Here is a 72089-nt window from a genome sequence, read left to right as displayed (position 1 = left end):
GATGGCTTGCTGATTGATTGATGCCATTAGCCCCTTGCCAACAGGGAAATTACTCTTTACTGGTTTGGCCGCCAGGGGGGGGGGAATGCTGTAGAACCAGGAAGGTGGTTTCTTTGCCTCATCTAGCACTGATAATTCTACATATGTAAATACATATATAGCATTTTATCATAATTACTATTCTGTCCATCATCAGCATTGTAAACGTCATGTAAGTAACCTGTTAAGATGCGTGAGAAGTTGAGTGCCCTCTGTCACCTCTGTGATTATTTCTAGCTTTCCGATTAACAGCAGATAAAATGTAAACTATTTACACATTAAGTAACAGCCATTAGACTGTTTGCACAGTGAGAGAAGCACTCAAAGTGAGCCAATACTGACAGGCCAACGTGTGCTAATCGCAGTTCTCTATACTCTCCCACACTCCGTCCCACACTGGATCCCACGCACACCAACATGAAATAGCAAAAATATTATCTGTAACCTTTTTTTTTGCACTGATTCCCATAAGAGTCAACCTGAATACCTGAAAATATGTTCTCTCTAGTTTCTGCTATTTTCACCTTGATCATATTCAATATATGCAACCTGTAAAGGTCAGTTGCATTTTCACTATGACTGAACGTTTGCAGGTATGTGTAGATTGTAAATCTCTCCAGTTGGACTTTTAAGGGCCCCAACGCCGGAAGACTCTATATTACACTGGACAGTGGTATAGGGCTAATTGGACTCGAAAGAAGTTAGAAACGCCTTACTTAACGTTAGAGTATACTTATACTCTAATAGTACCTTGTATTTGTGAACTGTCTTCTCTAGACCTACCTAGATACAGTGAAACTCATTACTTGTTGTGCTTAGTGGTTATCTATAACTGAGGGCATTGCTGTTTGTCATTGTAAATTTTATTGTGTTTTCTGGTCTGCCGGGCAGTGTTTGGACATAAAATATGATTGCAAGGGTGTGCCAATTAGTGCAGAAGCTTTCAATCCAAATCACCCTCTTGAAGACCGAGGAACCCAACGCAACCAGTGATTCTTCCAGGGGTCTCTTACTGCTCTTACTCAAAGGCTTGCCTATTTGTATGTCCTTATATCCCCTAGTTGGCCGAAAGGACCTGACCACCTGCTAAGGATAATACTGTACAGTGAGGAATTGTGTAGGCAGGTGCAGTTAGCCTCTTTGCCACTGGGTGGCTCTGTTCCAGAATAGTGTCTGGTACAACAGGTAGTGACACTACCCTGTTTCTCCTAAAATAAGACCTAGCGTGATTGTCGGTGATGGCTGCAATATAAGCCCTACCCCCCAAATAAGCCCTAGTTAAAGCCCTTGTAGGTCTTATTTTCAGGGTAGGGCTTATTTTCGTGGAAACAGGGTAGGGCTTATTTGGGGGGTAGGGCTTATATTGCAGCCATCAATGACAATCACGCTAGGTATTATTTTCGGGGAAACAGGGTAAGCATTAGGCCCCTTCTAGTTAGAGCCATCCCCCAAGTGATGTCAGGCATGAGAAAGCAGTGCAACCACATATAAGCTAGATGAGGAGGGGACACAGAGCTACACACCCCACACCTGTGAGCATGTAGGCCCCTTGATAGTGCAAGAGGCCGGGTGGAGTGGACCTGTATGCAGGAGGAGCTTGCTGTAGTCATTCTGTCCCTGAAGTGGAGGCCAAGGTGGATTCCAAAATGTCTTTCAAGCCAAATTGGAGATCCTTGTGTAAGGCTGCTTTCCTGGAGTGTCCCCAGGAGCATACCTCTCCTTCCGGGAATTTCAACCAAGTCCCAGAGTCCGACAGGTCTGGGCTGTATCCTGGAGCCTAATTCCGGAATGAGTTCCAGTACTCGGCTCCACTAAGTTAACTGGCAAGCAGCCGGAAGGAAGAGATGTGATATGACTGTAATGCTGTTTTCTGGACAACACCAGTAAAGTGCAGCAAGGCTATTTGTTGGGTGAACATTCCTTCTTTGGGATATAAAGGTCTATGGCCTAGAATGTCTTGAGAAGGCCTACGGCAAGGAGCAGGGCACAAGATGCAGGAGGGTTTGCCCTCAGCAGGTGGGACCGTGTTCTAGCAGGCCTGGAGCTGGGGTAGAGCATTGTACTTGGGTTCCAAAATTAGTCAAACACTAGGCCCCTTCTTACAGGTGTATTTTTTCTAAATATGGGGGGTGTTGGTTACAGGAGGTGGTATACACTTTGGAAGAGTTGTTATGCTACTGGCATGTAGAGGCTACAATTAAGGGGTTATCACTTTTTAATGGAACATCTAAAAACATTTACATTTTGCCTCCTGCGGTTGACCATGGACAACATAGACTTCACTTTTTAATTTTGCTTTCTGGCCCCCTGTTCTGTTGAGAGCTGCCATGCACCCCACTTGCACACTGTTACCTGGGTAGGAGGCTAGATTGTCCCCTTTTGGAGCTGCTGGTGTTATATAACCACTTGACAACCAGCGGTGTACCGGTGGTATATGGTCAGCCGGCGGTCGGCTTTCTCGTAAAAAAGCAATCCTAGTGGCTAATTAGCCTTCTGCGGCTCTCTTGGGCTCTCCCATCCCACCGGGAGACCCGAGCGTCCAGCCAGAGGTTCCAGCGGCTGACCATAGAGCTAATCAGAGACTGGAAGGCATAGGAAACTGAGGGCTTTTAATGACTTCCGGCTTTGCAGTTCTACAGTAAACAAATCCTTATGTGTTTGAAAAAATTATCTGATCATACTAATCTTGGTATGATCCAAAGCTTTTAAGGGCAGAGGAGAGATCTGGGGTCTAATAGACCCTAGATCTCCCAGTAAAGAGTACCTGTCACTGCCTGTTGCTATTACAGCTCTTAAAGTTATTGTAAACCTTTGTGTTTTATTTTTTTTAAATAACAAACATGTCATACTGTCATAGCTGGGCTCAGCCCTTCCTTCTCTGAGCTGGCTGCTCAGCTGTCGGCTAATTGCCAGCTCCTATCTCTCTCCACAGTGACTCAGCTGTTGATGATCTGCTCATCAGTCCTGGCTACTTAAAACCGTCCAGCTCACTTCATCTCTGCCTTCGCCTTTGGTCACATCTCAGAGACTATCTCCTGCGTTCCTGTTGAAGACTTGCTTGGCTGACGTCCCTTCTGGCTCCTGATCCTGCTTGCTGTACTACTACGTTGATCTCCGGCTCTCTGACATTGGCATTGGCTGACTACCCAATCTGTTTACTGAACTCTGGTTATGTATTGACTACGCTTACTCTGTTTACCGTTTTCATTATTATTAAACAAGTGCGATTAACTGTACTTCTGTCTCGGTCTGATTCATGGTTTCTGACACATACTTACCTCCACTGTGCGGCTCGTTTTGAACAGAGTGGCCCCGATCATTCTCTTCTGGGGTCCCTCGGCGGCTCTCGCTTCTCCTCCTCGCATCAGATAACCCCCTAGGAGAAGCACTCTTCCGGGGGGGTTACCATGCAGATGCGCTCCAGAATCTAGCATTTGCATCCATAGACACGAATGCCGGACTCGGCTCCGCCCCCCCGGCGCCCGTGTCATTGGATTTGATTGACAGCAGCGAGAGCCAATGGCTGTGCTGCTATCAATCTATCCAATCAAGAGCCAGGACCCAGTGCAGAGATGGAGAGCGGGTTTCCGCCAAGGGAATTACGGGGCTCAGGTAAGTAAAATGGGGGGCTGAGGGGCCTGTCACTGCCAGAAGGTTTACAACCCCTTTAAGGGCTGGAGATTGCGCTGTACTGACTCAATCAGTTGTAGGTCAATGACTAAGTAATGGAGGGGGTGGGTTGGAAGAGTTCTCTTCTGATGATTTTTGCCCAACTTGACAGGAAGGTGGCGGGAAGCCCCTTTTGGGGGCTTGGGCTGCTACCCCTGGGTGCGGCCTCGAGGTTGTTTCTGCATGAAAAAATCAAATGAAAGGCAAATTTGCAATAATTTATTGAAAGTAACAACAAATGATCCAGCCTATTTATATTCCCTGTGATAACAATAAAAGTGATTGTAAAAATAGAAAAAAATAAATTAAAAAAAGTCCCCCCCCCCGTGCTCACGTGCAAAGATGAACGCACGCATCAGTGCCGCACAGTGATCGCCCCACACGGGTGAGGTATCACTGCGAACGTCCAATTGAGGGCAGTAATTCTAGCACCAGACCTCCTCTGTAAATCTAAAGTGGTAACCCGTAAAGGTTTTTAAATCGTCGCCTATGGATAATAAACTGTATGTAGTTTGTCGTGCCCTACATAGCTTAGTGCAACATGTCTGGTATCGTATTTACTCGGCGTAATATTATCATTTATATTTTACAAACAATTGGGTATTCTATTGTGTTTTTTGTGCATTAAAATTCAAAAAGTGTATTTTTTTCCAAAACTGCTGCGCAAATACAGTGTGACATAAAATTTTTATCCTCTAGGGTCTCTGCTTAAAAAAGTAAATATATTGTTTTGCAGACTTGAGACTGCAGACAGGTTTTCTTCTAGAATTGTCTTGTATTTGACTCCATCCATCTTCCCATCAGCTCTGACCAGCTTCCCTGTCCCTGCTGAAGAAAGCATGCCCACAACATGATGCTGCCACCACCATGTTTCACAGTCCGGATGGTGTGCTCAGGGTGATGTGCAGTGTTAGTTTTCCCCCACACATAGCATTTTGTATTTAGGCCAAAAAGTTCAACTTTGGTCTCATCTGACCAGAGCACCTTCCTCCACATGTTTGCTGTGTCCCCCACATGGCTTCAAGCAAACTGCAAACAGGACTTCTTATGGCTTTCTTTCAGCAATGGCTTTCTTCTTGCCACTCTTCCATAAAGGGCAGATTTGTGGAGAGCACGACTAATAGTTGTCCTGTGGACAGATTCTCCCCCCTGAGCTGTGGATCTCTGCAGCTCCTCCAGAGTTACCATGGGCCTCTTGGCTGCTTGTCTGATGAATGCTCTCCTTGCCCGGCCGGTCAGTTTAGGTGGACAGCCATGTCTTGGTATGTTTGCAGTTGTGCCATACTGTTTCCATTTTCCGATGATGGATTGAACAGAGGTCCGTGAGATGTTCAAAGCTTGGGATATTTTTTTATAACCTAACCCTGCTTTAAACTTCTCCGCAACTTTATCCCTGACCTGTCTGGTGTGTTCCTTGGCCTTTAGGATGCTGTTTGTTCACTAAGGTTCTCTAACAAACCTCTGAGGGCTCCACAGAACAGCTGTATTTATACAGAGATTAAATTACACACAGGTGGACTCTATTTACTAATTAGGTGACTTCTAGTTTTTTGTTTTTTTTAGGTGACCAAGTCAATTGGTTCTCCAAATTTTAGTTAGGGGTATCAGAGTAAAGGGGGCTGAATACAAATGCACGCCACACTTTTCACATATTTTTATTTTTTTAAATTGAAAACCATTTATCATTTTCCTTCCACTTCACAATTATGTGCCACTTTGTGTTGGTCTATCACATAAAATCCCAATAAAATACATTTGAGGTTCTAGTTGCAACATGACAAAATGTGGAAAATTTCAAGGGGTATGAATACTGTTTCAAGGCACTGTAAAAGACGCTTTAATCCTTAATCCCGATAATCGTAATCATGTTCATATCTGTAGCTACTCATCATGTTGCTGTTATGAGAGGAGAGAAGGCTATGTAAGGGCTCCTTCACACATCTGTTGATTATGAAGAACGTATCAACACTCGTTAACGCACCTATAGCATTTATGATGTGTTTTTGTTGTGGTTTTGAAGTGTTGGAAAAGAATCAAGAATGCTTGTCAAATGTAATGGTTGAATACTTGTTAACTTTGTAACAACATTGTGTAAGCAGTGCAGAGGGCAGGACTATAACGTGCAACATAATGTATATTGTGCAGGGGTATACAGTTCAGGGATCAGGACCATAATGTTCTACAGGGGTGCTCAACCTTTCACATAGCGAGGGCCACTTAAGTGATTTGGCAACTGTTCGCAAGCCACAATGAACTATGGGGTTTTATTGCCCCCCCAAACCACAAATGTAGGTTGAAGGGCTTGATATGTTGCAAAACAATTAAAATTTACAGAAAGTAATATTGTAGAACAGTGGTCATTAACCCAGTCCTCAGGGCCCACTAACAGGCCAGGTTTTATGTATTACCTTGGGGAGATGCAGACTAGAATACCGCAATCACTGAGCAGCAAATGATATCACCTGTGATGTATTTCAGTTATCTTGCAAACCTGGCCTGTTAGTGGGTCCTGAGGACAGGGTTGATGACCAGTGTTTTAGATCATTGATCTAAAGCAGTGGTCTCCAAATTGTGGCCCCTGGGCCAGATGTGACCCTTTGCGTGCCTTCATCCAGCCCTTGGGGCACTGTTCCTCCCACTAATATGAGGCACTATTCCTTCCACTGACACCATCCATGGGTCACTATTCCATCCACTGATACCAACAATGGGTCACTACTCCCTACACTGACACCAGCGATGGGAAACTATTCCTTCCACTGAGACCAACGATGAAGCAGCATTTCTCCCACTGACACCAATGATGGGGCACTACACCTCCCATTGATCGCAATGATTAGGCACTATTCCTCCCACTGACACCAACGATGGGGCACCATTTCTCCCACTGACATCAATGATGGGGCATTCCTCCCCCTACTGACCACAGGCGCTTTGTAATTTTTGTTACTCCGACTAATTACCAAGTCTGGCACATCGTCTACCCCCACTGATGCTGGGGAATTTTCTAAATCCCGCTGGCCACAGTCCGGCCCCCCTAAAATCTGAAGGATGGTAAACTGGCCCTTGGTTTAGAAAGTTTGGAGACCCCTGGTCTAGAGGGAATTCCATTTCCTTAGGGCAGCCTTTCTCAACCAGGGTTCCATGGAACCCTAAGGCTCTCCCACAGGTTTCTAGGGGTTCCTTGAGCTGTGGTTGGTTGACCATCTCTTTGATGATGCCTGCAAAGTTCCAGGACCAATGTCAGTTGGCAAAGCCAGCAGCATGACCCAATTATTTTTGTTAGGATGGTATTCTGACCACTATTGCAAAGGGTTGCATTCTGACCACTAAAGTAAGAGGCCTTTTTGCCCTGATGAATTGGTATTTGTAAAGATTCCTCGAAAACTAAAGATTATTTTAGGGGTTCTTCTTTGGTAAAAAGGTTGAGAAAGCCCGCTTTAGGGGATGAGGAAAGACTTGTTTCCCCAACCTGAGCAGAGGGTGCCAGAGGACCTTGTCTTGCACTTGCCTACGGTATTTAGCACAGCAATTCATCATGTTGAGAACCAAGTAAAGCAAAGCTTATGGAAAACGTCAGCTTGGGTGATGTTTAACTAGTTTTATAGGGTTGAAGGAGAAGAGACGTGAAAGAAGAGGCCAGCGCCACTGCTATTATATATTTTATTGGCAGAAAGGCTTTTAAGTAATGTTTAACCCAAGCGGTAAGACATTGTCATCTGTATGAAAGGATGGCATTGAAGAGATATTCATATTACAGTAACCTTGTGCGTAGGTCAACCTATCCATAAAGTATGTTCTTTTCCTCCAGGTTGTAAAAATTCAGCGTTTATTGATTGTTAAAATACAAATAAAGCTAGGCTTTACTTTTACCCTTCTTCCTACTATAACTGTTTCTAAACCAAAGAACAAAGTGGCTTAGTGTTTAGAACTTCTGCTTGGTAGCAGGGGGGTCCTCAGTTCAAATCCTATCTGCTATCTGCACGGAGTTTGCATGTCCTCTCTCTTTTGCTGGCGTGAGTTTCCTCCCACGTACCAAAGACATGCTGGCAAGTTATTTGGCTCAACTGAGTGCATTCAAGATGGCTGCCTGACCTCTAAGCAGCATTGTCAACTTAGGACAGAAAATGTGTTAGTACCATGGAACAGAACATCTCTTTTTTTGGTCCTCTCTGCAGAGCTCTGACGAGCCCTCTGCTGAATCAGACCTATAATGGTGATGACTGTTGAGCCCTAGCTCTAACTCAGCAGGTGGCGTGTTGGACTTCTGCAGACAGACCACTGCTTCCCCCCAGAAGGCAATGGCCCTTTTCTGCACTATGCTGACAGGGAACTGTCTACTCAGGGGAACTGTCTACTCAGGCTGTAGCTGCTTTCTAAAGAAAACCAAGCGTAGGTCTTTGCCCCACTTTTGTTTTCGATGGATCCAGAATAGCCCTTCTCAGCCTTGGAGGAACCCTTGAAACAGTTCTCAGGTCTTAGGGAACACCCACAAAGATTTTTAGATCTAAAGCTCATGGTACATTAACGTTATCAGCAGGTTGTAGAGATCTTTAAATAAAAGAATAAAGAATGGGGTTTATTTAATAGTCATGACATAAAACAAATACTAAGAATGGCCAGAAAAGAAATGCAGGCAGTGAAAACTGTAGTGATCCTTTCATGGATGGTCCGTGTTTTGGTGACTCCCACATTAATGATCATTGTAGAAGTAACCCCTTACATTGGTGGTCAGTGTAGAAGTGACGCCTTATATTGGTGATCATTGTAGAAGTGACCTCTTACATTGGTGGTCAGCAAAAAAGTGTCCCCTTACATTGGTGGCCAGCATAGAAATGACCTCTTATATTGGTGATCAGCATAGAAATGACACCTTACATTGGTGATCATTGTAGAAGTAACCCCTTACATTGATAATCAGCCTAGAAGTGACCCCTCACATTGGTGATCAGCTTAGAAGTGACCCCTTACATTGGTGGCCAGCATAGAAGTGACTCCTTACATTAGTGGTCAGCATAGAAGTGACTCTTTACATTGGTGATCAGTGTAGAAATGACCCTTACGTTGGTGGCTGCATAGAAGTGACCCCTTACATTCGTGATCATTATAGAAGTGACCCCTTACAATGGTGATCATTGTAGAAGTGACCTCTTACATTGATGATCATTGTAGAAGTGACCCCTTACATTGGTGATCATTGTGGAAGTGACCTCTTACATTGGTGATCATTGTAGAAGTGACCCCTTACATTGGTGATCATTGTGGAAGTGACCTCTTACATTGGTGATCATTGTAGAAGTGACCTCATACATTGGTGCCCAACATAGATATGACCCCTTACATTGGTGATCATTGTAGAAGTGACCACTTACATTGGTGATCACTGTAGATTTGACTCCTTACATTGGTGCCCAGCATATCATTGACCCCTTACAATGGTGGCCAGCATAGAAGTGAACCCTTACATTAGTGATCATTGTAGAAGTGACCCCTTACATTGGTGGCCAGCATAGACGTGACTCTTTACATTGGTGGCCAACATAGAAGTGACTTTTTAGCTTGGTGATCATTGTAGAAGTGACCCTTACATTGGTGGCCTGCATAAAAGTGACCCTTTACATAGGTGATCATTGTAGAAGTGACCTCTTACATTGGTGGTCAGCGTAGAAGTGACTTCTTACATTGGTGATCATTGTAGAAGTGACCTCTTACATTGGTGGTCAGCATAGAAGTGACTTCTCACATTGGTGATCATTGTAGAAGTGACCTCTTACATTGGTGGTCAGCATAGAAGTGACTTCTTACATTGGTGATCATTGTAGAAGTGACCCCTTATATTGGTGGTCGGCGTAGAAGTGACCCTTCACATAGGTGATCATTGTAGAAGTGATCTCTTACATTGGTGGTCATGGTAGAAGTGACCTCTTACATTGGTGATCATGGTAGAAGTGACCTCTTACATTGGTGGTCAGCGTACAAGTGACCTCTTACATTGGTGGTCAGCGTACAAGTGACCTCTCACATTGGTGGTCAGCTTAGAAGTGACCTCTCACATTGGTGGTCAGCTTGGAAGTGACCTCTTACATTGGTGATCATCAAAGAAGTGACCCCCAGAAACCTCTGAAGGAACCCCAAGGTGTCCATGAACCCTGGTTGAGAAAAGTTTAGTTGATTTAAACAAAAAGTTTAATTGGGTTTTAGAAAGTGAATAAAATGAACCTTGCATTTTTCTTGTGTTCATAAACTCAGCAATCCTGGTTGGCTAGGTGTCACACAACAAATCTCGACATGACTGTAGGGCGTATGCTTCTTAAGTCCTTGTTGTCACTATTTACATTCCAACACTGTGAGTCACATCACTTGGCGGACAGAGTGGCCAGGCTATGAGTTGCGGCTTTCTTATATACAAAACCTAATATGGTAGACATATCCCGTGAAAGAATACTACTTTATACCTTTTACCTATTTGATTTTAGTAAGAAACAGGCTCTTAACAATAGGTTGTTTTTTTTTTTGTTTGCTGCTTACCTATAGGCTGCTGCCAGTAAACTAGAAAAAAATGGTCGCCATAAGGCTAAATATTTTTACAAGGTCTAAGAAAAGACAACTCAAATTTAGTGCAGAATTTGGTTGATATTTGCATTGTATGATCAAATGTTGGTAGACACCTGACCATCACATCTAGCTATATGGCCGAGAAAATGGTAAGCTTTCAAAAGACTAAGTTCAGGTGTTTCCATTTAGAGTTACTGCTAATGCTACAACATAAAATGTAATTTTTTAGGACAATTGTACAATTCCAACCTTGTGGTAACAGTTTGGTGGAGCTCTTTTTGTGTTCCAGCATAACTGTACCCCTGTGTACAAAACCAGCTCACATGGAACTTGAGTGTCCTGACCTCAACCCTGCTGAACACCTTTGGGATGAATTGGAACTCTAACCAGGTCTTCTCATCAAACATCAGTACCTGCCTTGACCACAAAGACATGCTTTGACCAGTATGGTGTGGAGGAACTTGAGTATCCCGACCTTAACCTTACTCAACACCTTTGGGATACATTGGAACACTAACCATGTCTTCACTTCAAACAGCAGTAGCTGGCTTGAGCATATAGACATGGTTTGACCAGTTTGGTGTGGAGGAATTTGAGTGCCCTTACCTCAACCATACTGAACACTTTTGGGATAATTTGAAATGCTATCCAGGTCTTCTCCTCAAACATCAGTACCTGGCTTGACCACAAAGACACTGTTTGACCAGTTTGGTGTGGAGGAACTTGAGTGTACTGACCTTTAACCCTGCTGAACATCTTATGGATTAATTTGAACACTAACCAGGTCTCTTCCTCAAACATCATTACTTGGCCTGACTTTAAAGACTTGGTTTGACCAGTTTGGCATCGAGGAACATGAGTGTCCTGATCTCAACCCTACTGAACCTCTTTGGCATGAACTGGAATGCTAACCAGGTCTTCTCTTCTAAACATGATTATTTGACCTGACCTTAAAGTGGTTGCAAAGTCAGAAGGTTTTTTAACCTAATGAATTCTAGGAATTAAGATAAAACAACCTTCTGTGTGCAGCAGCCCCCCTCAGCCCCCCTAATTGTTACCGGAGCCCCATCTCTGTCCAGCGATGTCCACGATTGCCTCAGGCTTCCGGGACTCTCCTCCTGATTGACTAAGACACAGCAGCGGCACCATTGGCTCCAGCTTCTGTCAATCAAAATCCAAACGGGGCTCCGTGTCTAAATGGACACAGGGAGCTGTGACTCGGCTCGGGTTCCCCCATAGCAAGCTTGCTGTGGGGGCACTCAACAGGAGGGAGGGGCCAGGAGCACCAAAGAGGGACCCGAGAAGACAATTGCCTACAGATACCCCGATTACGCGGGTATTCACTGGGGTTGATTTTTTAAAGGCAAAAAGACTGTACATAATAATAAAATGCGACTGTTGTGTAATTATTTATTTAATATTTAAAATAAAAAATAAAATTTACAAGTTTTTCATTTCAATTTGTAAAAAGGAAAAAAATATTTAAACAATACTCAGACATTGGCTGTGGTGCTGCCTGTGGCGTGAGAAGAGTCGGTAAAATGTCCACCATTACCAAGGGGCAGCAAAAAAGTTTATAGGATTCTTTCTTTTTGTTTCAGTTTCAAAAGAACGTTAAAATGTTAAAGTTGCCTTATTTGTAAAACAACTGCCCCTTGCAAAAGGAGACTCATAATAGTTATCACTCCTCACTTTGTTCTCTCCAAGAGTATGGCCTATGGCCGAATCTTCAGCATCCAAAACTTCCATGTGGGTCATATGACTGTATTCACCAGTCTCCACCAAGCACTGTGGTTCCATCAGCTGGCGCCCTACACCATTACTTGTGAATAGAGGCTGGAGGAAGAAAACACAGCACACGTTGTAGGACCACGCACCTGACACACCCGGAAATGTTGGATACTTATGATTCTTCTATAGAGAAAATTTGTGGGTCTGGCCAGGATTCAGGATGGGTAAGTATTAACTGTCTTCTTTTACAGGCAGACTTTTTTTTTTTAAAGCATTTTTAAAAAGAGGTGGAGTCACTTTAAAAAGAAACTGTCATTTTGTCCATTTAGGGTGGAGCAACAGTGACTTCTTGACAGCCCACCCCAGCAAGATATACTCCCTAATTCACAATCCATTTCTACCTCTGCAATCCAACAGAACTCTCATGCTACGGTTTTAATGGGGCAGCGTTTCTGGGTATAGGATCTCTTTCATGTTACTGTGCTCGGTTCTGAGTGGCCAATAGCCAAGTCCAAACACTTCCACAGGGGAGGCAGTGACCATCATCTAGGCCCAGTAAACCCCAACACCGGAGCTTGCGCGGGGTGGACTCCTGCAGCCAAGAGGCTTCGAGGGAGTAAGGATTGGTGAGTATACCTTGCTGAGGTGGTAGGCAACTGGAAGGCACCATCACTTGGTCCATGGTCTAGTGACCGAGTCTTTTTAAAAATGGCACTTAGAGATGATAAATGATACAATTTTACATATGATCTTGTGCAATGGTCTGGATAGAAACATTGATCCATGAGTCTGTGAGGGAGTACGGATTGGTGAGTGTACCTTGCTGGGGTGGTAGACAATTTGGAGGCACCATCACTTGGTCCATGGTCTAGTGACAGTGTCTTTTTGAAAATAGCACTTTGAGATGATAAATGATACAATGTTACATATGATAATGTACAATGGTCTAAATAGAAACATTGATCTATGAGTCTGTGAGGGAGTACGGATTGGTGAGTATACCTTGCTGGGGTGGTAGACAATTTGGAGGCACCATCACTTGGTCCATGGTCTAGTGACAGTGTCTTTTTAAAATGGCCCTTGGAGATGATACATGATACAATGTTACATATGATCTTGTACAATGGTCTGAATAGAAACATTGATTTATGGGTCTGTGAGGGAGTGCGGATTGGTGGGTATACTTTGCTGGGGTGGTAGGCAACTGGGAGGCACCATTACTTGGTCCATGGTCTAGTGACAGGGTCTTTTTAAAATGGCACTTGGAGATGATAAATGAGACAATGTTACATACGATCTTGTAAAATGGTCTGAATAGAAACATTAATCCATGATCCTTGTTCACCATTACGTTTTCAATCCTCGTTCGTGACATTTTGAAGTCAGCAGTGAATGCGACATATACAGCAGTATCTATAAAATTTGACTATCACAGCACACCACTTTCTTTTATATAAGTGGTCAGGAAGAGAACATAAATGCATATGTATTTTTACAGTCCTTGTTTTGCTATAATAACTTCTACAGGTCGGTTTTTCATGTAAATGACACTTGTAAAGTATGTTTGTTGACAGTATAGTACGTGTATTTTATCCATACTAAAGTTCATTTGACAATCTATAAGTACAGATTACATGTCATGATTGCAGTACACTAAATGGCTTTGGAAAACTGACCAGCACATCTGTTCTATGGCCAAATGTATTAGAACACCCTTCTAAAGGATTAATCTCAGGTGCAGCATACAAAGACATTTTAGACTATTATGCATTTCCAACCTTGTGATAGCAGTTTGATGAAGGCCCCTTGGAGTATAACTGCACCCCTGTTGTCAGGACTGGGATCTGAACCCACAACCTCTGCTACACCTAGCAGTAGATCTTCTTCTTGAGCCCCCTGAGATGCTGGACAGCTCCTTGCCTGATTACTTGGAGAAACCTAATTTCTGTCTTGTTTCTGGTGAACCTTGAATTCCTTGCTCCTCCCATGAACATCCTGTTTAAGCCATGTCACTACCCTTCCTGTTCGCCAGGTTATTGTGCTCTTCTCCAGCCAATATCTTGCAACTTTCACTTTTGCTGCCATCTTTATCGTCACTACTACTCGTTACTGACCTTGGCTTGTTCCTTGACTATGCTTCCGCTTGATCCCAACCTGCAATCATTTGTTACTGACCTTAGCTTGTTAATGACTACACGTCTGCTTGATACCTACCTGCTCTATCTGCTATTGGACCCCTGTTTGCTCATCTCCCATTGGACGCGATCCTGAGGATAGTGACCTGGTAGTATCACACAGCAAAAGCCATCTCCACCATCAGGAACTCTGGTGAATACTGGTTAGTGCTTAGACCTCGTGCCTCAGGTAAGTCTGGGCCATCCATCAGGGTGACTTTACTGTACTTATCCTGCTGGTCGGTGGGAGTCTCTCTACTGCCAAAGCTACTGGTCTCCTAGCCTGACCCCTGACTGTGATACCTGTGCACAAAGCCAACTCCATAAAGACATTTTAATCAGTTTAATGAGTTTTGTGTGGAAAAACCTGAGTGGCCTACATAGAGCCATGACCCCAACCCTACTGAACACCATTGGATTAGTTGGAATTTTGAGCCAGGTCTTCCCATCACACATCACAAATGATCTTGAAACATCAGTACCTGACCTGACCATAAAGACATGGTTTGACCACTTTGATGTGTTAGGAATTTGAGCGTCCTGACCTCAACCATACTGAACATCTTTAAGATGAATTGGAAACACTAACCAGGTCTTCTCCTCAAACATCATTACTTGGCCTGACCTTAAAGACATGATTTTTGACTAGTTTTGTGCGGAGAAACCTGAATTGCCTGCACTGAACACCATTGGATTATTAGGAATTTTGAGCCAGGTCACACATCACAAATTATCTTTTGGCCGAAAAGGCACAAATTCCCACAGACACTTTCCAAAATATTGTGGAAAGCCTTCCTAGAGGAGTGGAGGCTGTTGTAGCTGCAAAGAAGAGGGGTCAACTCCATGTCAGTGCTCAAGGTTTTGAAAAAGGATATCTAGAAAGGTCAAGCAGATGTGATGGTCAGGTGTCCATCTTTTATAGACTTTTGGCCATATAGTGTAGCTGAGATCCAGTTATTAGAGACACGTTATTTGTTCATGTGTTCACAGTACCACAAATTGGAGTATTTCTGCCCTTTGATTCATTTTTACCCAGTTATTGGATAGAATTATTTTGGATTACAATTTCCAGCATGTCCACAGAAATGAAAAATGAAGAAGCTTACGTAACATTTTTGCTTATGGTGCAGAAGATGTGCTCCTTTCCATTTATGTTCTCCTATTACATCAACTTACAAAAAAAGATGGATCATGTTAGGCACATAAGGTCAGCTTCAGTCTTGCATGGAGGTAAACAGAAATGTTCTTCCTCTCTATAGAAAACTCATACAAGTCAGTTCTCCTTTTGGCTGTTGAACGCACAAGTTGATATGACAATGTATGGGTTGATTCTCGTTACAATAAGTTACAACTTGCTATGTCGAAGTCTCATCAACCCAACTGTTCCCAAGTTCAGATGTGCCACCATTTTCATTGATGATCTCTAATAGCACACCATGAAGGTGTTGTTTATGCCAAATCTAAATCTACTTTACACAGTGTTCCAGCACCATTTATAAACCAGTAAGGGTATTTATTACAGCAAGGGGAAGCTGCTCAACAGAATCTTTATCTGTGCAATAGAATAAGCCTGTGATTGTTGTCTTTCAACCTGTTCATGCACAACATAGGCTTGCAGAATCCTGAAGTCCACTTTTGGTGTTGCTTTTATCCATTGAGGAAATTTGTGAAGGTTCATATTCATCCAGGTCATAGTAAAGCTAGTAGTAGTTAGTTACAATCAATTGGACTTGTTCCATAATGTTGAAGACATTTTATCATTCATTCAAGTTCATTGGAATGCGCGCCAGGACAAGGTTATCTAGCGCCCAGGGCGAAGATGCCAAACTGCACCCCCATCCAAGATGTATAAGCATTATATGTCAGCAACCCCCCCTCCCCCCCCAAAAGGAAAAAACCCTTCAAAAAATCAAGCACTAATCTGCATGATAACCCCTGCAAGCCAAAATTTTTCCCAAACAAAAATTCCCCTTCCTCCCAGTACAAATCCCCCCTGTTGAAATCACCCCTCTCAGTACAAATATATGACCCCCAGGGTCTCCATACCCGACCCCATTGCCTCTTTGCTGGGAGGCGGGGCCAGGTAAGGAATCCCTGTACAGTCCCGATCTGACAGTCCCCCATGCAGTAGCGCTGCAGGGGCAGGAGGAGGAGTTGGAGGAGGGAGAGAGCACAGTTCGCACCTCCTCCCACCTTTCTTCTGCTCTCCTGATTCTATTTGTCACTTCCCATGCTAAGCAGACAGGAGTAGTGATATTGCTGTCACAACTCCTGTCAGATTGTAGCAGCAGGAACTTTTTAAGTGGCGCTCCCAGTGCCCGGAAAAGATCATCCAGTGGCCAAGGCAAAGATGGCAAATTGCGCAACCCCCCCCCCCCCTTCATTATGTTTGAGCTTATGAGGAGAAGGGGGAGAGAGAACACAGCCTGCCCCTCCTCCCAGCTCTCTCTTGCTGCTTCGAGTGCTGGGCTGACAGAAGTAGAGATGCCGCTGTCCCTACTTTATTCAGCCTTATAGTAGAAGGAACTTGTGGCACCCCCATTCCTACAATCTATGCCCGAAAACGTCGTTGCGACTGCCTGTGACGTCACCGCGCCCGACGCCTGCGTTCCACCGCTGACCAGAGCCAAACCTCGGTCCCAGCTCTCCTAGATCATCCGGAAATCCTGCTGGACAGGACTCCCTACACATGGACAAGCTGTAATCAGGCTTAAAAGCACTGGATGGACGCCACACTAAAGAGGACATGTGCTGGAAGTCCCTTTTCTTCTATGTAAGTGGATTTGTGCACCTGTAATATATTAAATGCAACTGGCTCTAACCTGGAGGCGCCTCTTCTGTTCTTTCCTACAATCCATGCTGCGCCCAGGGCAGCGTTCCCTTCTTCCCACCCCTTGTCCCGTTTCTGGGTCCCCCCCCAGCTCACATGATACCACTGTGCCCAGGGCAGCTGCCCCTTCTGGCCCAGCCCCCCACCCCTTGTCCCAGTCCTGATTAGAATTGATACTTGGAAGAGGAATGAGACGTCTTCAACATTGCAGAACAAGTTCTGTTGAATTTCACTAACTACAACTGGTTTCCCATTGAGGAAACATTTTAAAAGATGCCTGGTTGGCCAAAGTTTTGTTCTAGGGATATTACCGTTAAAAAGCATTTTCAAAATTCCTCCATACAATGAAAGGCATGGCGTCAACTGGAAGACATTGTAGACAAATGAATTGTTTTCCTCTAATAAACGTTGGCTTTCAGAAAAAAAAAGTGTTGACGTAATTCCATAATAAAAGTTAAAGTCGTCGTTGGGTGTTTTTTTTGTTTACGTGAGGACGTCACAAAGTTTATTCGCTTTGCTTTATTCATATTGTTCATTTAGAACTCCCGTTTAAATGTCTCTAGGCCTTATTTACAATAAACTGACTTCTTAGAAAGTGTTTTTTTTTTTTCAGTTCTGATGCCTTTTCATATGTAAGGCAAGGTGGTCCGAGCGGGAAAAGCAGCGGCCGCAAGCTGCGCACTTGAAGGGTTTGGCGCCTGTGTGTTTACGGTAGTGTCTTGTGAGCTCGTCAGAACGGGCAAACCGCCAGTCACATCCCTCCCAGGCACATTTGTAGGGCTTCTCACCTGCCAGAATAATGAAATGTTGACAGTTAGTACAATTACTGCAATTACGCAAACAATAAGAGCCTTCTATAATTGCTCTACCAAGGCAGGAAAAAAAAATGATGCATTTCATTGCCGCTATCATTTGCTTTCTCTCAGACTTCCTGTTCTTTCCCAGCAATTACTCACCTTCACTTCCTCATGTAGTTAACGCATCAGGTTAGAAAAGGTGTGGGAAAAGGTGCTCGAAGGCTGATCAGCTCTTGGAGAGACCATGGAATTTGTTGGTCCCTTCAAAGGTAAGATGTTTTGGAAGGTGGGTGCCATATATAAAGGTTTTAAAAATGTCCATTTGTTGGTGTAAAATCTTGAGGTTATTGTTAAACCCCTTCTTCAACGCCTAAGAGGTAGGGTTGTCTTTTAGTTATTCAATGTGGAACAGGAGTGAGATGCTTTGGGAGACCAGAGCCTGTACTCCATTTTTGGTACATTCATGCCAAAGATGCATCAGCATTGGCTCCTCTTCTTCCAGGGCATCCTACCCTTGTTCTTCACAAGGGGTATTGAATTAAAACTCACGGAGGTCCTGTCCCCAGAATTTTCCCCCCTCACATCACAGCCCCCCCGCTTCACATCACAGTTCCTCCTTCACAGTAGTCTTCTGAACCCCCCCTTCACATCACGCATCTTCTTCATTTACAGCAGTGTCCTCAATCCCCTTTCACATCAAAGCCCCCCAACAGTAGTGTAGATTGATCGAGGCTTCACCTCCCTCTTATGATAAGACACAGGCTGGAGGGGGTGTGACACAGCCTATGACTGGCAGAAACCCACCCACACCATGTTATTGCCAAAAAAATAATAAAGATTTGATTTCTCATATATATACACTATATTACCAAATGTATTGGGACGCCTGCCTTTACACACACATGAACTTTAATGGCATCCCAGTCTTAGGTTCAATATTGAGTTGGCCCACCCTTTGCAGTTTTAACAGCTTCAACTCTTCTGGGAAGGCTGTCCACAAGGTTTAGGAGTGTGTCTATGGGAATGTTTGACCATTCTTCCAGAAGAGCATTTGTGAGGTCAGGCACTGATGTTGGACAAGAAGGCCTGGCTTGCAGTCTCCACTCTAATTGACCCCAAAGGTGTTCTATTGGGTTAAGGCCAGGACTCTGTGCAAGCCAGTCAAGTTTCTCCACCCCAAACTCGCTCATCCATGTCTTTATGGACCTTGCTTTGTGCACTGGTCCAAATCATTTGGTGGAGGGAGGGGGGATTATGGAGTGGGGTTGTTTTTCAGGGGTTAGGATTGGCCCCTTAGTTCCAGTGAAGGGAAATCTTGAGGCATCAGCATACCAAGACATTCTTGACAATTCCATGCTCCCAACTTTGTGGGAACAGTTTGGGGATGGCTCCTTCCTGTTCCAACATGACTGCGGACCAGTGCACAAAGAAAGGTCCATAAAGACATGGATGGGCGAGTTTGGGGTGGAGGAACTTGACTGGCCTGCACAGAGACCCGACCTCAACCCAATAGAACACCTTTGGGATGGTTCTAGAACTATGGATGAGCGTATTTCCACTTCTCTAGCCAACACTTTATTGATAACAGAATCATTCTCCATCCCAGTCAACATTATTTTACAACTTGGAGACCAAAGTCCAATAAAAATTCTTGTGTACGGGAATCTTACCTTCCCATAACTTTATCCTAATCAAGATTTTTAGATGTTATCTATGATTCTGGAAGTTTTTTTCAATAACTTAATTTCAAAGCTTGATGTAGGAAGTGCTGGGACAAGGTCATCTAGAGCGGAGGGCGAACATACCAAATTGTGCCCCACCCACCAATATGTATGACCATTGTGTGTCAGCGAAAATCCCCCCACAAAAAGAATTGAACACTTATCTTCCAGCAGGGGCTTCAGCCCGAAGTCCGAGGGGGGGGGGGGGGGTGTTGGGTTATGTGGGGGTGTTGTGTGGAGGGGGGTGTTGTGTGTGTGTGGGGGGGGTAAGCTCACTTGCTGGTTGCTGCCTGGCTAACCATTGCCCATCAACGCTGACCACTAAACTCACCTACCTGACACACTGACCTACCTGACCCACACTGACCATTACACTGACCTACCTGACCCACACTGACCTACCTGACCCACACTGACCTACCTGACCCACACTGACCTACCGGACCCCACACTGACCTACCTCACCCACACTGACCTACCTGACCCACACTGACCTACCTGACCTATACTGACCTACCTGACATACACTGACATACCAGACTTCAGGTGACCTCCTCCTGCAGCTCAGCCCAAGTGTGCATCATCATCACAGTAGACAGCAGGCAGCCAGAGCAAAAAAGAGGAGAGCCATCCGCCCGAGCGCCGAGTGGGGATATTCTCATAGTGACACAGCCGCATTGTAATTCCTGCCTTCTGGAGCCAGCAGCGCCTATGATGGACGTCACACGTCCTGCGGTCCCGGCATTGGACCAGTGGGACGTCCATCATAGGTGCTGTGGGCTCCAGAAAGCGGGACCTGCTATGTTACTCGGTCGCGCTAGGAGTCAGATCGCTCCCCGCTCAGGCTCGGGGCTAATGTTAGAGTTGTGAATGCCCGAGACCCGGGGCTTTTTGGGGGCCTACTCGGGGCTCCAGCCCCCCCTCCCGATGCCACTGCCTTCCCCCTTCTCTATTCAGCAGTGTGGAGATCAAACACACAGAGCGGGCTGTGTGCGTTCTTCACCCCCATCCCTCCCCTGTTACCAGCGGGGGGTAAATTAATAAAGCAGCGGCAGGACCAGAGCAGTTTGGAGAGGAGGACACTGTGAGTTGCAGGCAATCAGTGAGCAGTAATGTAACCTCTAGTAATCAATGTGTGAGGGTTATGATGTCAGTAACCTCTAGCATCCAATTGGTAAGCGGTAATGACGTACAGTAACTTCTAATAACCAATCATTGAGTGGTAAGGAAGTGCAGTAACCTCTAGCATCCAATTGGTCAGTGGCGGCTGGTGGGTTTTTCTTTTGGGGGGCAGCAAACGAGCACCTCCCTCCCTACAGGCGGCCGGCGGCGTGGCACTAACACCACACCCCCCGGGAGGCCAGTGGCGCAGCAATGATATCCCGCTGGGCGGCCGGTGGTCAAGCACCTACCCAATCTAGGGCTGGTGGTGTCCTCTCCTCCTCTCCCGGGGTGTGGGCAGCGGCTCAGGTGTCCGCTCCTCCCGTGGCTTCCTCCGCCGTGGTTTCTGCTTTCTGTTCCTCCTAAGTGCTAGGCATCCAATAAGATTGCTTGACGCTTTGGCCAATGAGGAAACAGGTCTCACGACCTGCCTCCTGATTTGCAAGGAGGAACTTTAGCATGAAAATAGCTAAAAATTCATTCTCCATCGTCACACCACTGGATGGGATCAGGGTGCCGTGCTCTGCGCCCCGAGCCTACACTTTTCTGAAGCCTATTAGAGCCTCTGGCTCTAATCAGGTGCTTAACCCCCCCCCCCCCCATTGGAATCCATAGTCCAGCGCCATGATATGTAGATCAGGGGGCCGGATGCATGCATGGGGGGGCGGCGCCCGTGCGCCCTCTATGGACAGGCCACCACTGCAATCGGTGAGTGGTAATGATGTACATTAACCTCTAGCATCTAATCAGTGAGCGGTAATGATGTGCAGTAACCTCTATCAGTGAGCCTAGACCAATCAGTGTGCGAGGATCCATTCTTTATGTTTACATTAGTAAAGTCTTTTGAGATAAAGCTGGCAATAGCAGGAACTGGCTGAGATTCAAACCATGTATGGGCAGGTTGAATGTACCCAAGTTGATCGATCAATCAACTTGGGTACAACCAACCTGCTAGATTTTACATGTGATTATTGCCAGCCACTGTTAAAGCCGCTAGCAATAATCACTGTGCTCACAATGCCTCTGTGAACTCAATGGCTCTGTGGAAGGGAATCCCCTGTCAACACTGACTGTGTTGATGTGGGAATCAAGCTATTTTCTTTTCTGCAACCCATGGTTGCAGGAAAGAAAATTGCGCTGTCTATGGCCGGCTTACTGATGTAAAGGGGGGGGGGGGCTGTGACACGAAGGGGGGATTGAACACACCGATGTAAAGGGGAGGGGACTGTAATGTAAAGGGGTGCTGTGATGTGAAGGGGGACTGAGGACACTGAAGTAAAAAGAGGGGGAGACTATGATGTGAAGAGGGGGCTGTGATGTGGAGGGGGGCCTGAGGATACTGCTGAAAAGGAAGGGATAATTTATTATGTAAAGGGAGGGAAGGGGAGGCTGAGGACACTAATGTAAAGGGGGAGCTATGATGTAAAGGGGGATATGAGGACACTGATGTAAAGGGGGGAATATGATGTAAAGGGGGATATGAGGACACTGATGTAAACCTGTGATGTAAAGGAGGACACTGATGTAAAGGAGGGACTGTGATGTCATAAAGGGAGCAGGGACTGAGGACACTGCTGCAAAGAAAGGGATGATTATGATGTAAAGGGAGGGAAGGGGAGGCTAGGGGGAAGGGAGGGAAGGGGATTATGAGGACACTGATGTAAAGGGGAGCTGTGATGTGAAGGAGGAACTGAGAACACTGATGTAAAGGGGGGGGGGGGGCTGTGATGTAAAGGGGGAGCTGTGATGTGAAGGAGGAACTGAGGATACTGGTGTAAAGGGGGAGGCTGTGATGTAAAGGGGGGGCTGTGATGTAAAGGGGGAGCTGTGATGTGACGGAGGAACTGAGGACACTGATGTAAAGGGGGAGCTGTGATGTGACGGAGGAACTGAGGACACTGATGTAATGGGGGGGGGGGGCTGTGATGTAAAGGGGGAGCTGTGATGTGAAGGAGGAACTGAGGACACTGATGTAAAGGGGGGGCTGTGATGTAAAGAGGGAACTGAGGATACTGATGTAAAGGGGACGGGCTGTGATGTAAAGGGGGGGCCGTGATGTAAAGGGGGAGCTGTGATGTGACGGAGGAACTGAGGACACTAATGTAAAGGGGGGGGGGGGCTGTGATGTAAAGGGGGGGCTGTGATGTGACGGAGGAACTGAGGACACTGATGTAATGGGGGGGGGCTGTGATGTAAAGGGGGAGCTGTGATGTGAAGGAGGAACTGAGGACACTGATGTAAAGGGGGGGCTGTGATGTAAAGAGGGAACTGAGGATACTGATGTAAAGGGGACGGGCTGTGATGTAAAGGGGGGGCCGTGATGTAAAGGGGGAGCTGTGATGTGACGGAGGAACTGAGGACACTAATGTAAAGGGGGGGGGGCTGTGATGTAAAGGGGGGGCTGTGATGTAAAGGGGGAACTGAGGGTACTGATGTAAAGGGGGGGTTGTGATGTAAAGGGGGGCCGTGATGTAAAGGGGAGCTGTGATGTGACGGAGGAACTGAGGACACTGATGTAAAGGGGGGGGGGGCTGTGATGTAAAGGGGGAGCTGTGATTTGAAGGAGGAACTGAGGACACTGATGTAAAGGGGGGGGCTGTGATGTAAAGGGGGAACTGAGGATACTGATGTAAAGGGGAGGGGCTGTGATGTAAAGGGGGGGCCAAGATGTAAAGGGGGAGCTGTGATGTGACGGAGGAACTGAGGACACTAATGTAAAGGGGGGGCTGTGATGTAAAGGGGGGGCTGTGATGTGACGGAGGAACTGAGGACACTAATGTAAAGGGGGGGGCTGTGATGTAAAGGGGGGGCTGTGATGTGAAGGAGGAACTGAGGATACTGATGTAAAGGGGGGGATTGTGATGTAAAGGGGGGGCTGTGATGTAAAGGGGGAGCTGTGATGTGAAGGAGGAACTGAGGATACTGATGTAAAGGGGGAGCTGTGATGTGACGGAGGAACTGAGGACACTGATGTAAAGGGGGGGCTGTGATGTAAAGGGGGGGCCGTGATGTAAAGGGGGAGCTGTGATGTGCCGGAGGAACCGAGGACACTGATGTAAAACGGGGACTGTGATGTCATAAAGGGAGCAGGGACTGGGGACACTGCTGTAAGGAAAGGGATGTTTATGATGTAAAGGGGGGGGGGAGGCTGTGATGTGAAGGGGGGCTGAGGACACTGATGTAAAAGGGGAATTATTATGTAAAAGGTGGGGGTGATGTGAGGGGGGGCTAAGGACACTGATGTAAAGGGGGAGGATAATGAAATAAAGGGAGATGGGAATAAAGACCAGTGGCAGCCGGTCCACAAGGGGTGCAGGGGCTCTGCCCCCCCAGCAAGCACCATCTGTGTGGCCATGGAGTGCTAACGTTGTTACAAGGAAAGAAAATGAATAACACAGAAACCTTTTTCTATTTGAAAACTCAAGCCGTTTTATCTTATCACATTATCAGATGACCGATATGTCACTTGCAGCATGTGATAAGTGATATCTCTGGGTTGCCACCTTTTCTTCAAGTCAAACCCGAACACTTTAGGGGCACACAGCATTTTTTTTATAGTATAAACTATACATATTTTTTGCTATTAAATAACATTTCTAATTCCTGTATATGAAGTTAATAACAAGAGTCCCTCATTACATCAGAGTCCACAGAGTACCCCCTTTTCCATCTGAACTTGCAGAGTTCCCTTTCACTATAAGGGGGGACTCTGCAGACTCTGATGTAAGGGGGGACTCTGGGGACTCTGACATAAGGGATGCTCTGGGAACCCGGTTTAAGGGGGAACACTGAGAACTCTGATGTATGGAGAGGACTCTGATGTAAGGGGGAATACTGTGGCCTCTGGTGTAAAGGGGAACTCTGATTTAAGGGGTGCTCTGAGAACCCTGAATTACCTTAGTGTACTCACTCAGAGGCAGGAGAGAGAAGGGAGACTTCAGTCACAGACAGGAATGGATGGTGAGCTCACTTACCCCCCGGCAGTCAGAACCTCTAATCCAGATGCATCTGGAAGCCATATTCCGGTCTGAATAATGTGTCCGGGTTTCAGGCAGTCTGAAACCCGGACGCATGATTCCAAACCCAAACTGTCCGGGTGAATCCCGGACAGGTGGCGACCCTACCAACAAGCCTCAGAAAATCAGATGTTTAAAGCTGAACTTTAATCTGCTTATATTTTGCCTTCCAACGCCACTCCAGACCCCCCCCAAGCCCTCAACCCTTGGCACTAAAGCAAGTAGTATGTGCACAGGGTGACAACCTACCCTCCCACCTGGGTAAGGCGCATGACAGCTGTCAATAGAGTGACAACCCTGTTTGCTCTGCAGTGAAATTGCACAGCGTTGTCACCCTTTTACAGGAAGTGGAGAAATAATGGTCATGGGGGGGGGGGTGCTCAGAAAAAAAAACAGAACTGCTATACCTATACCTCATTTTTGCTCATAGTTACAATGTAATAAAAACTCTGAGTACGTGCAAACTAAAACGACAGGAAAAACAAATATTTGAAAGATGAATGAAGGAATTTTATACTTTTTTTTTTTCTTTCTCATTTACTTCTTTCTGCTAATATTTGAACAGACACACCCAGCGTGACTCACAAACGCTGCGGGATACGAGCGTGAAAATCTGGGACAGCCCGGCAGAAAAACGACTTTACAATCCAACACCCCCCCCCCCCCCGCCATGCCCTTTACCTCCAAATTCTTCAACCCTTTCATGACCAGATTGATGCCTACTGTAGATGCTTCAGACAAATTTAGCTGTGCCGGAAAGTTTTTAACGTCTGTTTATAAACATTTTTCACACATTTTCCCGCTGAATCCAAGAAAGATATGAATCTTGGGTGAAAGTTGCGTGAATCTCATTTGAAAACATTTATTAACAGACCCCTATGATGTTTTTTCCATACCTGATTAACATTTCTATACTAAAGCGGAGCTCCAGCCCCCCCCCCCCCCCCTTCAAAAATTAAAAGTCAGCAGCTACAAATACTGTACTTGCTGATTTTTAATCTCAGGACACTTACCTGTCCATGGATCCCGAGATGTCGGCACCCTAGCCGATTTTTTCGATCGGCTCTGAGGTGCTGCCGCCGCCATTAATCGTAAGGGAAAGGGCAGTGAAGCTTTGCAGGTTCACAGTCGGTTCCCTACGGTGCATGCGCGAAGTGCGCTGCGCTTTCTGAATGGCCCGGCGCCAGTGGAGGGAGGAGGGGGCCGAACTTCCGGGCGATCTCGCCGCCGGCGAGATTGTCCGGAAGTGGGGACGGGTACCTGTCAAAAACAGGTACCTGCTCCCCCTGAAAGATACCAAATATGGCAGTGGAGGGGGGGCTGCTCTCGGAAACAGCTAACCAAGCAAAGATTGTGCTTTGTTAACGGCTTCTCTGACTAACAGCCACGGGGTGACAACCCATCTCCTCTGGCTTCCTGGAGAATGGGAGGGCTTGGTGGCAAAGGGACAGGATTGTTCTTCATTTATTTATATATCTATACTGTATCTATTTTCTTTTTTGTCTTTTCTCTTCTTTCTTTTCTGTTTTTCATTTTTTTTCCTTTTTTCTTTTTTTTTCTTTTCTTTTTTCTTTTTTTTTCTTTCTTTGTCTTTTTTTTCTTTTCTTTTCTTTTTTTTCTCCTTCTCTTTTTTCTTTTTTTTTCTCTTTTCTTTTCTTTTCTCTTCTTTTATTTTTTTTCTTTCCTTCCCTTTTTTTCTGCATTTGATAGTCACAAAGGAGATAGAGGAACAGATGTTCCTCCATCTCCTCTGGTTTCCTTGAGAATGGGAGAAGTTGGTGGTAACAGGACAGGGTGGGCCTTCATTTATTTATATATCTATACTGTATGTATTTTTTTAAATTTTTTTTCTCTTTTTTTTATTTCTTATTTCTTTTTTTTCCCTTCTCTTTTTTTCTTTTTTTTCCTCTTCTCCACCTTTTTTTCTTTTCTTTTTTTTTTTTCTTTTCTCTTTTCTTCCCTTTTCTTTTTTTTTTCTCTTTTCCTTTTTTTTTTCTCTTTTCTTTTCTCTTTCTTTTCTTTCATTTCTTGTCTTCTCTCTTCATTTTTTTTTCTTTTCTTTTGTTCGTTTTTCTTTTCTCTTTTCTTTTTTCTTTTTTTTTCCTTTTCTTTTCTCTTTTCTTTTTTTCTTTTCTTTTCTTCCCTTTTTTTTCTGGATTTGATGGTCACAAAGTAAATAGGGGAACAGATGTTCCTCCATCTCCTCTGATTTCCTTGAGAAATGGGAGAAGTTGGTGGTAACAGGACAGGGTGGGCCTTCATTTATTTATATATCTATACTGTATGTATTTTTTTAAATTTTTTTTCTCTTTTTTATTTTCTTATTCTTTTTTTCCTCTTCTCTTTTTTTTCTTTTTTTTTTCCTTTTCCCCACCTTTTTTTCTTTCTTTTCTTTTTCTTTTCTCTTTTCTTTTTTCTTTTCTTTTTTTTCTATTCTTTTCTCTTTTGTTCCCTTTTACTTTTTTTCTTTTTCTTTTTTTTTTTTATTTTTTTTTTTTTTCTTTTTTTTTTTTTTTTTTTTCTTTTTTTTTTTTCTTTTTTTTTTTCTTTTTTTTTTTTTTTTTTTTTTTTTTTCTCTTTTCCTTTTTTTTTTTCTCTTTTCTTTTCTCTTTCTTTTCTTTTCTTTTCATTTCTTGTCTCTCTCTTCATTTTTTTCTTTTCTTTTGTTCGTTTTTCTTTCTCTTTTCTTTTTCTTTTTTTCTTTTCTTTCTCTTTTCTTTTTTCTTTCTTTTCTTCCCTTTTTTTTCTGGATTTGATGGTCACAAAGTAAATAGGGGAACAGATGTTCCTCCATCTCCTCTGGCTTCCTGAGGAATGGGAGGGCTTGGTGGCAACAGGACAGGGTTCTTCATTTATTTATATATCTATACTGTATCTATTTTTCTTTTTTTTTCTTTTCTTTTTTCTTTTTTTTTCATCTTCTATTTTTTTCTCTCTTCTCCTCCTTTTTTTTCTTTCTTTTTTTCTTTTCTTTTCTCTTTTCTTTTCTCTTCTTTTTTTTCATTTCTTTTCTCGTTTCTCTTTTTCCCTTTTCTTTCTTTTCCTTTTTTTTCTCTTTTCTTTTTTATTTTCTCTTTTTTTTTTCTTTTCTTTTCTTCTCTCTTCATTTTTTTTCTTTTCTTTTGTTCTCTTTTGTTCACTTTTCTTTTTCTTTTCTTTTTTTTTTTCTTTTCTTTTTACTTCTCTCTTCTTTTTTATTTTCTTTCTTTTCCTCACTTCCTCTCTCTTTATTTTTCTTTCTTTCTCAAACCCTGCAGTCAAACTACCTTTATCCGTTTGGCCTACAGACTGAACCATGAGAAAAACAGGTGTTTTTCTTTATTTTTTTTTCTGTGCGCAGCAACAACAGGACAACAAAGTTTATTGTTTTTCCTTTACAATTTCTCTTCTAAGCTACTGGTGAAAATTTTTGTCTTGACAGACTGCATTTAACCCCTATGTCTTCCAAGGTATGTTTATAAACGGCATCTGGCTAAAGAAAGCTGATGGCTGCTACTGCAGATGGTATTGGCTCTAAAGCTTATATGGTGCTCTCAAAGTGCGTTCCCGCTTGCGGGACCTGCAGTGGTTCCAAGCTCTCCCATTTTTCCGGGGAGCTCAGGACCGGGAGAAACGGTTCGAATGGAGGAACACAGGGAACGTTTGTTCCCCTCACCCCTTCCTGCTATGTGTATTATGTCACTTCTGGGGTCTCAACTGTCATTTCTTGGCTAGTGTAGCCGAGAATGCAGCTATTCAAGCACGATCTGTGCTTGAATAGCTGCTTTAGAGGCCAGGGGAGACCACTGGGGGTCTAGAGAAGAGGAGACTTGAATAAATGCTTCCGCCGCCTGCAGCAAACGGTGACATCATCTGAGCCTAGGCAAAGGTGCAATGTTGCAGTTTGATTACTGGGGGCAGGGGGGACTGAAAAAAAAGGCTTCCCCTGCCTGCAGCAGACCGATGACATCATTTGAGACCTAGGCAAAGTCGCAATGTTGCAGTCTACTTACTAGGGGAAGGGGAGACTGAGGAAAGGCTTCCCCCTGCCTGCAGCAGACCGATGACATCATTTGAGCCTAGGCAAAGTCGCAATGTACAGTCTGCTTACTAGGCCTTACTAGGGGAAGGGAGGACTGAGGAAAGGCTTCCCCCTGCCTGCAGAAGACTGATGATATCATGAGCCTAGGCAAAGTTGCAGTCTGATTACTGGGAGAAGAGGAGACTGAGGAAATGCTTTCTCCTGCCTGCAGCAGACTGACGACATTATCTCAGCCTAGGCAGTCACTGTAGTAGAGCTTACGGTTGGCTTATTAATGATTAAACGTGGAGCTTTTATGAAAAATGATTGTAATTTTATTTATAAATTATCGTTAGCTAGAATTGATAGAATTGATCGCAAATCTGCTACGCTTCTGGCTGAATAAACTTTGAAAGAGTTAATCGAATGGAATGTTCTATTTCTAGAAGGACAGCGGGGGTCTGCCAAACCATTGTCTTCCAGCATGTAAGAAGGTCAGGCTCAGGCTGGAACAATGGGCACTGAATTAGTGTCAGGACAGCGCCATTGTGTCAGGTCCTGGCACGCTGTTTGGGAATACCACGCAAGGGCTACCCCAAACAATAGGGCATCACCGACACCGCTCGTCCCCCCTTCCCCCGCCAGGACCACTTATCTGTCCTTGACTACAGCAATCTTTTTTTTTTTTTTATTGAAGATTAAAAGTCAAATGTTTCAGTATGATCTTGACAAGACAAATTGCAATTATGTTGACAATGATGCAAATGAAACAAATTACAAAAATGCAAACACTATAGAAGGTAATACAAGATACAGAAAGTTCTACTGTAACTGGCTGTTATTACAATTACAATGCATTTTATTATTATTATTATTATTATTTATATTTATATTTAATAATTTATGTTTACAAATAATAATAATACATAAATAAATATTATCAATTATTATTTATTACAATTATTTTATTTCTTATTTATTTATATAATGTATATTTATTAATAATAACAACAACAACAATAATAATATCCATAATACATGTTATTAAATGAAACCGCAATACATGCACAGCAAAGTGATAACACTAGGTATGCAACTCAACTACTACTGTTTTTGAGCATAGTGTCTCAATTCGATCTGTACTTTTGAATTTGTGTATTCTTGTATTGCAAATACAAACAATGATAAAATGTTATTTGGAAAATAATATCCATATTAATGAAAAACATATTTTTTTATTATTATTTATAATAATTTATATATATATATATATATATATATATATATATATATATATATATACACACATATATATATATTATATATATATATACTATATATATATATCTATATATACTATATAATATATATATATATATATATATATATATATATATACATATATATAATATTATATATATATATATATATAATATATGTATATATATAGGTATATGTGTATATATATATATATTTATATTACATTGATAAATATTCTTATTATTATCACTATTATTATTAATAATATTATTATTAATATTACATACATGCTTTTATTATATTTTTATTATCAGGTCTCAGCATTACCGCTATCACTAATAAATTATTAAAGCAAAGCTGAACTCCAAAGATGCATTTAAAATCATTGCAGCTAAACTACTTCTTCTATCTGCTTATACAGTGCCCTGAAAAAGTATTCACACCCCTTTACATTTTCCACATTTTGTCATGTTACAACCAAAAACGTAAATGTATGTTATTGGGATTTTATGTGATAGACCAACACAAAGTGGCACCATAACTGTGAAGTGAAGTAAAATGATAAATGGTTTTTACATTTTTTTTACAAATAAATATCTGAAAAGTGTGTGTGTGTGTGTGTGTGTGTGGGGGGGGGGGGGGGGGGGCATTGTATTCAGCACCTTTACTCTGATACCCCTAACTAAAATCTAGTGGAACCAATTGCCTTCGGAAGTCACCTAATTGGGTAAATAGAGTCCACCTGTGTGTAATTTAATCTCAGTATAATACAGCTGTTCTTTGAAGCCCTCAGAGGTTTGTTAGAGAACCTTAGTGAACAAACAGCATCATGAAGGCCAAAGAACACACCAGGCAGGTCAGTGATAAAGTTGTGGAGAAGTAAAAAGCAGGGTTAGGTTATAAAAAAATATCCAAGCTTTGAACATCTCATGAGCTCTGTTCAATCCATCATCTGAAAATGGAAAGAGTATGGCACAACTGGAAACCTACCAAGACATGGCCGTCCACCTAAACTGACAGGCGGGCAAGGAGAGCATTCATCAGAGAAGAGCCAAGAGGTCCATGGTAACTCTGGAGGAGCTGCAGAGATCACAGCTCAGGTGGGAGAATCTGTCCACAGGACAACTATTAGTCGTGTTCTCCACAAATCTGCCCTTTATGGAAGAGTGACAAGAAGAAAGACATTGGTGAAAGAAAGTCATAAGAAGTCCAGTTTGCAGTTTGTGAGAAGCCATGTGGGGGACACAGCAAACGTGGAAGAAGGTGCTCTGGTCAGATGTGACCAAAATTGAACTTTTTGGCCTAAAAGAAAAACGATGTATTTGGTGGAAAACTAACACTGCACATCACCCTGAACACACCATCCCCACCGTGAAACATGGTGGTGGCAGCATCATGTTGTGGGGATGCTTTTCTTCAGCAGAGACAGGGAAGGTGGTCAGAGTTGATGGGAAGATGGATGGAGCCAAATACAGGACAATTTTAGAAGAAAACCTGTGAAGAGTCTGCAAAAGACTTGCGATTGGGGCGGAGGTTCACCTTCCAGCAGGACAACGACCCTAAACATCCAGCCAGAGCTACAATGGAATGGTTTAGATCAAAGCATATTCATGTGTTAGAATGGCCCAGTCACAGTCCAGACCTAAATCACATTGAGAATCTGTGGCAAGACCTGAAAATTGCTGTTCACAGACGCTCTCCATCCAATCTGACAGAGCTTGAGATATTTTGCAAAGAAGAAGAATGGGCAAAAATGTCCCTCTCTAGATGTGCAAAGCTGGTAGAGACATCCCCAAAAAGACTTGCAGCTGTAATTGCAGCAAAAGGGGGTTCTACAAAGTATTGACTCCGGGGGGCGCCATACAAATGCACCCCCCACACTTTTCACATATTTATTTGTAAAAAATGTTGAAAACCATTTATCATTTTCCTTCCACTTCACAATTATGTGCCGCTTTGTGATGGTCTATCACAATGATGGGGAACCTTGGCACCCCAGATGTTTTGGAACTACGTTTCCCATGATGCTCATGCAGTGTAGTTGTGCATCATGGGAAATGTAGTTCCAAAACCTCTAGTGCGCCAAGGTTCACCACCACTGGTCTTTCATATAAAATCCCAATAAAATACAGTTACGTTTTTGGTTGTAACATGACAAAATGTGGAAAATTTCAAGGGGTATGAATACTTTTTCAAGGCACTGTATTTTGCCTTCCCTGGTTCCTCCTTTCCTCCCTTCATCAACATGTTGTTTTTTTTTTCAAAGAACCTTGCTGGTAGGAGGAGAGAGCAAAGAGCTGACCTCATTGGATCTTTTGCTGCTTCTTCACTCTCCAATTACAGGTTGTGTGGGGGGGGGGAGCAACCAAGATTTTTTTTTTTTTAACCAGTCAACCACGCAATTTAATAAGTCACTACTTAATATTTCATTCCAGTATGTGTTGCTGTACGGCATTAGGCACCGTGGATAACATCAATCAGAATGCCGCCATAGCAAAGAGTGCAAGACTAGAAAAAAAGACCTGAAACATGTCAGTTACCTGTGTGCGTTCTCTGATGTGCCTTGAGGTGTGAACTCTTGGTGTAGACTTTTGTGCAACCTGAGAAAAAAAAAAAAAGCACAGGCACACCGTGAATAACCCAATCATGTTATTTATTTAGTACATAACAAGACAAATGTTGAAGATGATGTATTCCTCTATAGTTCGTGATATCGCATTTCTATTGGTCGAGCCCGTCCTGGGAAAAAAGGACAGGGTAGATTAAGGTCAGGTTCACACCATACAGGTGCATTGGTGCACGCGGTGGCGTTCCCACGCATCAGGTATAGAGCAGCCCATTCATTTCAATGCACGAGAAACGCGTTAAAAGAAAGTCACTGGCCCTTCTCGAAATGACGCTGCACCAAAACGCGCAGCAGTTAACTGCACCACTGTGATTCTAAAAAAAGAGCAACGCGTTTCGGCACGGCACGATTTTCAAAAAAGGGCAAGGTGCGAACCTAACCTAAAGGATATGAAAACCCCTAACAATGAACTAGGGTTGCACCGATACTGTTTTTTTTTTTTTTTATCGACGAGTACCGATACTTTCGGTCAAGTACTTGCCGACACCAAGTACCGATATTTTGCGGTGCGATTTGTGTCAATACAGAATACATATCAAATCGCACTGTAAAGAATCGCATGCGGTTTTCCCCACCGCTCCTGTGTGTGTGGTGTGTATGTATAGAAAGGGGAAAGCGCCATCTAGTGGGCGGTTTATTAAAAATGTTAGAATACACATCAAAGCGGAGTTCTGGTGGAAAAAATGTTTGTTTTTTTTTTAACCTAGTATTATTACTAACGAAATTAAAATAACAGTATACAATAATCTTGATAGATTATTCAAAGATATAAATTCCATACTGTAATATTTCATCCCTCCGTTTGTGGCCGTTTCCATCATTAATGTAGGCATGTGAAGCCCAACTGGGATCTCTTCCTGGAATATGCATGGAGAGTTGCATGCTGGGTAACCAGCATGCACCTCTCGATCTCGCGCATGCGCAATTCACCGGCTGGTGTACAGTACTGCCCACAGACTCCTGGGAAATGGCGAGGGAGGAAGTCTCCAGGAGCTCCGCGGACCAGGAAGTGGCAGATTACGAGGACTACATAGCAACAGGGCGTTTAGGGTAAGTATACATTTTTTTTTTCCTCCAAATGTTTGTTTATAGGTTTAAAGGAGTCAGTTCAAGGAAATTTTTTTTTTTTTTTGGGTGGAACTCCGCTTTAAGTACATAGCTGGTCAAATGCAAAATATGCATAGGTGTCCCAGTCCCGCCGATGATACCAACTCATGGCCACTGGAGGTGCTGAGAAGTTCCAGAACCCTGTGGGTGTAGAGCGGAAGTGATGTCAGCTTGGGGAAGGACCGCCTCTATATCTTCTCCAGCCCATGTGAGCACCTTCAGCGGCCGTGATTTGCTATCATCGGCAGGACTGGGACACCTATGCAGATTTTGCATTAGAGTTAAAACATTTTTAATAAACTGCCCACTAGATGGCGCTTCCCTTTCTATCCCATGCGATTCTTTGCAGTGCGATTTGCACTCATTCATTTTGTATTGACCTAAATCGCACCGCAAAGTATCAGTTTCGGTATCGGGAGCATTATTACAATTACTGATACTCGTGAAATTGCTTGGTATCGGCACCGCTATCGGTGCATCCCTACAATGAACTTCCCTTATTGGCTCCCTTTTCATCTGTTAAATATATAATTGAAAGCGTTTCGTTTTATTTGTTCAGTACGTCCAAAAAATACCTGTTGATCCTGCCAGAAATCTTACGAGCTTCCTGTGTGTTCTGCATTCTTATTAGTTACATTGTTCACAGCTATTTTTGAGGGCTACAGGAACCCCTGCCCCTCTATGTTATGGAGAGGAGAAGATAGGAAGGTGATCTGTAGTCCTGTCTTTGCGTGACAACACTGCTCCCTCTATAGATACATTGCGGTGAGCATTGTCAGTTCAAGACAAGGAAGGGTGTTACTGGCAGGATCATCAGGCGGCAAGAGCCTAAAAAAAAAAAAAAAACGAATGCAGCCACCAAAGGTAGTTACTGGTAAGCTGCAATATATTACTTTTTTTTTCCTTTTTTTTTTTTGTTTCGTTTGTGTAGATGCACTATAATGATATCAATTTGATCACATTTATTTTTATCTGAAAATTGGAATAGTAAAATATATTAAAGAAGAATTCCAGGTATTTATATTTTTACATAGTTACAATGTTTCATCTTGGACCAGTGTAACTATACATACATTACACCTGTGAGATCTCTCTAGATCAGGGTTTCTCCACCAGGGTTCCATGGAGCCCTTGGGTTCCACCAGAGGTTGCTAGCTGTTCCTTGGAGCCATAGGATTGCTCCAGAGGTTGCTAGGGGTTCTTTGGAAGCCTAGGGTTCCTCCAGAGGTTGATAGGGGTTCCTTGGAGCCCTAGGGTTCCTCCAGAGGTTGCTAGGGGTTCCTTGGAGTCGTAGGGTTCCATCAGAGGTTGCTAAGGGTTGCCTGGAGTCCTAGGGTTCCTGCAGAGGTTGTTAGGGGTTCATTGGAGCTCTCAGGTTTCACCAGAGGTTGCTAGTGGTTCCTTGGAGCCCTAGCTTTCATCCAGTGGTTGCTATGGGTGCCTTGGAGCCTTAGGGATCCTCCAGAGATTGCTAGGAGTTCCTTGGAGCCCTAGGGTTTCTCTAGAGTTTGCTAGGGGTTCCTTGGAGCCGTAGGGTTCCTCCAGGGGTTGCTAGGGGTTCATTGGAGCCCTCAGGTTCCTCCAGAGGTTGCTAGGGGTTCCTTAGAGCCCTAGGGTTCCTCCAGAGGTTGTTAGTGGTTCTTTGGAGCCCTAGGGTTCCTCCAGAGGTTGCTAGGGTTTCCTTGGAGCCCTAGAGTTTCTCCAGAGCTTGCTAGGGGTTCCTTGGAGCCGTAGAGTTCCTCCAGGGGTTCCTTGGGGTTCATTGGAGCCCTCAGGTTCCTCCAGAGGTTGTTAGCAGTTACTTGAGCAATGAGCAAGTTCTGGCTCTCAGATAAGTTTCCACTGACAACACTGATCCTCTTAGCTATCTGTAAGGGGGCAATTCTTCCCAATGACCACAAATGTAAGGAGCATTCTTCCCACTGACCATCACACTAATGTATCATGAGTTGTAGATATAGTCTTTTTTTAGCAGGGGTTCCAATCCTGGAAAGTTCCCTGGGTTGAAAAGGTTGAGAAAGACTGCTCTAGAACAGTGATCTCCAAACTGCGGGCTGGGGGCCAGATGCAGCCCTTTGCTTGCTTTTATCTGGCCCTTGGGGCACAATTTTTATCCACTAATACCAACTAGACATGTGCGGTTTGTTTCATACGAATCGAAAATTCATACGAATTTCCGAAAATTTGTTCATTCGGAAGCATCCGAAATAGGAATTTCTATGCTTCCGAATTGTATATGAAATACGAAATTTCGTTGCCGAATTTCAGATCCAAATTCTGTTGCAACGGAAACGTGACTGGTGTTTTGTTGACCAATCAGAGGTTTTCTTCTGCTGCTGAGTGAGGGTTGGGAAAATTACCTTTTTTAATATGGGAGTGGGAGACTGGTACTGGTAGTCGATGGGAGATTCAGAATTGGACAAAATAAGAATGTTCGTTAATATCGTTTTATTAATGTCATAATAATTATGATTGTTCGTTATGATGAAGGAACTTCCTCCTGGGGCTGTACCCCTGCTGTGCTGATTATGAGGGGCACCCACCATCCCTGTGCTGTGCTGACTTCCTCCTGGGGCTGTACCCCTGCTGTGCTCATTATGAGGTGCTCCCACTATCCCTGTGCTGTGCTAACTTCCTGGGTTTGTACCCCTGCTGTGCTCATTATGAGGGGCTCCCACCATCCCTGTGCTGTGCTCATTATGAGGGGCTCCCACTATCCCTGTGCTGTGCTCATTATGAGGGGCTCCCACCCTCCCTGTGCTGTGCTCATTATGAGGGGCTCCCACCATCCCTGTGCTGTGCTGACTTCCTCGGGGAAGTCAGCACAGGGATGGTGGGAGCCCCTCATAATGAGCACAATAGGGGTACAAACCCAGGAAGTCAGCACAGCACAGGGATGGTGGGAGCCCCTCATAATGAGCACAGCAGGGGTACAGCCCCAGGAGGAAGTCAGCACAGCACAGGGATGGTGGGAACCGCTCATAATGAGCATAATGAGTCCGACGACTGCCATATTGAGAAAGGTATTTTTTTGCTTTTTAAATTCATCATAACGAACGTTCATAATTGTTACGAAAAGTATAAAAATGAAAATTCGTATTTCGTACTAATCCAAATTGAATTTCGGACACGAATTACGAAATACGAATTAACGGCTAATACGAAACGGAACAGAACGAAACTAAACACATTTATTGACGGCGCACATGTCTAATACTAACAATGCGGCATAATCCCCCCCACTGACACTAATGAAGGGGCAGAATTCCTCCCCATGACACCAACAATGGGGCCCAGTGACACCAACAATGTGGCGCTATTCCACCCACTGACGCCAAAGATGAAGCATTATTTATTCCCACTGACGTGAGGGACCTATTCCCAACACCTACAGTCCGGCCCCCCTAATGTCTAAAGGACGGTAAACTGGCCCTTTGTTTAGAAATTTTGGAGACCCCTTCTCTAGAAGATGAAAATTACTGTAGTAAATACCACTACTTACGAGATCTCCACTAGGTTCTGGGTCCTACACCAAGCGGCTGCCCTGCTGCAGTTTGAACATAGGAGGTCACCCGCCTTGTGAGAGCACAATTCAGAGAATGCTTTGCTTTTTCTCACGCATGCAAAACGTTCTCTGATTGGATGAGGTAGAGAGGAGGAGCACGTCACAACAAAAAATAATTAATACACTATATGGCCAAACTTTAGTGGACACCGGATCATTGACTATTGTTGGACATACTATTCAAAAACCATGGCCATAACGGCCTCTACACATCTGGGAATGTGAATTTTTGCCCATAGAGCCAAAAACAATTTGTGAGGTCAGGTACTGATGGTGTTTGAGAAGTCCTGGGACACAGTTTGCATTCCAATTATTCTTGAAGGTGCTCAATAGGGTTTCCTCCACACCAAACTGATCTAACCATGTCTTTATGGAGCTAGTTACCTACAAAAGTGTTCAGTAGAGTTGAGTTCAGGGCTTTCCAAAGGCAACTCCAGTTCCTCCACACCAAACTCATCTAACCATGTATTTATGGAGTTGGCTTTGTACACAGGGGCACAGTCATGCTGGACCAAAAAAGGACCTTCACCAAACTATTACCACCAACCAACCAAAGTTGGTACACAGTTGTCTAAAACAGAGGATCCCAACCTCAAGTACCCCCAACAAGTCATATTTTGGGAATTTCCCTTAGATAGTATAGCTAGCATAAACACCAAGCCATTAACATTGATTTAAAACACCTCTGCACGGTGAAGGAAATCCTGACCTGTTAGAGGCACTCGAGGACGTTGATGTTGGGCTGTAGTATTTCCAGTACCCTTCATTGGAAATACCTGAACTCAATCGTTCGGAAGGGTGTTCGCATTCGTTTGGCCATATAGTGAAGTTTATATAGGTACAGTGTATGGATGTAAGGTTCTCCATTTTCATAGGATTTTCCTGAGGGGCAAATCCAGCTCAACAACTAAATATAGAGATGAAATAGTAAAGATGAGTGGAAAATTTCAGCCAACTTGATTTTTCCGTAAAAACAATGATTGCACCCTTGCCAAAATATTGCTGTAATTCACTTCTAATTTCACCATGTGGCAACATTAACGTAAAAAAAAGCTTTCCCCCTTAAATCTAGTGGTGTGCTGTGTGACTTGGCTTTCTTTATTAACAAAGCTATGTGGTCACCATGTCAACCCTGGCACGGCTCTTACATTTATACTTGATTGGCTTTAACACACATTAAAGCGCCCACTGCTTCAACTTTCTTTTTTGATGTCTTTTTGATGCTTCAGTGGTACCTCAGTGATGCTTTCTTGAAGCTTTAATGAAGCTTAGCAAATGCCCCAGAGTGTGTTGTCTATTGGTTTTTAAGGGGCCAAGTAGAACCCCGGCTCAGTTGTACTTCAAAACTCAGCAGATCCCCAGCTTTTTAGTACCCCTGTTCAGCAGATCCCCAGCTCATTAGTACCCTTATTTAGTAGATCCCCAGCTTATTAGTACCCTTGTTCAGGAGATCACCAGCTTTTTAGTACCCTCATTCCGCAGATCCCCTGCTGAGTAGTACCCCCAGCTCTGCTGATGCCCCACTCAGTAGTACCCCCAGCTTTACTGATCCTCTGCTCAGTAGTAACCCCTAGCTCTGCTGATCCCTTGCTTAGTAGCAACCCCTAGCTCTGCTGATCCCCTGCTCGATGGTGACCCCAAGCTCTGCTGATCCCCCACTCAGTAGTAACCCCCTTCTCGCTGATCCTCTGATTTGCTGATCCTCCTCTCTCTCCGGTCCCTGTTCACTTCCTGTCGCTATATTGCTCCCACGCTGCTCACCACGTAAGACATCTGCCAGTTCTTCCTGCTCCAGTCCCCTAGCTCTGCTGATCATCTTCCGCTCAGTCCTATCTATCCAGTCCCTGCTTACCTTGCGCTATATAGTTCTCATGTTGCACACCATGTGTGTCGTCTGCTAGTTGCTCCACTTCATGTCATAGACTTCTATGGAGGCTTTGGAAATGCTTTGAAGCACCAAGAATGCGATCTGGGGTATAATCTTTGAAGCCAAGCAAAGCAAACACAATGTGTGAGCAAGACTGTAAGGCGCTTTAATTACCATTCAGAGCGTTTTTTAAAAACAATGTGTCCAATGCCACATTTTAAAGCAAGTGTAAAAGAGCCCTTGAGACTAAAGTTGGGTTAAGGTTTAGGTTGCCATTTGGGCTAAGGGTATGGTTAACACATCAGGTCTAAGTTAAGAAGCACTTCCCTGACCATCAGAAGACATTTCAAGCCAACTGAACCCTTAATGACCACAAAAAAAAAAAAAAAAACACCTTCAATTTGCCTTCCTAATTCACTCTAATAAATTTTGCCAAAATGTCACGACTTTTTGCAGAAAAGTGAATATTATGCATAGGGATAGAACCAAGATGGGGTATGGTATGGAGAAAAATTCTTATTACCAGCAGAACCTCACAGGAGCACAGGACTACACACTAACCCAACGCATCCATCCATGGGTATGTATTGTCAACGAGATTGGCTGACCAAAGGCAATAGCAAAAAAGGGTTCATTAAAAAAAAAACATTTTGATACCTGGGTAATCACAGTGATGTATTCTCCTCTTTTCCAGTTCTGGATTACTTCTCCGGTTGTATCTTGGTACTGTCATAATAACTTGTCCTTGTGTTAGCATAGAGCCCATAGGAAGGGACACAGTTTGGAGTTGTGGTACTTGCACAAGTTTCAGTCCAAATGTAGCTTCATAGGGAGGAGGGGGAGATATATTATTGACTAAGTCTGGTGTATTTTCTGGGCTCCCAGGCTGGGAATTGGGAGGTGAAGGCGGTAAAGTGACAGAGGGAGCCTGAAAAAAATGCCCAGGAACCAGGCCACCATCCTGACCCAAGCACTGAAACTGCTTTCCATTTTGTTGCCGTGTAGAATTGGTCAAAGTAGGAAGGTTTATACTAGTGGTGGTCGCGGTAGTGCAGTTAATTGCATTTGCCGCTGGCGTACTTCCATTGGCTTGGACCAAGTTGAGTGCATCATTTGCCACAGACATATGGTACAGATGGGTTTGGGGTGTGTCGCTGGTTGTGAGTGGCACTTCTGGTTGGGCCTCCTGCTTAATAAATACATTGTTCGCCGGGACTGCGTGCGGCATGCTAAAGACACTGGTGAAATCTGGCAGGGTCTGCGTCAAGGAAACGGGGCAAGATTGGGTGAATTCGGTCCCTGGCTCTGTTTTGATCTGTGGGAGCACAGTGAAAGTCTTCGAAGGCCTGTACAGGCCGGTACGGAGGTGAGAAGTATCTGGTAGTATTAAGTTTATATTCACACTGTATGGAGCTTGTGGAACCTTTTCCGCCTCAAAATATTCATCCACCACCGAAGCACTCTCCCTTCTGTATTTCTTTTCTGACAGTAAATGGTGTGGAGGGATCTGACCAAGGAGATATGTGTCCATTTCCAACCTTGCCTGTGAAAATAGGTTTTCATTGATTACTAAGTTTGCATAGCTAAGAATACTAAATTGCAAAACTAAACATTTTATCAAATTCTAACCATCTTCATGGAAATAACTCACAACTTTTTCAAAGTTAAGCTAGTAGTAGTTTGTCACATCCAAGTGGACTTGTCCTCTAATTTTGGAGATGTTTTTTGCCATGTTTCTTTTGTAAACTACTACTAATCCCATTACTCCTGTGTAATAAAGGTGAAAAGAAGAAGACAAGTTTGTAGTTCAGCTTGGGTGGCAACCATGGCTACCTCCAGAGATGAAAGGAGGAGTAAGCGTAGCCATCCATAAACACTAATGCTGCGTACACACGATCGGACATTCCGACAACAAAATCCTGGGATTTATTTCCGACGGATATTGGCTCAAGCTTGTCTTGCATACACACGGTCGCACAAATGTTGTCGGAAATTCCGATCGTCAAGAACGTGCTGACGTACAACACGTACGACGAGCTGAGAAAAATTATGTTCAAGAGCCAGTGCGGCTCTTCTGCTTGATTCCGAGCATGTGTGGAATTTTTTGCGTCGGAACTGTGTACACACGATCGGAATTTCCGACAACGGACTTTGTTGTCAGAAAATTTGAGATCCAGCTCTCAAATTTTTGTTGTCGGAAATTCCGACAAAGAATGTCCGATGGAGCCTACACAAGGTCGGAATTTCGGACAACAAGCTCCCATTGAACGTTTGTTGTCGGAAAATCCGATCGTGTGTACGCAGCATAAGTGTTATTCGAAGGACTGCCTGGCGGAAAAAAAGAAAACTAGTGCAGCCACCTCATCTAAGGATTGGTAAGCTGCAATATTTTAAACTTGGATGTTTGACTTTGGATACACTTTTATTCCAACCAACATTGTTCCACAAAGTCTGGGACAGGTGTTCACTGTTCAACACATGGCTGAAGGTGTGAAATGTTGTCAACTAGAGAACGCAGAGATGTTAAAAGGACATTATATGTGGGTGACAGATGGCATTGAAGGTCCTCACCTCTGTTCAAGGATGATTGTTCCTATTTGATGTAGATGGCCTTTATAAAACCTCTTACAAACCAGTTGTCCTCTCTGTCGCAAATGTATACCTCTTTGTCCTTACAAAAATGTTCCTTCTCACTCAGCAAAAACATAGTCCAATTTGGGGGACAATTTCCAGCTTGGGGGAAAAAATAATAATGTAAAACCCTGTTTCTAATGGTGCAGTGATTGGTCTTATGGTAGAGCCATTTGGGTTGATCTGAGGACTGATGGTAGAGCAGTTTGGGCCGATCCAAGGTCTGATGGTGCAGGAATCGGGACTGATCTGTGGTCTGTGGGTAGAGCTATTGGGAGTAATCTGAGGTATGAAAATCCAGAAATTGGTGTGATTTGAGGTGTGAAGGTGCAGGAATTGGTTTGAGCTGAGGTGTACAAATGCACAAATTGGGGTGAGCTGAGGTGTAAAGTTGCAAGTATTGGGAACGATCTGTGATTTGAAGATGCAGGAATTAGGACTGATCTGTAGTCTGATGGTAGAGCAATAAGGGGTGATCTGAGTTATGAATGTACTAGAATTTGGGGGATCTGGGGTCTGATGGTGCAAGAATTGGGGTGAGCTGAGGTGTGACGTTGCACGAATTGGGCTGATCTGAGGTGTGAAGGTGCAGAATATGAAACTGATCTGAGGGCTTAAGGTACAGGAATTGGGGTGATCTGAGGAGTAAAGGTGCAAAAATTGGGGTGATCTGAGGTCTGAAGGTGCAGGAATTGAGCTGAGAAGCTCACAATGTGCAGTGAAATCAGAGTAAGCAATTTCAGTAAAGGAGAGGATCCTGTACAACTTTGCAAGACTGAAGGAAAGGTTGGAACCCACAGTGATTTTTCATAGTAGATGTATTTTGACATGTATAGCAAGTAACATATGATGTCCATATCTTATCACTTATTGTCAAAGTGTACAGAAAATAAATTCATTATAAATGGAGCTTTTTTAAAACAGGTGCTTTTGTAGGTTGAGTAGTTCGATAAACATCATTTGATGTTGGAACATGTTTACTAGGTTCTTTGGCATTCATTTTACAAGCCTTTGGGTGAACTTTGCCCGCCAGTCATCTGCTAAATGCCGATATGATAAAATGTGTCTGCCATAAAGCTGCTCCATATATCAGCCAGTTGTATATTACAAGGACTATATGACCAGAGATTAGCCTTTCATTGGATAATAGTGTTTGTTCCCAAGATTTGGTTGGAACTGGAAGCAGCTAGCTACCTGAAAATAAAGAATCTTCCTTTTTAAAGTATTAGGAAATGCTGACTTGATTTGACTTGAGATCTAGAGACTAATGCTTGACACACACTACTATTTTTTTTTTTCGTTTAACCCAGCGGGAAAGAAGTATTCACAGTCTTCTGTTATAGGGGAAGCCTAAATAAAGAGGAGGGTGAGGACCTCTGTCATAGACTTAAAATGCTGCAGGAAATCTCACCATCGGGGTCTCTATGGGATAAAGCTAGCCAGCAAGACATTTGTCCCATCAGTTGCTGTCCATTAGCTCAGGGTGGAGTTAGATGGCTTCATTTAAAAATGGTAATCAAAGTTTCTTGTGACCACTGGAAAGCTGAATTACCCACCGGCTTCCTATACCCCTTAGAGCAGACTTTCTCGACCTTTTCCACACAGAGAATGAAAGAATGATCTCATGACAGGGTCTCTTTAAAGCGTATGTAAACCCTAACAATGAACTTCTCTTTTTTGCTACCTTTTAGTTTGTTCCCATTCATCCTAAAGGTGTTCAGTAGGGTTGAGCTCAGGGTTTTGGGAAGGACACTTAAGTTCCTCCACACCATGGTGGTCATGTCTTTATGGAGCTGGCTTTGTATACAGGGGCACAGTCATGTTGAAAAAGAATAGAGCCTTCACTAAATTGTTACCACACGCTCAGTTGTCTAGAACCGCCTTTCTCAACCTTTTCAACACAGCGGAACCCTTGAAATAACTTGCCGGTCTCATCAAGACATGATATAACTCGTGATACATTAGTGTGATGGTCAGTGGGAACAATGTTCCTTACACTTGTGGTCATTGGGAACAATTTACCCCCTTACAGATAGCTAAACCGATCAATGGTGTCAGAAATTGCTCACTGAGACACACTTATGGACACAAACACTATATACCCGAATGTACTTAGACACCCCTCCTTATGATTGAGTTCAGGGACACCAAACCAGCTCCATAGAGAGATTCTAGAGCAGGATTTCTCAACCAGGGTTCCATAGAACCCTAGGGATCCTCCAGAAGAGGGGATGCTAGGGGGAGCAATAAGCAATTTCTGCTTCTCCGATAAGCTCCCACTGACTGATCTTTTTAGCTATCTGTAAGGAGGTAATACTTCCCAATGACCACAAGTGTAAGGAGGATTCTCCTACTGACCATCACACTAATGTAACATGAGTTGTAGATATAGTCATTTTTAGCAGAGGTTCCCTGAGACCGGAAAGTTATTTCCTCTATGTTAAAAAAGGTTGAGAAAGGCTGTTCTAGACAATGGAGCATTTCCAAAATGTGATAACCATTTGGTGAAGGCCCTTTTCTGTTCCAACATGACTGTGCCCCTGTGTAAAAGCCAGCTCTATAAAGACGTAGTTTGACCACCTTAGTTTAGAGGAACTCGAGTGGCCTTCACAGAGCCCCAACCTGAACACTATTGAACACCTTTAGGATGAATGGAAACAAACCAAAAGGTAACAAATAAGAGAAGTTCATTGTTCGAGTTTTAAAGGGACCCTGTTCGGAGACCAATAATTTTAACAACAATCTTCCCCCAAGATTATATTTACAATTAATGTAAATGTGGTTTATCTGCAAACGCCTCCCTTGTGTAGACTCTCAAAAGCTCTCAGACTGCTGCTGGGTGCTGCCATCTTACATGTGATGGAAAGCCAGACACAAACTCAGAGCTGTCAGCTCAGACTCAAATGACTCTCAACCAGGCTTCCGTGGTACCCTAGATTCCTGCAAAGGTTTCTATGGGTTTCTTGAGCAATCAGCAATGTTTGACGTGAGCCCTGATACCAATAATCTTTTTGGTTGTCTATAAAGGGGCCATTGTTCCCACTGACCACCAATGTAAGGGGCATTCTGACCACTAGCTTAGGGAGCATTCTTCCTACTGACCAACAATGTAAGAGACTTTCTTTTCACTGACCACCAATGTAAGGAGCATTCTTCTAAATGACTAATAATGCAAGGAACATTCTTCCTACCGATGACCAATGTAAGGAGCATTTTTCCCATTGACCACCAATTTAAGGAGAGTTCTTCCCACTGACCATCAATGGGAGAAACATTCTTTCTACTGATCACCAATGTAAGGAGCATTCTTTCCACTGACCACAAAAGTAAGGAACATTCTTCCCACTGATCACCAATGTAAGGAACATTCTTCCCACTGACCACCAGTGTAAGGTTTACAAGAAGAGAGTGGACTGCGCTGGTGAATTGACTCATCCTGGACTAGTCACATTTCTAGCAAGTTCAGAGGCATATTGTAAATGAATAAAACATTTTATGGAGCAGAGAAAAACTAGAAGTAAGCATTTTTAAAAAAATAGCTTTTTCGGTGTTTTGCCTGCAATTTTTTAAGTTGGTGACAGGTTCTCTTTAAAGAATAGCTGCCAGCTCTTCATAAAGATCAAGGAGACAGACTAGACTGCCCTTGAGTACACAGCATGTTAGTCTCTGGGTACTCTATGGAGAACCTTCCCAATCAAGCAGTTCTTGAAGGGCTTATAAGACACAAACACCTTTTGTTTAAAAGTCTCAGCCAGCTTACAGGTTCTCCTTAAATAGCAAACATTGAGTCAGAGAAGAACCAGAGCCAAACTTAAAATCCAGGCAACGCCATTATTTACATTTGTCTCTGATGACCCATATCTTAGGGAAGATTATAAGCAATAACATAACCGAACACATAGTGGTGAATGCAGGTCTATTGGCCCTGTTGGTCTCTTTTCAACTTTGCAACATAGTAGGAAAAATAGACCCGCAATCACCACTGTGCAGTCAGTTATGTTTTTGCTTTTAATCTGCTGTAAGATGCAGGTCAACAGATACAAAAGTAAATAAGACATTCATTTACGATGATAAGCAAAGAAACTTGGCACTTACAGGAATGTGATTTGAAAGGAAAATCCACCACAATCAAAAGAGTAGAGGCCCTCAAGGAGCCTACAACCTAAGGTCTCACTCTCACATACACACATACCCATACTAGCAGGGCTGCTGTTAGAAATCATGGGGACCCACATACGGCCAACCTGACAGCGCCCCCTCCAAAATAAGCATAGTTTGCTACACTTCAGTTATGAATGTATACAGTGAGTGATCAGTACCAATCACTTATTATGTTAATTCAAGAAATGAAGGGGATGATAAATATGACATATTTACTGGACCCTTCACCTACTGTCCATCCTGAAGTATCCTATTGCATGCTTGCAGCTTCCGGCAGGAAGGAAGGGCGAGAAGCCGGCAGCACTGCAGGGGTGAGGGGCACACAGGGGGGGCCTGGGCAGCAGGGGGAAACATTTGGTGCAGAGTGAGGGTGATCGGTGCAGCAAGGGGGGGTTACTTCATGTCATGGTTGGGCTTCAAACTAAGGTCCCTGATGCTGAAAGGCAGATGTGCTAACTGTGGGATTCTGGTTAGGCTAGAATGATGTTCCCCCAGCTTCCAACGGCCTCTTGGGATACCCCCCAGCTGCCAACAGCCTCCTGGGATACTCATGTCACACATCCCAAGAGGCCTTGGCCTAATTTACAGCACATGCCGTATGGTGCATCATCAGGGGGCTGGCTGTCTCTTCCTGGTTCTTACTGTTGGCCCTTGATGTCCAACTGCATATGCATGTCATCAGGGGGCAAGCTGCAAGACACATGTGCTAACCACTGATCCACTGTGGGATTCCAGTCTCGGCTAGAATGATGTCCCTCCAACTGCCCACAGCCTCCTGGGATCCTTATGTCTCATCCCAGTAGGCCTCAGGAGAATCTACAGCTCATGTTCTGTGTAACGCGTCATTAGGGGGCCAGCTATCTCTTCCTAGTTCCTACAGCCGGCCCCTGATGGCACACTACAGTGTATCAGATGTTCGGCTGCGAGAACTAGGAAAAGACAACCAGCTCCCAAATAACATAAAAGAGGAAGATGGCTATGCAGGACCAGGCGAGCATCAGCAAAATGGTGAGCACGGCAGTGCAATGCCGGATTAGCTGGGCGTGTGAATATGGCCACTCTTTCCATTCTTCTACAAAAGTGGGGGGATTGATAGAGGACATAACATGAGGGCAGCTGGGAAACAAGTTTGGGTTCCACTAGGCCATCCACACGGCAAGCCATGTAATGTGCAGCTGGTTTATTGACAGAGAGGCTCCTGCTATGAGCTGCTGTCAATTAAGCATAGCAGGCGGGGTATACGTGGGTTCAGATCTTTGAACCATCACACTGAGTCTTGAAATGATCCTTGGATTTATTTATGGCATTCATATAATGCTGACTATTTACAGGGAACTTCATATGTTGTCCATTCATACCAATCCCTACCCTCAAGGAACTTACCATCCAAGATTCCTACCGCACATGCATACATACACATACTAGGGCAAAACCAGTAGTATAGTCAAACCATGTTGTATGAAGTCCTGGAATCCCCAAATAGTACACTATAAGGCCAATGGTTTGTGGACACCTGACCATCACACTTCTAGGAGGACATCTCATTCCAAAACCGTGAGCTTAGGAGTTGGCCTCTCTTTAAGGCTTTTACAGCTTTACACTGTTCTAGGAAGGTCCTCCACAGTCTGGGGAAATTTGTGCCCATTTGTGAGGCCCTGATTTTGGTTGCTTGCTCGTAACCAATATTCTAATTCATCCCAAAGGTGTTCAGTAGGGTTGAGGTCAGGCCTCTGTGCAGGCCTCTTGAGATCCTCCACACCAAACTCATAAAACCATGTCATAGAGCTGGCTTTGTGCACATTGGCACGGTTGTGCTTGAATAAAAAAAAGGCCTTCCCCAAACTGTTACCACAAGGTTGGAAGTGCACAGCTGTCTAAATTTCAATAATTTGGAGGGGATTCCACATTCTTTGGCCATATTGTAGATGTGATGGTCAGGAGTCCTCAAACCGTAAATAGTAAATTATCTACAAACTCACTAAGAAATTCAGGTCTCAATAGCAAGGAGAAGAAAGATGATGATTGTCAAGTATACCAAATGGTACAAAATTGCCTAGTCTGCCATAAAAACAGGTCAGGCAACAAGCAAAGAGACTGTTATCATGAGACATACTTGAACTACCTTGGCTGACGTTGGCCATGAATGTGTTTGATTTCAAAGCACATGTTTTCTTGCTGATAGTGTACTATTTCTGAAACTATCTAGAAGTTCTCAGCCTATCAGATAAAAGCTTTCACAGCATCTTGTCAAGGGCTAGTCTGTATTTGCACTGGTAGCATTCCAAAACAGAGATCATTTCAGGCCTTTGTACGGGAAAGACATACTGTACATTACATAACGCAAAATCCAGTAGGGAATAAAGTGTATGTAAACCCTAATGATGAAATTCTCTTACTTGCTCTTTTTGGTTTGTTAAATATACCACTGAACGTGTTTTGTTATGTCTGCTTGATAAATGCGAAAAAGACACAAGATCACTGTATTTCAGGATCAACAGGTAACTTCCTGTGCACTTCCTGGGAAATCTCAAGCTGTGGTACCAGCCCTGCCAAGCTCACCTTAGTAAACTACAAAACACCTTCATTATTTGCTATGGAGATGATGAGCTTGGCTTCGGTCCAACCTTGGGTTGTGCCAAACCCAAAAGTAAGCTGCCATTCCTGGGTCAATCAGCTGTGGCTGAGATATTCCTTGCCCCGCAGGTGCACATGCACAAAGGGATGGGGATGCCTGTGACATCAGTGACTTACTATGGCCACATAGCCAATTAGGTTAGGCATTGACGTAATATGGCATTTGGAGGTTACTGGTACTGACCTAATATGGCCTTTGGAGGTCAATGGTACTGACCTAATATAGCCGTCTGAGGTCAATGGCATTGACCTAATATGGCCTTCTGAGGTCAATGGCAATGCCCTAATATGGCCTTTGGAGGTCAATGGCAGTGGTCTAATATGGCCTTTGGAGGTCAATGGTACTGACTTAACATGACCTTCTGAGGTCAAAGACATTGACCTAATATGGCCTTCTAAGGTCAATGACAATGACTTAATATGGCCTTTCTGAGGTCAACAACATTGACCCAATATGGCCTTCTGAAGTCAATGTCATTGACTAAATATGGCCTTGTGAGGATGACATTGACTAATATGGCCTTCTGAGATCAAGTACATTGACCTAATATGGCCTTCTGAGGTCAATGACATTGACCTAATATGGCCTTGTGAGGTCAAAGAGATTGACCTAATATGGCCCAATGAGGTCAACAGCACTGACCTAATATGGTCCTCTGTGGCCTTTCTGTTCCCAGTGAGCATACAGAAAGTGTTGTCACTCTAGGACAGGGGGTCTCAAACTTGTGGCCCTCCAGCTGTTCCAAAACTACAAGTCCCATGGGGCACTGCAAGGCTGACAGTTACAAGAATGACTCCCACAGGCAGAGGCATGATGGGACTTGTAGTTTCGCAACAGCTGGAGGGCTGCTTTTTACAAGGTAAAAAGTATAAAAATTCTGAAAATTATTCAAAGATATATTAAAGCGTATAATCACCGGATGGTGATGATGACAGTGGGCCACACCTGTGTAGGGTGACAACACAGGAGCACAATTGGAAGACAGGGACACCCTATAACAGGAAGTGCCTGAACATGTTAGGATCACCAGTGGTCATCTTATTAAAAGTTGCGTATTTAAGGTTAAAAACTGGCTTCTAAAATGACATCAACAGGTTACCGCAGACATGATACTTTAGTCTTTAGAGATCGGTTTTCCACCATCTACTTTAATAGCAGTGGTGGTGGGGGGGAGTACAAATTGCGCAATCAGCGCTGAAATGTTTTGCTGCCTACATACAGCCCTGCATATCTTTTATAAGACAAACCTTTGTCTTGATTTCTCCTACAAAGGTGGAACGTATGTGTCTGCATGGGGTCGAATATATATATATATATATATATATATATATATATATATATATATATATATATATATATATATAATTTTTTTAAGCTGAGCACACCCAAGCGATTTTTTTTTTTTTTTTTGCGGCAGACATTTCTTCACGCGGTTGGATTTGAAGGATTAGGTTGCAGAGTCTGACACTGTACTTTCGTCAATGCAGAAACCAGAAATAGCGTACATCACAGGACAGGTATGCGCCCCGCGGCCATCTAACTACACCAATAATCACGCCGAGGTTCCCCGCTCACCTCTTCATGTCATGATGAATAACCGTGCCAGCAGGATATATTAACAATGATCATAGGGTTTAGTTATTTCATCTGTTGCCTAACTGCTTAACCCTTCGCATGCTTAAAGCTTTGCATGCCAGGCAGGTATAAGAGACGAAATAAAGCAACAGATATATATATATATATATATATATATATATATACAAATATATATATATATATATATATATATATATATATATATATATATACAGTTGTGCTCATAAGTTTACATACCCTGGCAGAATTTATGATTTCTTGGCCATTTTGCAGAGAATATGAATGATAACACAAAAACTTTTCTTTCACTCATGGTTAGTGTTTGGCTGAAGCCATTTATTATCAATCAACTGTGTTTACTCTTTTTAAATCAGGGGTCTCAAACTGTCGGCCCTCCAGCTGTTGCGAAACTACAAGTCCCATCATGCCTCTGCCTGTGGGAGTCATGCTTATAACTGTCAGCCTTGCAATGCCTCATGGGACTTGTAGTTTCACAACAGCTGGAGGGCAGCCAGTTTGAGACCCCTGTTTTAAAAGAACAACAGAAACTAACCAAATGACCCTGATCAAAAGTTTACACACCCTGGTGATTTTGGCCTGATAACATGCACACATATTGACACAAAGGGGTTTGAATGGCTATTAAAGGCAACCATCCTCACCTGTGATCTGTTTGCTTGTAATTAGTGTGTGTGTGAATAAAAGGTCAATGAGTTTCTGGACTCCTAACAGACCCTTGCATCCTTCATCCAGTGCTGCACTGATGTTTCTGGATTCTGAGTCATGGGAAAAGCAAAAGAATTGTCAAAGGATCTGCGGGAGAAGGTAGTTGAACTGTATCAAACAGGAAAGGGATATAAAAAGATATCCAAGGAATTGAATGCCAATTCGCAGTATTCAAACTCTAACCAAGAAGTGGAAAATGAGGGGTTCTGTTGGAACCAAACCACGGTCAGGTAGACCAACTAAAATTTCAGCCACAACTGCCAGGAAAATTGTTCGGGATGCAAAGAAAAACCCACAAATAATTTCAGGTGAAATACAGGACTCTCCGAAAACGTGGTGTGGCTGTTTCAAGATGCACAATAAGGAGACACTTGAAGAAAGATGGGCTGCATGGTCGAGTCGCCAGAAGAAAGTCATTACTACGCAAATGCCACAAAGTATCCCACTTACAATACGCCAAACAGCACAGAGACAAGCCTCAAACCTTCTGGCACAAAGTCATTTGGAGTGATGAGACCAAAATTGAGCTTTTTGGCCACAATCATAAACGCTTCATTTGGAGAGGAGTCAACAAGGCCTATGATGAAAGGTCCACCATCCCTACTGTGAAACATGGAGGTGGGTCGCGGATGTTTTGGGGATGTGTGAGCTACAAAGGCACAGGAAATTTGGTCAAAATTGATGGCAAATTGAATGCAGTATGTCATCAAAAAATACTGGAGGAAGATTTGCATTCATCGGATAGGAAGCTGCGCATGGGACGTACTTGGACATTCCAACATGACAATGATCCAAAACACAAGGCCAAGTCAACCTGTCATTGACTACAGCAGAATAAAGTGAAGGTTCTGGAGTGGCCATCTCAGTCTCCTGACATCAATATCATTGAGCTACTCTGGGAAGATCTCAAACATGCCGTTCATGCAAGACAGCCCAAGAATTTACAGGAACTGGAGGACTTTTTGCCAAGAGGAATGGGCATCTTTACCATCTGAGAAGATAAAGAGCCTCATCCACAAATACCACAAAAGGCTTCAAGCTGTCATTGGTGTTAGAGGGGGCAATACAAGGTATTAGGAACTGGGGTATGTAAACTTTTGATCAGGGTCATTTGGGTAGTTTATGTTGTCATTATGATTTAAAGTGGTTGTAAATCCACTTTGAAAAAAACCCCCAAAAAACTAACATCTGCAAGACAAAGGCATAATAAGCTAATATGCATAGCATAGCATACAATAGAAGTTTGGAAAAACGTTGCCGGGTCTGATGAGTCTGGATTTCAGCTCCGCCATTCAGATGGTGGGGTCAGAATTTGGTGCATGGATCCACCCTGCCTTGTATCACTGGTTCAGGCTGGTGGTGGGGGTGTTATGGTGGGGGGGATATTTTCTTGGCACACTTTGGGCCCCCCATGGTTTAAACACCACGGCCTACCTGAGTATTGTTGATGACCATGTCCATCCCTTTATGACTACAGTGTCCCCATCTTCTGATGGCTCCTTCCAGCAGGATAATGCACCATGTCACAAAGCTCCAATCATCTCACCACTGGACAATGAGGTCCCTGTACTCCAATGGCCTCCACACTCACCAGATCCCAATCCAATAGAGCTCCTTTGGGATGCGGTAAAACATGAGATTTGTATCATGAATGTGCAGCCAACAAATCTGCAGCAACTGCGAGATGTTATCATGTCACTATGGACCAAAATCTCAGAGGAACGTTTCCAACACCTTGATGTATCTATCTATTCCACCAAGAATGAAGGAAAAAGGGGGTCCAACCCGTTACTAGCAAGGTGGACCTAATAGAGTGGTATATAAACCACTTGAAGACCGGGCATTTTCTGGCACTTTTTTTTTTTTTACATGTAACAATCTGTATTTTTTTCACTATGAAATGACTTAGAACCCCCAAACATTATATATATTTTTTAAAGCATAAATTGGTGGATTTTGCAAATTTTTTATATCACATGGTATTTGCGCAGCGGTTTTTCAAACGCAATTTTTGGGAAAAAAATCTACTTTTTATAATTTTATTGCAAAAAAACACATTACGTAACTCATTTTTTTTTTATAGCCTATAAAAGATGATGTCACGCCGAGTAAATAGATACCAGACATGTCACGCATTAAAACTGCGCACACCTGTGCAGTGCCGACAAATGATGTCAATCATTACTATCCATAGGCGAAGCTTTAAAAGCCTTTACAGGTTACGACTTACATAGGGGGGTCTGGTGCTAGAATTACTGCTCATGATCTGACGTTTGTGGCAACATCTCACATGTGTGGGACAATCACTGTCTGCATGCACCTATGTGCGCTAGCGCAGGGGGCCAGGGCACCAATGTTTTTTATTATTATTCATTTACATTATGCAATGTTTTTTTTTATATTAATTTACATTATACAATGTTTTTTTTTAAATTAATTTTTTGGTTTTTTTTAAGTCATCTCACATGTGTGGGACAATCGCTGTCTGCGTGCAACTATGTGCGCTAGCGCAGGGGGCCAGGGCACCCTATTTTTTTTTATTAATTTACATTATACAATGTTTTTTTTATTATTAATTTACATTATACAATGTTTTTTTATTATTATTAATTTACATTATACAATTTTTTTATTATTAATTTACATTATACAATGTTTTTTTTTTTAATTATTAATTTACATTATACAATGTTTTTTTTAATTATTAATTTACATTATACAATTTTTTTTATTATTATTCATTTACATTATACAATGTTTTTTTATTATTATTCATTTACATTATACAATGTTTTTTTTTGTTTTTTTTTTTAATTAATTTACATAATACAATGTTTTTTTTTTTTTTAAGTCATCTCACATGTGTGGGACAATCGCTGTCTGCGTGCAACTATGTGCGCTAGCGCATGGGGCCAGGGCACCCTATTTTTTTTTAATTAATTTACATTATACAATGTTTTTTTTTAATTATTAATTTACATTATACAATGATTTTTTTTTTAATTATTAATTTACAATATACAATTTTTTTTGTATTATTATTCATTTACATTATACAATTTTTTATTATTAATTTACATTATACAATTTTTGTATTATTATTCATTTACATTATACAATGTTTTTTTTATATTAATTTATATTATACAATTTTTTTTTTGTTTGTTTTTTTATTAATTTACATAATACAATGTTTTTTTGTTTTGTTTTAAGTCAAGCAGAATAACTATAGGACTTTCTACGTTATGTCCATGTTACTATGTAGTCCCTGTACAGCAGAGCTCAAACAGGGTGTAGAAGAAGCAGCATAAGAAACCAATCCGCTGTGCTGCAGGGCAAGAAGCATGCTGATAGAAGGAGAGAGCAGAGCGACAGAGAGATGAGCTCATCAGTGTGATGCTTCTCTTTTTTTCTTTTGTGCTGTACTGGGGGGGGGGGGGGGGGGGGATGAGACCTGTAAGTGTTACTGAAATGCAGCAGAGAAAAGTCAGGTCTCTGCTGTGAGGCAGAGCTGTGTAAATCTCAGGGCTGAATGGACATAAATTCAAACCTTTTTGGCAGTCCTCATATATATGTGTTTCATTTGTGTATTTAACGGTCTGCCTGGTGTTCACAGTTAAGGCAGACTTTTGACATTTTTTATATTTGCGTAACCCCTCCCCTTTTGGGGGGAGTTGTGCAAATATCAAAATGCCCTGATGGGTGGGTGTCAGTCTGGAGGGGTGGGTGTTCCTTGGCAGGCTGCCTTTTCATGTGGCCTGCCACATGTGACACTAAGCCTCCATGATTGAAAGAACTAATATCCAATAAATTAAAAAAGGGTTGGGCTGGTGATAGTCAGCCTGAGGAGGAAAGGGCTAGATGATGCTGGACGTCCTCCAGCCAGGAAATGAGGCGGAGCTCTATCTGACCTGCTGCAGCTTCTAATGCACATTGTGAGAAGTTCACAGTGTGCAGTGAAATCAAAGTAATTGTATAGGCCATGCTGACGCACAATGCGCAGGCATGGCCCACTGTGGTATTTATCAGGGAGCCCCGGCCAGCGCGATGATCTGCATTGCGTGCGTGAAGACCTGAGGTGCCTGAAAGAGAGTGAAGGAGATTGGCAGTGTTGAGATGTAACAAAGGATAAAAGAAAAGGGTGGGAAAATGGATTTTATATTTTTATTTTGTATTTTTATTTTATTACCTATTATTATTATTATTTAAATTATTGTTATTATTGTATATTTTATATTATTAATTATTAATATTATTTATATTTTATTTTATATTTTATACATATTTTTAATATTAATAATATTTTTTTTATAAAAAGTATGCATTATTATTATTGTTAATATTGTATAGGCTATTGTATTAATTATTAATATTATTTATATTTTATTTTATATTTTATACATATTTTTTATATTACTAATCATTTTTTTTTTAAATAAAAAGTATGCATTATTATTATTGTTAATATTGTATAGGCTATTGTATTAATTGATAATTATTAATATTATTTATATTTTATTTTATATTTTATACATATTTTTTATATTAATAATATTTTTTTAAATAAAAAGTATGGATTGTTATTATTGTTAAAATTGTATAGGCTGTTTTATTAATTATTAATTATTAATATTTATATTTTATTTTATATTTTATACATATTTTTTATATTACTAATAATATTTTTTTTTTAAATAAAAAGTATGCATTATTATTATGGTTAATATTGTATAGGCTATTTTATTAATTATTAATATTATGTACGTTTTATTTTATATTTTATACATATGTTTTATATTAATAATAATGATTTTTTTAATAAAACATATGCATTATTATTATTGTTGTTAATATTGTATAGGCTATTTTATTAATTATTAATATTATTTATATTTTATTTTATATTTAATACATATTTTTAATATTACTAATAATATAATATTTAAAAAAAAAATAAAAAGTATGCATTATTATTATTGTTAATATTGTATAGGCTATTTTATTAATTATTTATATTATATTTTATACATAATTTTTATATTAATAATATTTTTTTTTTTAAAGTATGCATTATTATTATTGTTACTATTGTATAGGCTATTTTATAAATTATTAATATTATTTATATTATATTTTTTAAATATATATACAGTATCTCACAAAAGTCAGTACACCCCTCACATTTTTTGTGAATATTTTCTTCTATCTTTTCATGTGACAACACTGAAGAAATGACACTTGTCTACAATGTAAAGTAGTGAGTGTACAGCTTGTATAACAGTGTAAATTTGCTGTCCCCTCAAAATAACTCAACACACAGCCATTAATGTCTAAACCGCTGGCAACAAAAGTCAGTACACCCCTAAGTGAAAATGTCCAGATTGGGCCCAAAGTATCAATATTTTGTGTGGCCACCATTATTTTCCAGCACTGCCTTAATCCTCTTGGGCATGGAGGTCACCAGAGCTTCACAGGTTGTCACTGGAGTCCTCTTCCCCTCCTCCATGACGACATCACAGAGCTGGTGGATGTTAGAGACCTTGCGCCCCTCCACCTTCTGTTTGAGGATGTCCCACAGATGATCAATAGGGTTTAGGTCTGGAGACATGCTTGGCCAGTCCATCACCTTTACCCTCAGCTTCTTTAGCAAGGCAGTGATCATCTTGGAGGTGTGTTTGGGGTGGTTATCATGTTGGAATACTGCCCTGCGGCCCAGTCTCTGAAGGGAGGGGATCATGCTCTGCTTCAGTATGTCACAGTACATGTTGCCATTCATGGTCCCCTCAATGATCTGTAGCTCCCCAGTGCCGGCAGCACTCATGCAGCCCCAGACCATGACACTCCCACCACCATGCTTGACTGTAGGCAAGACACACTTGTCTTTGTCCTCCTCACCTGGTTGCCTCCACACACGCCTGACACCATCTGAACCAAATACGTTTATCTTGGTCTCATCAGACCACATGACATGGTTCCAGTAATCCATGTCCTTAGTCTGCTTGTCCTCAGCAAACTGTTTGCGGACTTTCTTGTGCATCATCTTTAGAAGAGGCTTCCTTCTGGGATGACAGCCATGCAGACCAATTTGATGCAGTGTGCGGTGTATGGTCTGAGCACTGACAGGCTGACCCCCCCACCCCTTCAACCTCTGCAGCAATGCTGGTAGCACTCATATGTCTATTTCCCAAAGACAACCTCTGGATATGACGCTGAGCACGTGACCTCAACTTCTTTGGTGGACCATGGCGAGGCCTGTTCTGAGTGGAACCTGTCCTGTTATACCGCTGTATGGTCTTGGCCACCGTGCTGCAGCTCAGTTTCAGGGTCTTGGCAATCTTCTTATAGCCTAGGCCATCTTTATGTAGAGCAACAATTCTTTTTTTCAGATCCTCAGAGAGTTCTTTGCCATGAGGTAACATATTGAACTTCCAGTGACCAGTATGAGAGAGTGAGAGCGATAACACCAAATTTAACACACCTGCTCCCCATTCACATCTGAGACCTTGTAACACTAACGAGACACATGACACCGGGGAGGGAAAATAGCTAATTGGGCCCAATTTGGACATTTTCACTTAGGGGTGTACTCACTTTTGTTGCCAGCGGTTTAGACATTAATGGCTGTGTGTTGAGTTATTTTGAGGGGACAGCAAATTTACACTGTTATACAAGCTGTACACTCACTACTTTACATTGTAGCAAAGTGTCATTTCTTCAGTGTTGTCTATATACACAATTTTTAATCATATTAATATTTTTTTATAAAAAGCATGCCAATAGAGGCAGACAATTAAGCCTAATTGGTGGTAAAATGCATTGGAGCAGATCCCAGGAATGGCTTTTGTGTTGCTTGTCCTAGAATAATAAAACTTTACAAGTGTTGAATTGTACGGTATGTTGCCAGCAGTTTTCTTTAGACTTATACAAGGGTTTATATTTACTATAGCTTTACAAGCTCCCGGGGCTGATTTATTCACTGATATCGTAAACAGGTCATACAGCATATTTGTATTAGAGGTAGGCACAGATACATATCTATATACTGTATATAATGTGTATAACCAAACACAGAGTGATAGCAACCCTGTCCACTGTCATACCCTCTGCACTCCTCTCCTGTTTATATTGCCCACTGTCATTCCATCCACACTCCTCTCCTGTACATACTGCCCACTGTCATACCCTCCACACTCCTCTCCTGTACATACTGCCCACTGTCATACCCTCCACACTCCTCTCCTATACATACTGAACCCTGTCATACCCTCTGCACTCCTTTCATGTACATACTGGCCACTGTCATACCCTCCACACTCCTCTCCTATACATACTGCCCACTGTCATACCATCTGCACTCCTTTCCTGTACATACTGCCCACTGTCATACCCTCTGCACTCCTTTCCCGTACATACTGCCCACTGTCATACCCTCTGCACTCCTTTCCTGTACATACTGCCCACTGTCATACCCTCTGCACTCCTTTCCTGTACATACTGCCCACTGTCATACCCTCTGCACTCCTTTCCTGTACATACTGCCCACTGTCATACCCTCAGCACTCCTCTCCTGTACATACTGCCCATTGTCATACCATCTGCACTCCTTTCCTGTACATACCGCCCACTGTCATACCCTCTGCACTCCTTTCCTGTACATACTACCCACTGTCATACCCTCTGCACTCCTTTCCTGTGCATACTGCCCACTGTCATATCCTCCACACTCCTCTTCTATACATACTGAACCCTGTCATACCCTCTGCACTCCTTTCCCATACATACTGCCTACTGTCATACCCTCTGCACTCCTTTCCTGTACATACTGCCCCCTGTCATACCCTCAGCACTCCTCTCCTGTACATACTGCCCATTGTCATACCATCTGCACTCCTTTCCTGTACACTCTGGACACTGTCATACCCTCTGCACTCCTTTCCTGTACATACTGCCCATTGTCATATCATCTGCACTCCTTTCCTGTACATTCTGCCCACTCTCATACCCCCTGCACTCCTTTCCAGTACATACTGCCCACTGTCATACCCTCTGTGCTCCTTTCCTGTACATACTGCCCACTGTCATACCCTCTGCACTCCTTTCCTGTACATACTGCCCACTGTCATACCCTCCACACTCCTCTCCTGTACATAGTGCCCACTGTCATACGCTCAGCACTCCTCTCCTGTACATACTGCCCATTGTCATACCCTCCACACTCCTCTCCTGCACATACTGCCTGACGTCATACTCTTTACACATTATCCTAGATCATTTCCCTAATATATTTTTTGGGTTGCAGACATGCAGAAAGCACCTGCTTTCCATATTTTCTTTCTGACATATCTTATCGATCATCTTATCGATCATCTTATCTGTGCCGGTCACATGCTTCACCAATATTTACTAAACTGCCAGAATGACCATTGAACAGGAAGTGTTCTAATCTTAGAGGCTACTTATATAAGGAGGAATTTCTGAAACTGGGCTCTATTTCCACTCATGACTATGCCAGAACCCATAGACCTCTTGAAATACCCTCTTTTTGCATCATCAAATCCTATAGGACCACCCTGCAGCAGCCCTGGCCCCACACAATAAAGGGCATATTAGGGGTTTCCTAGTTAGCAAATACATAATTTCTTGGAAAAACTTCACTGACCATAATAATAATTGCTACTTATTATGTAGTTATGGTCAAGTCCAGATGCTGAAAGCTAGCTTTGTAAAGACATGGTTTGATGAGTTTGGTGTTCAGCAATTCAAGTGGCCTGCACAAAGCCCTTTGAGAAGGCATTTTTCTGTTCCCTGTGTGCAGCTCCATAAAGATATGTTTTGACCAGCTTGTTGAGGAGGAATCTAAATGTCCTGCACAGAGCTCCAACCTCAACCCTACTAAACACCTTTGGGATGAATTGGAATGGTCATCCAGGTCTTCTCATCCAACATCAGTACCTGACCTCAACCCCAATGAACATCTTTGGGATCAGGTCTTCTCATCCAACATCAGTACCTGACCTCAACCTTACTGAACACCTTAGGGATGAGGTCTTCTCGTTCAACAATAATACCTGACCTCAACCCTACCGATCACCATTGGGATCAGGTCTTCTCATCCAACATTAGTACCTAAGCTCAACCCTACTGAACACCTTGGGGATAAATTGGAATGGCGATTCTGAGCCAGGTCTTCTCATCCAACATCAGTACCTGACCTCAGCCCCAATAAACATCTTTGGGGTCAGGTCTTCTCATCCAATATTAGTACCAGACCTCAACCCTACTGAACACCTTTGGGATGAGGTCTTCTCATTCAACAATGATACCTGACCTCAACCCTACCGATCACCTTTGGGATCAGGTCTTCTCTTCCAAAATCAGTACCTGACCTCAACCCCACTGAACATCTTTGGTGTCATTTCTTCCCATCCAACATCAGTACCTGACCTCAACCCTATTGTACACCTTTGGAGTCAGGTCTTCTCATCCGACATCAGTACCTGACCACAAACCTACTGAACACTTTTGGGATCAGGTCTTCTCATCCAACTTCAGTACCTGCCCTCAACCCTACTAAACACCTTTGGGATGAATTATAATATTTATTATGAACACTCATCCCTACCGAACATCTTTGGGATCAGGTCTTCTCATTTACTATCATTATCCAACCTCAACCCTACTGAATACCTTTGGGATCAGGTCTTTTCATCCAACATCAATACCTGACCTCAACCTTACCAACCAGTGGCAGCTGGTGTTTTATTTTTTTTGTTGGGGCTGAAAACAACCCCCCCTGGCGCTATCTGTTGGTCGGGTAACCCGCACCACCCCCCTCCCCTCCCACAGTCGTTCGGTCACTCAGCCTCGCACTTATCCCATCTAGGTCACGAGGGGGCATCGCTCTTACGGGCAGAGGGTGGCGGCTTCCATTGCATCTCCTCCTCTGCATCACAGCAGTTTCCGCCATGCGTCTCCTTCCTTCTCCTCCTAGGCTTCCAACAGGATTGCCTGTCCTTTCTGCCCATCGGGTGATGGGTTTCAGGACCCGCTTACTTGATTCGCCAGAAGGAGGATCAATGTGACAAAAGCAAATATTCATTTGCTATTGTCACACATATTATGAACTCAAGCTCTACCGAACAGCTTTGGGATCAGGTTTTCTCATTTACTATCATTATCTGACCTCAACCCTATTGAATACCTCTGGGATCACGTCTTTTCAAAACAGCATCAGTACCTGACCTCAACCCTACTGAACTACTGAACACCCATGGCCTTTGGATCAGGTCTTTTCATCAAACATCAGTACCTGACCTCAATCCCACTGATCACCTTTGGATCGGGTCTTCTTATACAACATCAGTACCTGACCTCAACCCTACTGAATGCCTTTGGGATCAGGTCTTTTCATCCAACATCAGTAGCCGACCTCAATCCTACTGAACACCTTTGGGATCACGCCTTCTCATCCAATACCAGACACCTCACAAATGAAAAAAGTACCCCAGGCACACCCCCAAATGTTGTGGAAAGCATTCCCAGAAGAGTGGACACTTTTATAGACTTTAAAAAAAGTCATCTTCATAACTAACGTTCATGGTGTTGGAATGAGATGTCCTCATATGATGGTCCACAAACTGTTGGCCTTGTAGTGTACTATTTGTGGATTCCTTAGCTGTTTTTGGATATCTTTGCAACCCCTTTTAGCTGCTTATAGTCTTTCATAAGACTATAAACAGATACAATTATGTATGTGTATGTTTTGCCTCTCGAAGTTTCCACAATCATAGGTAAGGCAATAATTGTTATCTCCACTATACCGGTTGTATGGAATGAGGTAACTTTGTGATATTACAATAGAAATAGATTTAATGATTAACCAGCCACTCCTGTGTTCGTGCCCTCTTGCACACCTGAGATGGCTAACGGCAATCATTAATGTTTCATATATGTCTGCTTTGTATCTGTGCTGTCACTCTAATGCTCAAGCTTCGAGAGCACAAGTATGTTACTTTGTAACATACCAGAAAATTGCAACAGTAAAAGAGTGTTCCTTGTGTGAACGTGCCGTACAAGAAAGTCACACAGCATATAATTTTGTTCAATGCGTTTGCCCTAAGATCTACATTTCTACTTGAGAAGACCTTTATGATGCATTAAACCCCACCAGACCTGAGGTTCAGGAAGAATCTATAAGTCCTCTAGTCTATAAGGCCCTCTTCTATGAGTTTTCCATCAAGAGCAATCAGGGCTTTTATTTAGCGGGAAAGCAGTCCCCCCACCTCCAGCACAGCATGTAATGGCAAAGGGGCTGGGGTGTGCTGGAAGGTCTATTGCTACTGATTTTTGGGGATCTATTGTAGCTGGGGGCATCTGTTGTTGCTGTTGGGGGGATCTATTGCTGCTCTGGGGTTCTTATGTTGTTGGAGGATCTACTGTTGATGAGGGAGGGTCTTTTGATGCTGGCTTCTGGAGGATCTATTGTTGCAGGCAGGGGTCTATTGTTTCTGGGGCAGATCTATTGTTGCTGGGGGGTATGTTGTTCCTGGGGGGAGGGTCTATTGTTGCTGGAAAGGATCTATTGTTGAGGGAGCGGAGTTAGACAAACTGTGGTTGGTTGGTTGATAGCAACCAATCACTGAGGAGACAGTGAACAGGGAGGTGTGGCAGCAGCCAGCCCAGGAGAAGGCTGCAAGCCAGGAAAGTTCTGCTCTCCGCTGAATGCCAGGGGGCGGAGTAACATGGTTGGTTGCTAGATGCTGGGCGGTTCTAGCAACCAGCCACGGCTGGAATGTCAGTCAGTGGTGAGCAGGAATCGGGACTGCCGCGGGAGTACGGCACCGTTGCAGTGCTCCCAGTAAGAGACTTGGGGCTATGGGTCCCAGATTCGGGGCTTTAGCCTCAGAAGCCACCCCCTAGCTACGCCGCTGCTGGGGGGTCTATTATCATTAACCAATTCCATACAAATTACTTAACAACACAAAATTATACTTGGCTCTGCATTCTCTAATAAGGAGTAGTACTAGGAGGTGGATAGGGGGCGGAGACAAGGGCTCAGAGGTAGGTCAGGGGTGGAGACAAGGGGTGACTTGGGGCAGATTGGAGTACCTGCACCTATTCTCTGAAAAAAAAAAGCCCTGAGATTAATAATACAGCTAAAGAAAGGAGCAACCGGTGTCCAGGGAAATGGGACTTCTAAAATATAGTTCATGGACCTTTAATAAAAATTAGCAACATGTACATCAAGCCAAAGTGTTTCAGCGGAATAGATTTCCTCTTCTTCGGGGCTGTTCCTGCGTACTATTTGGACACCGGGTGCTCCTTTCTTTTTATCTAAGTCTATATGCTGAAACGACCTTAGGGTCGCACAGAAGGCAGCAGCCCAATCCCTGAGAGGGCCCACCACCATCATCCATTACTGGGCACTATCCTCCAGAAGACTTTTTCTTCCTTTTGGCCACACAAATACCCACTCAGGACCAATGACCAATCCAGTCAATCCAGCGCGGTCTCCAACACAAGCTAGATTCTGTCCACTCATATCAGGGCGCTAGATGTAATCCTGGGCTTTCACCTGTCCTTTCATCCCCAAATCCAACCACTGTTCAAGTCTTGTAGACCTCTACCTTTGTACATTTTCAAAATACACCCCTTCCTAACCGATGAGACCACCAAGCTTCTGATTCACTCCCATGTTATCTCTTGCCTTGACCTTATCGTTTTTGGTCTACCTCTACACAGGCTATCCTCCTTTAGTCCATCATGAATGCTACTGCCAGGCTCACCTGCCTTTCCAACCATTCAGTGTCCTCTGCCGCTTTCGGCCAATCCCACCACTGACTTCCTATTGCCCAACAAATAAAATTCACAATACTAACAACATACAAAGCCATATACAACTCTACTCTGAGCTACATCACTAATCTCGCCTCAATATATTACCCAAGCCAACCACTCTGCTTCTAATGATATTAACATTAATGACATGAGGCGTTAAAGGGGCGTCTTGTTGCACCTGAAACAAGTTGGCTGCATTTATGTGATTGTAATACAAACAACTAAAGGCACTTTGGACTCCCACTCTGTGGTTTGGCACCCATTTGTATGTCTTTTGTGGTTTTCATCGCTGTCTTCCTTCCAACTTGAGAAATTCAGCCTCTCTATTTGTCCTGCTGTCACCAGTATAGAAAATGATTGGAAATCCAAGCTTTTGAGTTGTCACCAGAAAATGAATTAGAATGTTTATCTTCAACTGGGGACATCTCTTCTGATGACAGCATAGAGGGGATGGTCCTTATTTTAGATCAGCCTTTCTCAACCAGGGTTCTGTGAAAACCTAAGGGGTTCTAGGGTCTCCTTAAGCAGTGACCAGTGATGGGTTGATCTCCTGGTTGACGGTGCTCACAGTTCTGCACCAACACCTCTTAGCAGATCCACAAGAGTGGGACCTATGGAGTTTCTCCTCTCATTTCTCAGGTAAGTAATCACTGACACTAGTAATTATGTTTACTGTCTGCAATTGGAATATTCTTCCCACTGGCCACCAATGTAAGGAACAATCTTCCCACTGACCACCAATGTAAGGAGCATTCTTCACACTGACCACCAATGAAAGGAGCATTCTTCCAACTGATCACCAATGTAAGGAGCATTCTTCCCACTGATCACCAATGTAAGGAACATTCTTCCCACTGATCACCAATGTAAGGAACATTCTTCCCACTGACCTCCAATGTAAGGAGCATTCTTCCCACTGACCTCCAATGTAAAGAGTATTCTTCTCACTGACCATCAATGTAAGGAACATTCTTCCCACTGGCTGCCAATGTAAAGAGCATTCTTCACACTGACCTCCAATGTAAGGAGCAGTCTTCCCACTGACCCCTAATGTATGGGGGGCCCACCACTAACCACCACTGAGATGAGAATTTTTCTCATTGAACACTACTGTGAAGGAAACTGTCCTCCCTGACCACTGATGTAAGGAAGGGCCTTCTCTCATTGACTACCAATGTGGTGTGGCTAATGTACCATGAGCTGTAGGTGGCAAACAAAAAACGACAGCAGTTTTAACCCTACCCTATGCGAAACCATAAAAAATGTTGGCTTTAGATGTATTTTAAAGGACTATATTCCATTTCTCCTCAAGCTAAACTAAAATGCTAACAAAATTTAGATTAGAAAATTCTTTTGAAGTGGGAGAGCTTTTACGAAAACTTTGACGCACATTTAATAATTTGTTTGCATGTCATTCAACTTGTGTATTTGGTTTATTTACTAGACATGTTTGGAGACATCCATGTGTAAGGGTTTCTGATGAAAACCACATTTCTTCCTGACCCCTGATGTGAAAAAGGGGATTTTGAAGCATGAGAGAAATAATCTGAAGAAATGTGTTTTTTCCCTGCTGGAGCAAGTTGGGCCAAGCTCTATAAATTTTTTTTGCCTTCCTCTGGATCAGTTATGAGTATAGGATACTGTATATGGGGAATTTCTGTTTATTTTAATATTTTTATATTGGTTGAACTAGATGGACTTGTCTCCTTTTTTATTCAGACTAACCATGTAACATTTTCACTGACCGCAGAGCAAAGGTGTTCAAGCTTCGATGGACTAAAGCAATGATCTCTAAACTGTGGCCTGTGGGCCAGCTGTGCCCTTTTACATGCCTTTATCTGGGCCTTGGGACACTATTAATCCTACTGACACCAATGATGGGGAACTTTTCCTCCCGCTGACACCAATGATGGGGCACTACTCTTCCCACTTATACCAATGATGGGGCGCTATTCTTCCACTGACACCAATAATGGGACACTATTCCTCCCACTGATACCAATGATGGGGCACTACTCCTCGCACTGATAACAATGACGGGGCACTATTCCTCCCACTGATACCAATGATGAGGAACTATTCTTCCACTGACACCAATGATGGGACACTATTCCTCCCACTGACACCAATGATGGAGCACTATTCCTCCCACTGATACCAATGATGGAGCACTATTCCTCCCACTGTTCAATGATGGGGAACTATTCTTCCGCTGATACCAATGATGGGACCATATTCCTCCCACTAATACCAATGATGGGTCACTATTCCTCCCACTAATACCAATGATGGGGCACTATTCCTCCTACTGATACCAATGATGGGGCACTATTCCTCCCACTGATACCAATGATGGGGCACTATTCCTCCCACTGATACCAATGATGGGACACTATTCCGTCCACTGATACCAATGATGGGGAACTATTCTTCCACTGATACCAATGATGGGACCCTATTCTTCCACTGACACCAATGATGGGGCACTATTCCTCCCACTGATACCAATGATGGGTCACTATTCCTCCCACTGACACCAATGATGGGGCACTATTCCTCGCACTGATACCATTGATAGGACACTATTCCTCCCACTGATACCAAAATTATGGCACTACTTCTCCAACTAACACTAACAATTGGCACTCTTACTTTCACTGACACCAACAATGGAGCGTTAGTTCTCTCACTGACACCAAGGATGGGGCGAATTATTTCTTCCAATGACACCAAAGATGGAGCACTATTCCTCCCACTGACACCAACAAAGGGTGATAGGGCACTATTACTCTCACTGACACCAATGACGGTACACTATTACTCTCACTGACACCAACAATGGGGAATATTAAAGATGGGGCATTATTCCTTCTCCTACTAACCACAGGGATGCTATGTCATTTTTTAAATTTTTTTTACTCCTGCTGACCACCAAGCCAGAGGTATTATCTACTCCCACTGACCACAGCCCGGCCCCCTAAAGTCGGAAGGACAGTAAACTGGCCCTTTGTTTAGAAAGTTGGGAGACCCCTGGACTAAAGCAATAAGTAATCCAAACTATTGAGTGGTGACCAGAACAGAAATGGCGGGGAATCTTCAAAATGGGGACACTTGTTCCCGATGACAGCTCACTTCCTGTTCGGTCTGCAGGACAGGAAGTGAAGAGAAATATCCCCAATGGTATACAGGCAACAAAAAAAAAAAAAAAAAAAAAAAGAAAAGTCAGGCATTTTAACCATACTCCTTATCCAAAAAAAATATTTGATATCCTTTAAAGTGGAACTAAAGTTAAAAAAACAAAGGCAATTGATACGCCTGAAGACATCTGAAGACTGGCACCTAGAAGAAGCCTGGGAGAAGATACCAGTGTGGACAAGGGACCTGCGGGTGTTGGACCAGAGGAACTAAGGTAAGTATTTCTGACCTTTGGTACCACTTTAAGCATAATGTATCAATTAGATCAAATCCTGGTTTAATATGAATACCGGTAGAAGTCGGGTTACTCTGCCTTCCAGCAAATTAAATAATTACAAGCGTTATAATTAATTGACAACCAAAGTAGGGTTAGATGAAAGTGATTAGGAAACACACATCAGAGCTAATTTTCTTTGTAGGTAGGTAGGTGTGTATTTATATTTCTGTATATCTGCTGGCAGAATCCTGTTGAACAGGTAGGACCGTCGGCTTTTGCCTCCCCTCCCTAATAAAATACCTAATCTTATCCCCAGGGGGTTCTTCTACACAAGGAATCTGTACATTGAGATACTTGCTCCAGGCACCTCGAGGAGACACCAACATGTGGCTGCGTGTGGAAGTCATCAGCAATTACTTCAAATTAGATTGGAAAATAATGGAGAAAATGATTTCATCTACACAAGTCTAACTTTTGGAGCACTATAATGTATTTACTGACTTACTGATTTATTTGAAAGAACTGTATTTAAAAAAAAAAAAAACATTTTTCCTACACAAGTTTAGCTTATGGAGCCATTTTATTTATTTACTGATTTATTGATTTATTTTTTGATTTATTGATTTGAAAGTCCTAGATTTAAAAAAAAAAAAGTCTAACTTATGAAGCAATATTATTGATTTATTTTTTAATTTATTTATTTGAAAGAAAAAAAAATACATTTTTCCTACACACGTTTAGCTTATGGAGCAATTTTTATTTATTTTTATTTTTATTTACTCACTGATTTATTGATTTGTTTTTTCATTGATTTATTTCAAAGAACTATATGATTCAAAATCAGTTTTTTTCTACACAAGTTTAGCTTATGGACCAATTTTATTTATTTACTGATTTATTTTTTTAATAGATTTATTTGAAATAACTATATTTAAAAAAAAAAACAATTTTTTTTCCTACACAAGTCTCACTTATGAAGCCATATTATTTATTGACTTATTGATTGATTTGTTGATTGATTTATTTGAAAGAATTGTACTTTTAAAAAATAATTTTTCCTACACAAGTTTAGCTTACGGAACAATTTTATTTATTTAGTGATTTATTGATTCGTTTTTTTTTTTTTATTGATTTATTTGAAAGAACTATATGGTTCAAAAGCAGTTTTTTTTCTACACAAGTTTAGCTTATGGACCAATTTTATTTATTTACTGATTTATTTTTTTAATAGATTTATTTGAGAGAACTATATTTAAAAAAAAATCATTTTTTTTCCTACACAAGTCTCACTTATGAAGCCATATTATTTATTGACTTATTGATTGATTTGTTGATTGATTTATTTGAAAGAACTGTACTTTTAAAAAATAATTTTTCCTACACAAGTTTAGCTTACGGAACAATTTTATTTATTTAGTGATTTATTGATTCGTTTTTTTTTTTTATTGATTCATTTGAAAGAACTATATGATTCAAAATCAGTTTTTTTTCTACACAAGTTTAGCTTATGGACCAATTTTATTTATTTACTGATTTATTTTTTTAATAGATTTATTTGAAAGAACTATATTTAAAAAAAAAAATCTTTTTTTTTTCCTACGCAAGTCTAACTTATGAAGCCATAATATTTATTGACTTATTGATTGATTTGTGCAGATGCAGATTAAGCCACGCACGAACGTACAAAAAAATGATTTCCTATCATTTTACGACACCTGCACAGGTATCACCTTATAACAATCTGGCCAATATGTGCATACAAGGTACAGACGTGAACACAAATAATCTCAGCCTTTCTAGATAAAGAACAAAAAGAACACCTAGTAGAAAGATATGAAGTTATATACAGTGAAATAAAAGTAACAACTCATAAAAAAATTAAAGATCTGCAAACATATATAAAGTTATATTTAGTTTGATAAAATATTTAAAAAAATAAAAAGCCTACAAAATACCTCTAGAAAATGATTTTATATCACTTGCCCCTCCCATAAATGATTTTATACCACTTGGCCCTCCCTTTTAGATTGCAAGCTCACACGAGCAGGGCCCTCCTAACCCTCTTGTATCGAATTGTATTGTAACTGTACTGTCTCCCTTCATTTTGTAACGTGCTGCACAAGCTGTGGGTGCTATATAAATCCTGAATAATAATAATTAAAAAAAAAATAATAATAAAAACAATAGTAATAATAAAACCTGAATAATAAAAAGAAGAAGAAAAGAAGAAAAGAAAAATTGTAAAAATAATCTTGTGACAGCTACACAGGGACCACGTACACATGATAAACAACATACATATGCAACACACACATATATATATATATATGCGCATGAAATATCCAAATCTTTCTAGAACGTTAAAGTACAAAAAAGTACACGTCACTATAAAATCTGTTAAGATAAAAAAAAAAAAAAAAACATTCTGCTTGAATTTGAAAATAAAGTAACGTTCGAAAATAGGAAACGATGGGTGCAGAAGACACACCGTAAAAATAAAAGTGATATTTAAATAAATAATCATAAATATATTAAATATATCAATATTATAATATAGAACTAACTAATATAGATAACATTTTATAATTATATATTAATATAGCACTCTTTAGTAATAAGAATAATAACATTCAAACCTTAATAAAATATGCCAAAATATAGTGTTGAATATAATATAATAATTAAAAAATTTATATATCTATATACATATAGATAACTATATATATCTCTCTCTCTATATATATCTATCTATATATATATAGATAGATATATCTATCTATATATATAATTTTTTAAATATATAATTATGTGTGTGTGTATATATGAATATATTTATATATATTTATGTGTGTGTGTGTATATTATAATTGTAATATATATTATTTTATATCTCCCTCTCTCTCTCTCTCTCCCTAGATATAGATCTCTCTCTCTCTCTCTCTCTCTCTCTCTCTCTCTCTCTCTCTCCCTCTCCCTCTCTCTCTCTCTCTCTCTCTCTCTCTCTCCCTCTCCCCCTCTCTCTCTCTCTATATATATATATCAAAATAAAAAAAACAATATATATATATATATATATATATATATATATATATATATATATATATATATATATATATATATATATATATATATATATATATATATATATATATATATATATATATATATATCTCAAAATATATTAAAATAATATTATATTACTAAAAAATGATTGTATGTGTGTGTGTATATATGTCCTATATGTGTGTGTACACATGTAACATGTACACATGTAAACACATATTTTTTATATAGAATGAATAAACATTTTTTTACATATATATTATATACTGTATGTATATATAAAAAAATAGTATTTAAAATAAAAAAATATTGATTAAAATTTACTTAACTCAAAAAAAAAAAAAGTAAAAATAAATTTAAAAGAACAGCATGTTCTGGTTGAAACCGAAACTATTGCTCAAGACACAGAAAAGACGGACGCAGAAAATGACGAATCGTAGGGGTTTAGGCGGCCAAGCAAGGCAAGGTGCGTTTCGAACAAAGAAGGCGAAATTTCAGATCCCTGACAACCCTGCGTTGGTTTCTCACCTCGCTGATCTCCGGCTGAGTTGTCAGCATCCTTATCGCAGGTTTGATATCCTCAAAAACAGCCCCATCTTCTCCACCGTCCCCAGACATATTCACTGGTTTTAACTGGGAATAGACAGCGCTGTCACTGGGGCTGCTTTGCAGGGTCATGCCTGGACCCCGGCTGGAGGGATTCGTAGGGTGGGATACAAGGGAGGTGTGCTGGCCGAGTCCCTGGAAATGATGGGAAATAAGTGTAGTGTAGGGTCTCTGTCCTATACCTGGGGAGGGTGGAGTGCAGGGAAGGGGGTGGGTTGGGGGTTTTAGTGACAGGTACACTAAGCCAATAGACGGGGAAAGGTGGTTATCTGTGACCAATCAGAAAGGAAGGTTAGTTCAGGTATGTCTAAGGCTGGGATACCTGTTTGAATGCGAGAGACTTAAGTGATTAAATCCAGGCAACACAGAGAGAAATGCTGAGTGCGTGTTAAGACATATACAGGGGAGAGCTCCTATTTTCCAAGATCCCTGCACAAAGAAAAAAAAAAAACTTTTCCATCAGTTTATTGAGGTGACTTTGATTTTATTATATAGTATCATAACATTTATACAAATACAAATATATAGAAATAGAAATAAAAATATATAATTTATACAAAAAATAAAAAATAAAAAAAAAATAGAAAAAATAATGTAGCATTTATACAAAAAAAAGGGAATGAAAAGGTAACATTTATACAAACAAAAATAAAAATGAAAATTTAACATTTGTACAATTAAAAAGATACAAATACAAATGTAACATTGATACAAATAAAAAAAAAATCTAAAAATCTAAATAAAAATATATAATTTATGCAAACAAAAATAAAAATGAAAATGTAACATTTATACAAATAAAAAATAAATAAATAAAAATGTAACATTGATACAAAAAAAAGTAAAAATCAGTATTTTTTGCTAGAAAATGATTTAGAACCCACAAACATTATATACTGTATATCTATACACAGCACCCCATATTGACAGAAAAACACAGAATTGTTGATATTTTTGTAGATTTATTAAAACAGAAAAACTGAAATATCACATGGTCCTAAGTATTCAGACCCTTTGCTGTGACACTCATATATTTAACTCAGTTGCTGTCCATTTCTTCCGATCATCCTTGAGATGGTTCTACACCTTCATTTGAGTCCAGCTGTGTTTGATTATACTGATTGGACTTGATTAGGAAAGACATACACCTGTCTATATAAGACCTTACAGCTCACAGTGCATGTCGAAGCAAATGAGAATCATGAGGTCAAAGCAACTGTCTGAAGAGCTCAGAGACAGAATTGTGGCAAGGCACAGATCTGGTCAAGGTTACAAAAAATTTCTGCTGCACTTAAGGTTCCTAA

The 72089-nt window shown here is 42.0% G+C and overlaps 1 protein-coding gene across 1 annotated transcript; it reads right to left on the bottom strand.

The window, feature by feature from the left end:
• Positions 1–11659: 11659 nt before the first annotated feature.
• LOC141108718 (Krueppel-like factor 5) lies at positions 11660–70986 on the bottom strand. Its single transcript, XM_073600599.1, has 4 exons — positions 70708–70986; positions 39776–40661; positions 32494–32553; positions 11660–17786 (listed from the first exon to the last, which is right to left on the bottom strand). The coding sequence occupies exons 1-4, from the start codon at positions 70855–70857 to the stop codon at positions 17608–17610; spliced, it is 1275 nt and encodes a 424-aa protein (XP_073456700.1). The 5' UTR covers positions 70858–70986; the 3' UTR covers positions 11660–17607.
• Positions 70987–72089: the final 1103 nt, after the last annotated feature.

The sequence above is a fragment of the Aquarana catesbeiana genome, linkage group LG09 (genome assembly GCF_042186555.1).
Source record: "Aquarana catesbeiana isolate 2022-GZ linkage group LG09, ASM4218655v1, whole genome shotgun sequence".
NCBI classification, from domain to species: domain Eukaryota; kingdom Metazoa; phylum Chordata; class Amphibia; order Anura; family Ranidae; genus Aquarana; species Aquarana catesbeiana.
This window is presented reverse-complemented; position numbering and strand designations above follow the sequence as displayed.

Coding starts and splice junctions, on each gene's coding strand:
- LOC141108718 (XM_073600599.1), bottom strand. CDS start 70,857: ATGACCCTGCAAAGCAGCCCCAGTGACAGCGCTGTCTATTCCCAGTTA. Junction 32,554..39,775: donor ACATCACTGTGATTACCCAG/GTATCAAAATGT, acceptor TTTTTTTCTCAG/GTTGCACAAAAGTCTACACC. Junction 17,787..32,493: donor ACATCAGAGAACGCACACAG/GTAACTGACATG, acceptor TTATTCTGGCAG/GTGAGAAGCCCTACAAATGT.